This window comes from Xiphophorus maculatus, chromosome 5 (genome assembly GCF_002775205.1).
Source record: "Xiphophorus maculatus strain JP 163 A chromosome 5, X_maculatus-5.0-male, whole genome shotgun sequence".
Taxonomy (NCBI): Eukaryota; Metazoa; Chordata; class Actinopteri; order Cyprinodontiformes; family Poeciliidae; genus Xiphophorus; species Xiphophorus maculatus.
In genome coordinates, this window is record NC_036447.1 from 28329820 (window position 1) to 28391913 (window position 62094).

General features: G+C 39.5%; 2 protein-coding genes across 2 annotated transcripts; both read left to right on the forward strand.

Annotated features, from left to right (window-relative positions):
• Positions 1 to 336: 336 nt before the first annotated feature.
• On the forward strand, positions 337 to 26955 carry gtf3c1 (general transcription factor IIIC subunit 1). The gene is made up of 40 exons (XM_023334293.1): positions 337 to 769; positions 1518 to 1730; positions 2057 to 2233; positions 3065 to 3208; positions 4344 to 4440; positions 4519 to 4642; positions 5524 to 5706; positions 6495 to 6610; positions 7142 to 7194; positions 7284 to 7633; positions 7747 to 7815; positions 9117 to 9250; positions 9340 to 9428; positions 9506 to 9659; positions 10546 to 10649; positions 10864 to 10994; positions 12294 to 12593; positions 12709 to 12854; positions 14056 to 14153; positions 14262 to 14358; positions 14733 to 14916; positions 15034 to 15130; positions 16542 to 16674; positions 16762 to 16849; positions 16964 to 17025; positions 17141 to 17249; positions 18079 to 18221; positions 18339 to 18481; positions 18561 to 18645; positions 18728 to 18840; positions 19204 to 19263; positions 19431 to 19524; positions 20216 to 20388; positions 20746 to 21309; positions 21570 to 21709; positions 21932 to 22036; positions 22111 to 22400; positions 23741 to 24486; positions 24572 to 24758; positions 26463 to 26955. Exons 1-40 carry the CDS (start codon positions 549 to 551, stop codon positions 26670 to 26672), a joined length of 6726 nt encoding a protein of 2241 aa, XP_023190061.1. The 5' UTR covers positions 337 to 548; the 3' UTR covers positions 26673 to 26955.
• A 1829-nt stretch (positions 26956 to 28784) lies between these two features.
• Positions 28785 to 49434, forward strand: LOC106700109 (vascular cell adhesion protein 1-like). The gene is made up of 12 exons (XM_023334434.1): positions 28785 to 29006; positions 32555 to 32833; positions 32980 to 33294; positions 40281 to 40496; positions 41226 to 41504; positions 41651 to 41965; positions 43320 to 43398; positions 44668 to 44789; positions 47361 to 47639; positions 47787 to 48113; positions 48671 to 48925; positions 49097 to 49434. The coding sequence occupies exons 1-12, from the start codon at positions 28910 to 28912 to the stop codon at positions 49264 to 49266; spliced, it is 2733 nt and encodes a 910-aa protein (XP_023190202.1). The 5' UTR covers positions 28785 to 28909; the 3' UTR covers positions 49267 to 49434.
• Positions 49435 to 62094: the final 12660 nt, after the last annotated feature.

Genomic DNA, 62094 nt, shown 5'->3' on the forward strand with positions numbered 1-62094 from the left:
CAATTAATGCTTGAAAGCATCGGTCTGTGTATAATAAATGTATTTTACTTACTGAGTTGAGTTACTGAAACAAATGATTTGTTTCAGTAACTGTTAAATGTAATTCGAAAGAATTGGATGAGGTTGTATAGAATTGGAAAATAGAATAGTTACACAAATTAATAACTAAAATAGTCACAACGTGAAAGAAAAAAAAAGGCGTGTAAGACCAGAAAGATCCTAGAGGTGGCCTCCAGACTACTAGGCTTCGTGAAACAGCTGCTTTTTTAAAAGTGTCCTTTAGCGCCGCCTTGAGGAGAGGTTTTTTCATACATACGCACGACGTAAGGTCAAAGTTGAAGTATGACGTACACAAACATGAACTAGTTGGAGTCAGTACTCTGGTTGCTATAGTTGCGGTAGCGTATTGTCAAGCATACTAAAAACGTGATTGTTTTCTTGATAAACAGCAAGAAATAAGAAGCTGAGTCAAACGGAAGCGAACCGTATGTGTTCAAAGATTCGGTTCGCTAGCGTGGCGGCTAGTAGCATGCAGGGCTAGCTCAGCTATGGATGCGCTCAGCGTCGTTGTGGATGAAGTGGCTTTGGAGGGACTGGACGGAATAACCCTCCCGTCTCTTTGGATACGTCTGGAGGACAGAAAGCCAAAGTTTCCGTTGAAGCTCGACGACTGCACCAAGGGTTTCATCTGGAGGTCTCTCGTTAACAACGCCGACCTGAGCTTCCACGAGCTGCCCGAGGAGAGAGAGGACATCCAGCTGCTGGATAGGTGCTCGCGCGACCCTCCCTGTTTACCAGTTTATTCAAAACGGAACTTTTTACATTTTCTCTGTTTAACTCGTACAAAACCAAACAGAGTTCAAATATCACCACTTTGTCATGGTCCAAGAAAGCGCAATGAAATTTAAAATTGAACCTCTTCCTCGATTTAGGGGTAGTATTTTGTAACAGATATCTTTATCAAATGTCGCATAGCTTTAACTTAAACCAAACATGAAGCCTGTTTTTCCGAGATAGGTTTTGCACAACACCCACCGAAAAAGAAAACATATATGGAGTCTGTACTATGATCCAGTTTTTTCAGTTGAGCTACTTAAATTAGACGTGTGCAGAACTGGAAAAGGTAGAACCTGTATTATCTATTGAGGTTCTACAGCTTGTTAGAGACTGGAATAACACTTAGGTTAGATGCATATTTATATGTATGATTACACTTGTGTGAGTATTTGGTTTATGAATGTATAAATTGCAGGATGATATCAAATTTTTCAAGACAAAACCTTCAACATGACACATTTTCTTGCTAAAAATGTATTAGTTCCACCTACATGCAAATCAGTTTATGCAGTAAAATGCATCCCTAAAAATGATGTCATCGCCATCACCGTCCACTACATGGAAGCACATGGTGTTTTGTGGTTTTCTTTACATATTTTATTATTTAAAGGTTTAAGTCTAACATGAACATTGAAATGGTTTTCCCTTTGATATCTTGTTTTTGTGTGTGTTTGTTTTAGGTTTAAGGACATCGACCCAGAGACGGGCTGTGAAACACAGGAACAGAAATTCTCTCATGACAGAAGAGACGTTTATCCTCTTCATGTCGTTCCCGAGAATCAGGACGGAATACAAGGCTCGTGTGTCTTCTTTAAAGAGAGGAAGAACGTCACAAAGCAAATCTGCTCCAAGTCCTTCGCTCCGCTGGTTAATCTAGAGGAGGCTCAGGAAAGGTCGGTGCGTTTTAATAGTAATTCATGATGATGGTGAAGAACATATCCTGAGGCAGAGAAATTGTCAGGGAATGTGGCTGCTAATATCGAGCATGGTTCAGCTGGAGGTCTCTTTTTGTTAAAGCGGAGAGGTTCCTTTTCACTGTTACCACATGCTTGCTCAGAGGGGGTTCCTGCACAGTCACTGATTCAATAATCTTGCCTGGGCTTCCTTACATCAATAACTGTTTACCAGTGAGCTTTCAACCTGTTTTGCACTAAAACTTTGGTCAAATTGGAATGTATTCGCTTAAAGCTGAATGCATTTCTCTTATTTTGCCCTCTAGATATGGACGAAAGCTCGTGGTCGTGGCTTCCCAGGCTCTGCGCTTCCGAACTCTGATCGGAAGCGACAACGATCCCGAGACAAAAATCAGCAACGACTCGTACTGCGTGCTTGAGAGAGTTGGCCGTGGCCGTTGGCAAGGAGAGCTGCAGAGCGATCTGCATGGGAGTCTGTTCAAGTAGGAGACCCGCGAGATGTCCTTTGCTTCAGTTTGCTGTTACAGTAGCTGCGTTTCCATTACAAATGTGCGCAAATCTTTGTTTTCTGCTAATGTTGAAAGAAGATCATTTCACAATTGCGGTGTTTTCATTAAGAAATAAAATGAATACGTTTGTCCACACGAGGAGTTATTAAACATTATGGCAGCGACGGATGTTAACAGTTACATGATATATATTTATAATTCAGCCATGACAAGCCCTTTACACTTGGGATTCATAATTCAGCCAATCAGAGGAGACGTTGGCGTCTTATTCAGACGTTGGAACGACAAGCCCCTTATACTTGGGAGCGGCTACATATGTGGCGTTTTGGGGAAATTGTAGTCAGTCGTTTTACTAAGGAGCTATGTATTCAACACGTTGGAATGACACACAGCTTTTTATGAACTGTGTGATGCTGTGAGAGCTCTGCTGCAGCCAGCTGCAGATTGTCTGAAAGGAAACAAAAAACAAAGCATCATCCTCCTATCACTTCCTGTCCTCTTCTTCGCTGTTTTCGTCATTAGCAACATCCAGCTATCGATCACGTGACTCATGTTATGCGAATAAAGTGTTTCCATCCCAGTTTTGCGAAATACATCTCTTTCGAAAATGCTGAACCCCCCCCACCCCCCCACCTCATCCTAGCGGGGAAAACCTTTAATCAGAAAAGTTTTTTCGAAATTGCCTCGCTTGCCTTAAGCAAATGTATTTTTCTAATTACAATTTGCGCAATTTTATGGTTGATGGAAACGCAGCTGATTGTTATTTTAATGTCCACACTGACACAAGCTGTTGATTCTGAGCAGGATAGATGCTCGAAAAATGCACTACTTGAGGAAGTGTCTTGTCAAGCATGAGCTGATCACCATGCAGTCTTACGTCAGACGGCTGAAGACAGGACAGCAGCAGCACTCCATTCTGCTCCTGCTGAAGCGCTTCCATGTTAACAGGTCTGTTTGGTTCGGTTTTGTTTCTCAGCACATTGAGTCAACTCTTATAAATTCTCAAACTTTAGTGCCCAAAAGTTTCAGTTTTGATATAACAAAATACCAGCAGAAGACTTTACAAGTATCACTGCTAAGTCAACTAAACTGGGATGTAATAACTATTCTTAGCAGCATCAAACATCAGAATTCTGTTTTATATATTTGTAAATACTGTCTTTGCAGTTTACGTCATAAACAGCACAATGGTCATTTTTGGGTTTTGTAAAAATAGCCATTCCATGTAGGTGATTCCTGCTTCCCAAAAAATGGAAACGGTGTTATTACTAAGTATTCAAAATGTATTGCTTGCTTTGTTTTGTCTGACTTCATGATAACTTATGCAGTCTTTAACGTCTGGCTTGGAAAAAATATTTGCTTTTTTGTTTTTTCTTTAAACAGATTTTGTATTACTAAGACATTCTACTCTTATGTTTTTGTGCAATCATCGATTGTTTTGGTTTTTAAGTAACTGGCCGTTATAAAAGGGAGCCCTTTGAAGATTTGATTCCTTTCTTCAGGATTTTTGGAACTTTGAATTCAGTTTAAATGCCACAAAAACACTCCCCTTATCCATAAAAGGTTCTTATATAAAAATATTTTTATAAAAAACTTTTGTCTATACGGTTAGAATCCACCGTGGGTGGGCTAAAGCGTGTGAGTTTTAAGCTGCCGATTTAAGAACCCCTGTCAATATAATTACATTTATATATTTGATACAGTCAATATTGGTATAGACCAGGAGGGGTCAATACTTTAAGCTTCTGGAAGCTTAAAACACAGGAGCAGCTATGACTATTTATAATTAAAGTATGTAATCTTGATTAATAAACCAACTGAACAAAGAATAGAATAGCAGAAAAAGTTGTCAGTATTTATGTTTTTTTTTTTAAATCAATTTCTACAATTATTTTTCATGCTTCCCAAAAGCAAAAAAATATCAAAATAAATGTAGAAATTCCACTTAAAAAAAAAGAAGAAAAAGTCTCAAAGAAAATATATATATTTTTAAAATAAGTTGTGTTGTGATCCTGTCTCCTTTTATCCTCTTGTTGTGGTTCACCTCCCAAATAAATCCTCTCTCTTCTTTCTGCTCCGTCAGGCGGAACAAATACGACATCCTAATGGAGCACGTGTCTGATTTTCTGCTGCAGCAGTCTGACCACTTCACCACTGTGGACAATCTCAAAGAGCACCTGGTGAGCGTCTGAGTGTGTGACCGCTCACGCTTCTTCTCGTTCGCTGCGCCGTTATGCTCCCCTGTTTTCTTCTTTCAGAATTTGAACGACAGGACTATGAAGCGTCTGTTCAAAAACCTCCGATACAGCAAGCTGGTGGAGTTTTGTCAGTACGCTTTGGAAGACTTGGATCCCAGTGCTGAACATTGCACCAATAAAAACGGTAGACGGGGTTTATTTCATGCGTGAGCACCACCACAATGAGGGATTATTTTAGTAACTGTTTTAATCTGAAGATTAATTGGTTAATCGGTTGAAAACATTTGCATTCAACAGATTTTTCATTTTGCCATGTAAGCTTGTGTTTTTTTTATATTAGAAATACATTACAATATGCAGAAAACAAATAACTCAGTTCCTTTTGTTAAATAGTAAAATAAACATTTTATTGCAGGTGAAGCTAAAACTATCCCACTGGTGTTTTAGTTAAAACATAGTTGACAAATATGCATTTTTATTTTAAATGCAAAATTTATTTTGTACAGTTTTGTCGTGTTTAAGACTGTGAATATATTGGGGGAGGAGGGTCCAGCAAATGTCCTTTTTTGTAGTGTGTGTAGTCCAGTTAGCAATTAATCAGTTACTAAATTAGTTGATGATTTATTCAATAGATAGGCACCAGCGACCCTCCCGACCCCATTAGGGACAAGGGTGAACAGAAAATGGATGGATGGATGGATGGATTTATTCAATATTCGATTCATCACGATTAATTTGATTCATCATTTCAGCTCCAACCACAATATGAACATTAGAGACGTTCCTATTAGTCTGTTAGGCCTCAGCTGGTAACACTCGCATATGAGGCTAAACTCAAAACCAAACATCTGATATAAACAAAAGTATTTCTTGTTGTTGGTTTGGGTGAATATTTTCTGATTCAAAGTGTTTCTTCCTTCCCTTTTTTCTACTTTTAAAAGATAATTCAGTCACAAATGGAGCCAAAAGTGTAAACATGCTTTATCTGAATTTTAACAGCTTTTATAGTGGAAGTTTTTGGTTTAGCGCCTGATGAGTGATCATGCTTTTCTGCCTCTGCTCCAGGCAGTAAAGTCCTTATTCGCTGCATAAAACTCTTGAAGCCGTATGGAAAAAAAACTCCTGCAGATTTTGACGACGACGACGACGATGAGGATGATGACGACTACACTGAAGGAGGAGGAAGAGTCCTCCCGCCTGAGGGCCGAATCATGGAGCGGGATGTCATGTCGCAGGCCTACCACATCAGTAAGTTAGATTAATTTAATAATGCGAAATCGCAAAGTAAACCCATCATTTTTAAGCCATTCATAAACTGCATGAAGTGAAATATTTCAAGAAATACAAAGGCGAAGAGTAAAAGCAGATCTTAAAATAGTGTTTTAAAAAGACGAGCGGCTTATTCCTCACTTTCTGTCATTCAATTTTCCTTATTTTGGCCTACATTTGACAAAATTATAAACTTTTACAGTATACTAGAATAATGAGAGAAGGATTATTATATTTTATTTATTTCAGAAAATTCAAAAACATATATACACTATTTCTTTTTTATTTAAACAGTTTTGGAAAAACCAAGATGGCCTGATGTTCTGTTTGGAGAAATGGGCCAAAATTCCAGATACTCCTGGAACATGACCCACATCATTTGACCCAAAAGACATATAATTTAAAATGTAATTCTACCAAATGCTGAAGTTCAACCTTCTAATTTTGACAAACTTGATTGAAAATATCTTCTCTTATTGTGGCATTTGGCAAGTAAAAATCATTTTCATAATCATAACTGACCTAAAACACACAATGTTTATTCTGATTTCTTTTTAGATGGTGAGAAAACTGCTTTAAAATGAATGTTTGAAGTGTGCATCATCCCTTCTCAACAATTACACATCTGTACTTGGACACCTACTTATGTTCAGTCACAAATTTATCTTAATATTGTACAGTTTCAACTTCTTCTACATGTTTCTCCTTAATCCTAAAATGTGAAGCCAAGTAATTTCTCCTCTGTTTGTTCCCCCCCCCCTACTCAGTATCGTCTTCTGGTCCAAAGGGAATCCCTCAGAGAGAAATTGGATTAAGAATGAACGTTGGTCGGCTGGAATCTCGCATGATCTGTCGAAAGATGGACAGAGACGGTGTTATTAAGGTAAATTTAGCTGTTTATTTCACCCTAAAGTCTGCGTTCACGTTAAGAGCAAAACCTGTTCTCTTTCAGTCAAACCTAGAAACCTAGTTTCTGTTAACCTCCAGTTAACAGAAAGTCTGACATAATCCTGTTGGGTTTTTCTGCAGCTTTTGCTTGGAACCCACTAGGGGCTTTGGGAGCTTGTTTTGGCCCCCAGTGGGTCAAAACAAGCGGTTTATTCGTCCACCGCTGTTTACAGTTGTCGCTTGTGCGTCAGATTTGTACAGGAAACACGTGAATATGAAGATTCCAGTTTGATTTGTCTGTTTAAAAAATTTCCAAAAAAAAGTGTGATTATTTGCACATTTTATGTTAAAGTCTCTGTAATTAATTTAGCAAAAGGAACATGTTAAGGCCCCAGGCCTATTTTTTATAAAAGAAAAGTAGTACCGGTAATTAAGATATTTCATAATTATATGGTTACATTTTGTTTTGTGGTTTCCGTCTGTTCCTGGGTCATTCTTTTATATCGGATTCTTTTCCATCCTACAGAGTTTTATGGAGGACGAAGGTCGGCAGAGGACCACGAAATTTATCAGCCACAAGTCCGTATAAACGATTTACTATTTTCCGTTTTTTTTACATTCCTTCGTCTGCAGCTCCTCACTTCAGTTGTACTCGTTCCTCTCCACAGGTGCGTGAGCGCCAGCGATCAACTCCAGCTGTTTGCTAAAGAGCAGGAAAGGAACAAGCTGCTGTCCTCTTCAGCGTCGCACAAGTCGGACACCACGACATCGTCCACCCCGAGCAAAAGCCGCAAAACTCCCAAAGCCCAGAAGGGTAAGAAAGCAGGCGGAAGTCGAAACAAAGGCCAAGAGGAGCACCAGCAGGTTCGTGTCGATCACACTGAGGATGAAGAGCTGGACGGAAAGAGTGATGAAGCAGATGAAAAATCTGGAGCAAAGAGGACAGAGGAGGAAGAGTGTGTGACAAGAAAGCAGACGGAACCCGACGCTCCCGTCACACAGTCTGCTCAAGCTGAGAGTGAGAATCTAATTGATCATAACTTTTGACATCTCATGAATTATCAGCTTGGTGGTGTGTTTAAAATGTTTATCTCTGTTTTTTTTTTTTTTTACATTCCTGTCATTTCTCAGGTGAGAGCCCGTCCTGCAGCGGATCCAACAGCGCTACAACACCCGACTCCGTATCCATTCCTGCTCCAGGTAGTTTGACAGAAATAGACCTTAGTAACTAAACTTTGTCCAAAGTGCGGATCTGCAGCCATCTGTGGCCCTCTCTGAAGGATTTTGTACAGTTTTTTTTTTTTTATCTTTTAGGGTAACATTTACAGAGAAATTACATCTTTAAATAAATGTTAGGAACAAAAACCTAACTTATGTCATCCTACTTTTTCTGAAATGGAAACCGAACAGCTCAGATAAGAAATCAAGCAACCCCAAAAACATATAGAAACTGTCTGATGATGCAAACCTTACAGATGTCTTCATGTTTTGCTACCATTATAGCGTAACATTCTTGTAGCAAATTTTACTACAAAACTAGCTTAATTCTTCTAGTTTTGTAGTAACTTTTTGCTTCAACACACTAAAGAACCCATTTTTTAAATAGGTATGGTTACATAAAGCACACCAGCAATCAAATAATTTCTAAGGAGCCTCATGTTTAAGTTTTTAGAGTTTGACTATGTTATGTGGGGTTAATCTGAGACGAAGCTAGAAAAACATGAAGCTTTGCAATCAGTGAGAAGTCACAGATTGATTTTATGGCATGCATCACTGTTAGGTCAGACCAAATTAATGCTGGACTCTGACTTTTTGCTGATAAATGTTCACAAAAACAGGTTCAGCGGTTTAAACTCATTCCATATGTTTTATGTTGTATTAAACCTATTCTGGATTATATCAATAACAATATAGGAAAATCTTTTTATATAACCATTAAAGATATGTTAAGAAAAATTATTTAGATATATTTAAAATATACCTATACAACTCTTGTTTTTACATATTTTTGCACAATATTTTTTAGCTCCTTAGATCCATATGACTCAGAAGTGTGAAGTATTTCAGAAGATTTCCGTAGAGACTAAGATGTTAATGAAAATATAGCTGGTTTGTTGGAATGGTAAAAGGTACCATTGCATTTGTGGAAATTGCACCAATTTGTTGTCCTTTTAAAATATCTTTTTAGACATTGTCAAGATAAAAAAATATTCTTAGTTTTAAGAAGTAGAAAAAATATACAGGTGTATTTGGTGTACCCAACTCATTGTTTGCAAGTTTCAAACCATTCTGCAAAAAAAAAAAAGTTTGTGTCTTCAGCTCAAACTGAAAACCGCTTCTCTTCTTTCTCATTTTTCTGAAATGTAAACTTTAAGTCAAATATAGTTTGCCTTAAAAGCGTTTTATCTACAGTTTTTTTTTTGTTTGTTTTGGTTTGTCGGTTTTTTTTTGCTAACATTTTTCTTCGTGTGTGTTTTCTATTTCTTTTCTTGCATCAAAAGAACCTCCAGTGGAAGAAGAGGAACAACCCAACTCAACTCCTGCCAGCTCTTTGTCTCAGAGCGAGGCTGTGCATCCATCTGATAACCCGGCGAGCGCCGAGATCGTTGAGATTGATAGCGTCTTCCAGAAGCAGGTGATGACGCCTTATTGTTATCCGTTTGCACTTTTCCTCATGAAAAGGTGAAAAGTTGACAACTTCTTCCTCCCCTCTTCTTCCTCCAGAGATCTCATGAGACGTACCGCCTGCTGAAGAGGAAGAACATGATTGTCGAAGCAATTCAGAGCTTTAAGATCATAGAGGGCTTCTTCCCGTCAGTTTTGTTTTCGTTGCTTTGTGAAGTGAAGTGAACTCTTGAGAGGAAATCTCAACATGGTTGTTTGTTTGCAGGCTGCAGAAAATCATCAATGATGCAGAAAAGAAGGACGGCGTCAGCTCAAAGTGTTGCAAGAAGACTGTTTTGCGGCTTGTCCACAGTCTGTCCAGGGAAGGCCTGCTGAAGCTTTACACCACCACTGTCATACAGGACGGGGTCACTAAGAAGGTACCCAAACTCCACTCCATGGGTGGGAAATGGCCCATGGAGTGGAGTATTTGAATGGAGCCGTACTTGAATTTATGCTAGGAGAACCAAATGCTGGCACAGCTGGATTTGTCCTTTCCTTTTGCTAGATTTATTCACAAGCTATCATGAAGAAGTCACCAAAGTTATTACAGCTAATATTAATTAATGAATGTATTAATATTAACGAAATAGCAAAAACTGAAATTGAGAAAAACATTTTTGCTAACTGAAATAAATAAAAGTGGTAATTAATGGGTGAAAACTATAGCTATCTGAAACTGTATTGTGTTTATCAAACTAACTAAAACATACTGAAATTATAGACATAATATCCTTTGTTTTTGTGTTTATGAATCTTTTTATCAGCCTTTCAGACTGACACCAAAGCAGTTTATGTCAACTGTCACCAAATTACATCACTCAATATTCCTGGCTGCTCTATTCTCTAGTCCACAAAATGGCGACAGCAAAATTTGGGAGAAAACATCAGCATCAGTTGATCAACAATAATTGATTGCTTTTGCTTTTGAAAATGGTTTCTTTTGTTGAGTATTTATTACCCAATCGACGTTCACATTATCACAATAAAATATTTAGACCTTTTTGAATTCTGCACCGAAAAATGGCCCAAAATATGAAAAAAACTAAAACTACTACTGTAACAATTAAAAACTAAACTAAAACTAAACAATATTTAACTGATATAAACTAGCAAGCACTCTAATAACTAATTAAAACTAACCGAATTAGACAAACAAAAAGTCACATTGAAATAACACTAAACTATAATGAAAAACCCCAAACTATTAACTCTGGTTATAATGTTTTTGTGATTTCTTTCTCCCTTTTTCTTTCGCACATGTAGGTGGACATAATTGCTCATCCATCCATTCAGCCGAGTGATGGGAGAGTCGGTCAGCTCATCGAACAGATCCGGTTCAGAATCTCCAGCTCCCATGCAGCTGGACGGTAAGCACCAACAAATGTGGCATTTCTGCATCGTTGTAGGACAGAAAGGAGTTCTTCTTTTAGTTTTGCAATTTTTCCCATCTTCCCTCCAACCTTCTGTGACCCCCACAGCGACCACAACTTTGAAACATACCAGCTTACGCTATGTTAAGATTCTGATTGTTTTTTTTTTTATATCTTATGTTCATTTCGTCTTTTATTGCCTGTTCCTCAGTCTGCAGGTTGCTGAAGAAAAAGGAGAGCAGCTCAAATCAGAAAAGGCAACCACATCAAAAGCACAGAAGAGTGTCTCAAGAAACAAGATGTTAGGATCTGACGAAGACGCGAACTTTAAGCCCACGCCAGGTTCTCTGTGATTACTTTTAATGAAGTATACAGACATCACTGTGGTTTAAAGATCTTTTATTAATATACATTCTTAATAACCATTCGTAATGACTCATTGGGATTTCAGTTTTTGTCAAGCCAGTTTTGTAAGCAAAGATGTGCATATTTGTACTTCATCCCTTGAGGTTTTATTCATTTTCTAGTTAGTAGTTTGAATATTTGTGTTAAGGTGCTAAACATGTGCTGGTAGGAGATTGTCACACTATGACATTAAGTAGAAACAACACAGTTTTGTGGTATTTTCAAAAATAATTTAAAACAAAAATGCATAAAATCATTCATACTTTTATTTAAATCAAAAAACCAACTATAAACGATAATGTTGTTTTTTTGGGACCATTTTCCAGTAATGTATTGATAATGGAATAATGTAAGTTTGTTCTCTCAGAGGCCAACAGACTTTAATTTTCTAAAGAATACTTAACAGTGGAACTGGAAGATATTTGAAATATCTAAAATGAAATAACCACAAGCAAAAAATAAAACAGAAAAAAAAAAAAACCCGACACAAAACAGAAATCATAAACGACAGGGACTGTGATGTCTGTAAACAAAACTGTCTTTCAAAAAATAAAACCCATCAGAATGGAAAGTATCAGGCTCATTTTAATTTACTGTGCGATTAATTTATTAATTGCTTATTGCTACAGGCATATTAAAAAAATGCGCGCATAAAAAGAATTGTAATAAAAAAAAATTATAAAAATTTGTGGGCCCCCCAAAAAATTGCCGCCCTGAGTTACTGCCCCTGTAAGCCGTTTCCAAGGTCTGGCCCAACTTATGCTAAATCTAGCTTGATTAGAATCTATCTTGATTATTATGATAGTTCTAATTAAGAACTTTAGCTTTGATGCATCGACTCAAGCAAAACTATGGAACAAATATGCTAAATTTGGTTTTGAAATGCTACAGACAGTTTGCTGTTTCAAAACAGCTGCAGAGTGATCGAAAGTATTTCTTTCCTCTTAGAAAAACAAACCTGCCGCTGGTAGTAGAGAACGTTGTTGAGCTCGATAATTACATTCCTCTTCTGTTAATGAGGCTAATTATATTAGAAAATGTTTTTCTGGCACTTTTATAAAACAAAAGAAAATTAATTAATACAATTTCCAGGATTCCAGGGAGCATAGTGCCTAATTTGTTATCGAAAACAAATCATTTTGCCATAAGTCAGCATTATAAATACATCCAATTTTAGGACTTTTTGTGAGGTTAACAAATTTTCCAACCGTATTTCTTCTCTTTTGACTTTTATAGTTCCCGGATTGGGCAGAACGTTGGGCTTCCAGCCCAAGATGATTCGCCTGCGTGTCATTCACAGTTTCCTCTGGTACCTCATGTACGGCCACCCGCTGCGGGATAACCCCACCGAGGCTCTCTCTGCCAGTCAGAGTCCGGCGGAACCGTCCAGCTCCGATCCTGGCACCGGGCTCCCAGAATCCCAAGCAAAGCAGGACGATACCTCTAACCCGCCTCTAATAGATGAGGGATTAGGTGATGAAGACGGGCTGCAGGGTGATCAGTCTAAACTGGATCAGTCTGACGCAGACATGAAAGGTAAGAGTGTGTCATCGTGTAAAGCGCTAAAAAAACTACAGGTATTTCTGTGTAAAGTTACTTATCACTAAAGGCCATTAAAGAAACATTTATATTTCTTGTGTCTTTCTGACAGTATATGCTGATGAAGACTCATGGAGGAGATTTATCCCTCCTGTTGCTCTACACAAAGGCTTTACCAGCGGCTGGGCGATGGTTCGCAGTCTCCTCCTGTGCTTGCCTCTCTCTGTTTTTGTGCAGATCGTTCAAATCAATTACAAGGTAAGAGCAAAGTTTTATGCAGATGTTAAAGGAACATGTGATGCTCCAGTAAATCCCCTGTGGTGAGCTGAATTCTTTTCGGTTGAAATTAAATCAAAATTTGCTGATGGTCATGATAATAATCACTGCAGATTTTGATTAGGAAATGAGACGAGCATTTCTCAAGAGATAAGAAGAAGACTTTTTTTTTATGTTGTTCTCAGTCAGAATTAGAAATTTTCCTTGGCATTACATCAGTCACACCCTTCTTATAATCTGACAATGCCTGATAAATAGGGGCAGATCTACTCAGTCTAATTTGATGCTTTGTCCTCTGAGCGACGACAAGCTGTATTATTTATTTTACATTATATTTAGAATTCCTAATTGCATTTTGTGGACCATTTGAAAGGTTTGTTGAAATTTTTTTTTTTTTTTTACATGTTTGACCAAAGTAGTCAACCTATTGTTTTAGCCAGCTTCAGTTTCTTTCTTTCTTTATTTTACAATGGCTTTTATAGTTCTAATTGCACTGACTGAACAAATTAAAGTTGTTTTTACATGTTTGACCAAGCTTGTGAAGCTATTGGTGTTTTTAAGTGAGCTGTACTAGTGCAGAGTTATCGAATAAATCTGTAATTCAGTATTTCTGTGTATAAAAAGAAAAAAAATCTGCATATATCTTACTAAACCTCAGATGTCAATGTTGGAAGTAAAAAAAAGTGGATCTGTAGTCCATAGTATTTAATCTTGCACTACCTTATGCTGTCGGCACCAACAAAACGTCTTTGTCCTGGTTCCTAAAACTGATGGCTTTTCCTGCTTTGCAATTAATTCAGCTAATAATTTTGGGAGTCTTTCATAGAACATTGAAATTTCATTCCCGGTTGATTTTTAAAATATAATTTTTTTTTTAAAAAGCAACCAAAACAAAACTAACACAACAATGTGAATTCCACACATTTGAGCCGAATATACATGCACTATTCAGCATCAAATGTGAAAGACATACTTCATAGACACGACAGGACTATGAAGTTGGATGTTTCACAAAATCCACTTTATTTCCTCATGGTTAGACATTTAAAACATGCTTCTTTTTTTTTCTTTTACGTTTGAAGTTGATGCGGACAAGACAGAAAGGCATTAATACACAACCACATCAAAAATTACTTCGCACTTCACGAGCAACGATTTTCTGCTTATTCTTGGGCGTCCACAGGTGGATGAGCTAGAGGATTACCTCAGTGACTCGGTGAAGCAGCACTATCTCGTCAGAGCGCTGCCCGCTAGAATGAAAAGACAGCTTCTTTACAAAAGGTGATTTTCATTTCTTTTTCTTTTTCTTTACCTTTGAATTTAATTTCCTGTCAGAAACCGTGGCCTTGCCTGCAGAGCAGCAATTACTGCCTTTTGTTTTTTTCCCAGGAAATACATTTTCATCTTTCATGAGAACCTGCAGAAGTTGGCCTACATGGGTTTGGTGCAGTTCGGTGTAGTTGAGAGATTCAAAGACAAAGACCAGGTACTGAGGGATCTCATAGATGTAATTAAAATAAAAACATTAGCTTCATTTATGCACTGACCCATTCAATACATTAAAATACTATTAAAAATGATATTCTTAATATTCTAACAGTGTTTTCTGTAATTTAAGGAACTTTATCGTTAAGTGAAACACATTATACAGATTAATTACACACAGATTGATGCTACAGAGCCTTTTTTTCCCTGCTAATTGGGATGATTTTCTGCTTACAACTAATGAAAACGTGACATTTAAAATTAGAATGCTACATATCAGTCTAGTTTTCAACATTTCTTAATAAGATAGATGGCGTCAAAGACAGAATTTGATGAATTTTGTTCTTCGCTGTCATTCGTTTTACTCTCATCCAGGTGTTTGTTTATCTGAAGCGCAACGCCTCCATCGTCGACACAACCACTTCGGAGCCTCACTACTGGCTGGTGCAGGAGCCGCCTGATTCACCTTTCGAGAGGCGCCAGTACACGTTCAACACCGCCGAGGACGTGGAGAGCTTCTGGTTTGACCTGATGTGTGTCTGCCTCAATACGCCACTGGGTACATGGATACACCAACGCAAAATGCTAATTTGTTGCCTAAAACAATGTTAAGTAAAACAGTTGTTGTTATTTGAAGATCTGACTCATTTCTAGGGTTTTTTTTTTTCTTTTGAAGGGGTGGTTCGTAGCAAGAGAAACGACCCGGACGATGATTCGGCGCCTCCTTTTGTGCACGACCACAACACGATTGCTGGGATGAGTTACCTGCTAAAGTAAGCAGAATATAAATTCTTCATATATTAGGAAAAATAACTGTTAAGAAAAAAAATTACTTATTTTTGTAGAAGTCTTTTTGTAAACACTTCTAAATCGAAAGTGTTTAATAAGGCAAAAAGAAAGAAAAAACTCATATCATTACAATGAAGTCATTGAGTTGTTTCTTTATCTCTCATGGCTCCACTAGTGAAAGAAGATATGTGTGCTTGCTGTCTGTTCTGTAAACAAGTAGATTATCAAACTATGTGAATGGAATGAAACCCTCCCTTTAAAACTGTAAGCTGTGTTCCTCTCCAGGCTCTTTCTCCTGACTGCGATCAGTGAGCAGAGACTTCGTACGCTGTAGAGCACAGGTGTCAAACTCCAGTCCTCGAGGGCCGCTGTCCTGCAGTTTTTAGATGTACCACTGGTACAAAACACCGGAATGAAATGGCTTAATGACCTCCTCCTTGTGTAGATCAGTTCTCCAGAGCCTTAATGACCTAATTATTCTATTCAGATGTGGTGCAGCAGAGGCACATCTAAAAGTTGCCCCTGAGGACTGGAGTTTGACACCCCTTTGAATAAATACCAACTAAGAATATATTCTCCTCCTGGTTCTTTGGGTCTTGAAGCAGTTTTCCCTCACTCTTTTTTGAAGAAAAATTTCCACAACAGCAGCCCTCCACTCAGCTCCTTCAGACTAGCCAGCAGCAATTAGCAAACAGCTGGTGAAACTGAGCATCTGCTGAGCTCATTATAGGAGCTTCTTCTCAGAGCATTTTTTGTTAAAGTGTTAATAGAGGATCCATGTTTTGATGATTTCCTGAATGCGGAGTTTCAGAAAGAGCAGGAGTTCTTAAAGAGATAGAGGCCCAATTTAGTATTATAAAATCAAATTTGATATCTATGTATAGTATTTTTATAACAACTCAAAGTAATATTGCCCCTATACCTTTTCAGTTAGATTCTAAATTATGACCCTCCACCTCGGTGGTTTATTATAACTGTTTGGACAGTTCGTTGCTTGGTAAAGAACTTTGTATGTGCTTGAATTCAGTGTTTGGAAATGAGCCGTCTCTCAGCCTACTTGTCCTTGTGTTTGTGTTGTTATGGGAGCAGATTAATGAGGTTTAGGGTGGGAGGTGTTGTTTTGAGTGGTGTGTATCTTGTTGCTGCAGCGAGGCTGCACTGGGCCTTCAGGAAGCGCAGGTCGTCACCAATAATCATCTCGGCTGTTTTATGGAATCAAAGGAGGCTCTTCGTTTTGGCCTCAGTGCGGCTGCTGTATCGCACTCTCAATAACAGATAAAATGACGTAACGTTACATAGAAACTTGCATCTGTTTGTAGTTAAGTTTTTTAGATTGTGAATTAAATCAGCTGTAATAATTAACACCCTTCATTTCTCCCATGTTTGGTCCCTCAGAGGTAGCTATGAAGTGTGTGACAACGGCTCCATACCGGGAGACGGCAGAGGAGCAGCAGGTCTGGACTCTGAACTCTTCAGTCATCTGAAACGCAACTGGCTGTGGACATGTCACCTTCTCGCCTCTAAGCCGGTACCATAAACATCGGACTAGCAGTCTAAAATTGCAACAGTATGTAGAAGTAAGACTTTTATTAACTGATGTTATTATATTTTCTAGAGGCCAACTATTTCAGAGGGACCAGATTCCAAGCTGAGGCTGAAGAGCCTGCTGAGTAGAAATTCGCTCAGGATGACTCTTCAAGCCGGTGAGTTTGTTGAAGGGCTTTTCTCCGTCACTTGTATCAAAGCCTGGTGAGTTCTTGTGAAGCTGCCGTAGCGTCATGTTGTTCCTGAATTTAACGTCACGTTTGTAATGACAGGAAAAGGCCTCGCACCTTGTTATTTGACCAACAAGAAGCCTCTGATGGCAGAAAACGTCGAGGTACGACTGCGTGTCAGCTTCCGGTTTTTCTAATATTCACTTGCCGTAACTACAAAATCAATGGTTTTTATATCCACTTACTGATTAAAAATTTGATTGATTTCTCTGTAAACAGATGGGGATAGAGTCGGTTCTAAGAAACAAGCTGGTGGTTGGAGGGAAGGGACGGACGAGGAAGAGGAAGAAAACAGAAGTGGTTAAGGCCCCACGCAGGAAGAAAAAAGGTATTGTGTTGTTTACCATAAAACAAGGTTCAGATGTGCTTAAAATTTTGTGTTTAAGATTTGAAAGGTGTAATTTTGTTATAGTAAAATTACAGGGATTTTTTTCTGGAGGGTTTGTAAAAATTCACAAGATCTGTTGAATTAAATCATTTAATATCCAGACCTTAAAAGTTTAAAATGCTTTTCTTTTTATTTAGTAATGTTATACATTTTTGTATTTGTTCCTTCAGTGGAACTCCACATCGGCTGAGCTCATTATAGGAGCCACTTCTCAGTGAAACGCTGGTAAAAACGTTAAAGGGTTAACAGAGGAGCCATATTTTGGTGACTTCCTGAGGGCGTCGTTTCAGAAAGAGCAGGAGCTTTTAAAGAGACAGGGGCCCAATTTAAAGTTGTTAAATTACAAATTCAAATTCTTCTACATCATATTTGATATGTAGCTTTTTTTTTTATAACAACTGAAGGTAACAGTTACTTAATCGAACTATAAAATGGCGCTATGTGCCTGGAAATGCATAATACCGCCCCTTTAAAAACAAAAATCGTGGGCTTAATTGAAAGTATGTTTAATAGCTGCTTAAAGGTTGTTGTTTGCTAAAGATACTTTTAATTTGACAAGCGAGACTCGGCGTTACATATGTTCTAATTTAATCTATCTTATTTCATATTCAATGGACTGAACATAGGTTACTATGCAAGCAAATTCAATAGATTTTTTTTATACCTTTAGCCGTCTTAAATTTTAAATTGAGGATACTGAAGCCCTAAAAAAAAGGAACAAAAAGTAAATACCTGAAATTCCACTATTGTGTGTGCATTTGTTGCACAGAACCTAAAAAACGCACTCGAGCCCATGACGCGACTGACCACCAGGCTCTGAAGAGAATGACCAGACACCGAGTCTACTGGTCCGTTCAGGAGGACTCGGTCATGATGCTCTGCTCCGTGGCATCACACCTGCTCAACAGCAAGGTACAAATACACATCGGTTAGACATCAGCCTTGTTTTTGTTTTTTTTCTTTTTTACTGCTTTCTTTTTCTATAATCAACCTCCTGAATGACGCTTTTCTTTCTTTTTTGTTTGTCAGATAAAAAGACCGTTTGTGCCTTACTGCGTCGTAAGAGATCTTCTCCATGCAGAGTTTGACATATCAAAAGACAAAACGTCTGTCGCTGTTGGACGTCGCACGAGATACATCCTGAAAAATCCTCAAACACTTCTGAACTACAGGTGGGGCTAGAGAGCACATGTTAGACTGAACTTTTTCAATTAAATCCCTCAAAGCGTTTTAATGAGCTATTCGTCTCAGGATCTGTTTGGCTGAGGTGCATCAGGACAAAGCTTTGATGAGGCTGCTGGAGAAGAACAAACCTGCTGACCCTGATCAGGCAGACGTGCGTTAATCTGTTTCTGTTTTCTTCCCGTTTCATGTTGACGGTCGGGAATGTGGATTCACACTTGCTCGTTGTGTTTTAGGACTGCGCCGAAGTCTTCTCGGAGTACGTGCGGCTGCTGAGGCAGAAGTTCAGCACCGTCATGTGTGATCGCAATCTGGTCATACCCGAATCTCAAGAGCAGATCTTCGCACGGTAAGAATAGACCACAGGGTGTACAAAGTGTGGTGCAGGGGCCATTTGTAGTCCTTCAAAATGAGTTTTGTTTGGGGAAGAATGGAGAAAATTTGCTTTTTCTTTTAATAAGGCAGCAGTTCAAAGCCCATTTTTATGGTTTGGATCTTTAATGATATGCCGATTTCAATTTTTTAAGTTTATTGCTGAGCAGGTAAAACTAAAAGTAAAAAAAAAAACATGCAAGAAACAAATTTGTCCACCTTTGAGTAAATTTTTTGACCCCCAAGGCAAAACGTTTGGCCACCACTAGAACAGATGATTTTTGTGTGTTTATCTTTAAAACAGATCAAGGTTACCATATGCATAATGTTTCGTCTGCAGATTTAAAGTTTCTGCGATAGACTGTAGAAAATATGTCCCATCCAAAGACATCATCAACTGGTAAGGATTTTTATGGATTTCACAACTTTTGACTCTATTAGGTTTCTTTGATGTTTTTTATGTTTTCAAGATGTAAAGCACGGAATTGTGCTACACAATTAAACTTGATTGAATGTGTTTTTGAGTTTTGGTGCCTATCATAGTTTGTTTGTGTTCATTCCTCACAGCAAAGAAGACATCCATGCTATCGTCTTACACAATCTGATCCAGAGCTCTATGTCTATGACCAATGGTCAGATGAAGTCTTTCAGATCATTTCAGGTGACAAAACATGCCATTTAGTTTGAATAAATGTAAAATGCAATAGGACATTATTTAAGCTCTTCTTGTTGCAAGGTGTTCATTTATTGTGAATTTTATCTTCAGACTTGCATCTGCTGGTCTTCTGTCGTCATTTTACAACAAAAAAGGAGCATTATCATGTAATATGGACTATTTGAGCTTTACATTGCATTGCATTATGTTCTAATGTTATTCCTTCATCAAAAACATACCTGGCATGTTGCTTTGATTCTTTCATGCATGTTTGAGAAATCCTTTGATCTCCCGTGGCAACCACTCAGCTGTGCAAGATATTTGTGGAAACTGAGTTACTTCTCAGTACAACCCTGGTAAAAATGTTTTTAAAGGGTTAATAGAGGAGCCATGTTGTGATGACTTCCTGAAGGTGGAGTTTCAGAAAGAGCAGGAGTTTTTAAAGAGACGGAGGCCCAATTTCAAGGTGTTAAATTATGAAGGAAAATGTAGTTTGAAGTCATATTTGATGCAACATCTCATCACTGCCGATGTTAACATTTACTTCATTGTGCTGCAAAATGGCACTGTACGCCTGGAAAATACGTCATACTGCCCCTTTAAAATATTTTTGATTGAGTCTCGTGACCAAATTCATAACACAAAATTATGAATTCTTAAATTTCTGCCAAATGAAGTTTTATTTTTTATGTTTTAGACTTTCCACACATACAGTAAGTATAACCAGGAGCTGCTCTGTCGAGTGTTCGTCCAGTGCAAGAAGAGGCGTATGTTCAATCGCCGTCGCATCAGTAAGACGCTGGAGCCCAAGAAGAACCGAGGCCTGCCCATGCTGCCCATGTCCTTCCAGATGTCCCAGACCTACTACAGGTCAGCGTTCTTATTTCCTGTAGATTGATTTACATGTGTTAAAATTCAGGTTTAAACATGAAAACACAATTAAAAATTCATGTTTTCTGATAAGTAAAAGTGCTCCGATTCCCGATATTAATATTTCTTTCCAAGTAGGTTGTGCATGTGACAAAATATATACTTACATACTGTATATATATTTGTGTTTTTTGGTTATCAGTTGTTTCTAGCGGCCCCAATTTTACCGTCAGTGCATTCCTACCTTAAACATATATTTAAGGGTGACCTGAAATTAATTAGAAAAATTGATATCCAGTGTTTGATGGAAGTTAACAGCTCAAACAAATAATTTGAGTGTGTTTTATTGTCTGGCAGGCATTTCGCGTGGCGCTTTCCGTTTTCCCTTTGCACCGACTCCTTCTGCTTCATGAGGAATTTAATAACCAGAGGGCCAGGGGTCAACAGGCCTGCCACCACTTTCTATCACGAACCTGAAAACAGGTCACAAACCGGCGAGGACGTGTGCGACAGGAAAACGTCAAAAAAGGCCAAACACGGCTCCGAAACGGAACCACTGATACAAACAGCTGGAGCCCAATCCACAGACAAAGTAGACAACAACCAAAGTGTAACGCTGGGAGAGGAGAAATCCCGGGAATCAGAAGAGAAACTTGAGAACACAGAGGAGAAGATCCAATCAGATGAACAGAAAGATCCATCTGGAGATGATGATGCTTCCTTGAGCAGAGAGCAGACGGATGAGTCGCCGGATGCTCCGGACCTATCAGATATGCTGCAGTTCCCTCTGAGCTCTCCAGGGGGCGCCTGCTTGGTCTCCCTCAGCCTGATGACTCTGGGACGGCTGAGCGTCCACGTGTCCATCCCCAAGCAAATCGTAGTGGTGGACAGCAGCCTGGTGGACAATGAGGTGGTCAAGAGGTGAGTTCCTGTTTGAATGAAACCAGTGTCTGATCAAAGAACTTTTTATTCTTCTTTCTTTTCAAAGTTTTGAAAGAAGTTTATTTTGAGAAAGACGAATCAGAAATAGGTTGTCTTAAATAAACCCATTTTGTTTATTTAAGACCCACAAACTGGGTTTTGTGGGTCTTAAGTAGCCCTGTAATTTGGCGCTCTTAAAGTTGCGCGGCCAAAATTAAGAAAACGCAAAAGATTAAAAAATACGTCTTATTGATTTCCAGCATGGCGGCTATGGAAGAAGATGACGACGACGATGACGATGAGGATGAGTGTGATGGAAGAAAAAAGCTTCAAGTGAGCGCTCACCAAGCGTCACACACCAACTACTTGTTGATGAGGGGCTACTGCTCTCCAGGGATTGGTAAAACTTTTTGTTATCATTATTTTTACTTGTCACTTTTATTTCCGCTGTGTTCAATGAAGATTGTCATTCCATTGATGGTGGAGGGTTTTTGTGTTTTTTTTAAAAACATGCTTTTTTTCTTATGCAACAGTTGAACATATAGTCGCTGTTTTGTTCTTTGAAAACACTGAGGGCAAAAACTTCAACTTCAATAAATGCATCTTTTTTTTTTTGTTTTAGTTAAATTGCGCAATCTTAACATGAACGACAACATTGTGGTGGAGTCGTGCATCCTGAAGCTCGGCCTGCGAGACGCTCCAGCTCACCACGTCTTTAGTGAACAGAGTAGGTATCACAGGATTCAAAACATGCACAAGTTTTCCGAGCTGTAAAATAAAACTTTTTGTTGTCGTTTCTAGCTGCTCCGCCCTTGGAGTTGACTAAATCCGGCCCCTCGCTGCTGCCCCCTATCCTCACCCGCATCACCCTGTCGCCGTCCTACTCTCCGCCCACTGCAGAGCAGTGTGACGAGCGCTTGGTTCAGGACAGACGGTACAGCGCTCAGGACATTGAGGCGTGCGCTCGGCTCAGGAGGAGTTTAGACGAAGCCGGTGAAAAGGGGTTGGATGAACGGGACCTCCACGTCTCTCATCTCCACCTGCAGGAGGCGCAGTCTGGACGCACGAGGAGCCTGCAGCAGTACCTGAAGGTAAACGTGCAGAGCTAATGTTGTCTATTAGCTGCTAACCTTTCACTTTTGCTTCACAAGCTAATGAAAGTGGCGCAAATAGAATAGAGATGCACTGAGATATGTGGAAATAAAATCATATACAAATATTTTCTGATCAGACACTACAGCGTTTACATTAAAAAGTGCGACTTTGCTGGGAAACTGAGTAATTAGGTTTAATCTTATTTTAAAGCATGGAAGTAACTTTTTTTTTGTCCTTTTTTCTATTTTTCTAAAGTTACTGCATGAATAACGGTAATCTATTTTTGTTTATGCAGCAAATTATGCTGCCCATATTTGGCTTATGGGCCGGAGTGGCTGGAAGTTTTTGTCACTACCTGCGTTTCCATTAACCATAAAATTGCACAAATCGAAAGTACGAAATAAATAAATAACAACACGGCAATTTTGAAAAAATGTTTTTTGATAAAAGGTTTTTGCACTACAATGAGGCAGGTTTTTTTGTTTGTTTTTTTGGCCATATCCAAATAGATGTATTTCGCAAAACTGCAATGGAAACACTTTTTTTCATCACACGAGTCATATGATCAGCAGCCGGATGTTACTACTGGCGGAGACAACAAAAAAAAAAGGACAGGAAGTAGTAGAAGGATGATGTTTGGTTTTGGTTTTTCAGACAACGTGCAGCTGAATTCTCACATCATCACGCAGTTCATAAAAAGTTGTGTCATTCCAACCTATTGAATACATAGGTCTTTCGTAAAATGGCCAACTACAATTTCCCCAAAACGCCGCATACGTAGCCGCTCCCCAGTACGAAGAGCTTGTCCTCATACTTGGGACAACGCTTTTCTCCAGCCTTGTTTGGGAAAAATGTCAACATGCTGCGTGGACTGGCTTAAAAAAAAAAAGAGGTTAAAAGAAAAATCTAACAGACACACTGATTGTAACTTGTGAATGAGAGAATGGCACGTGTGTGTGTGACTGTTTATTTATTTATTTATTTTTTTGTCCTTACATAGGTGTCTGAAGCTACAGATGCCGGTGTCTCCTCTGATTGGCTGAATTATGAATATATATAACAGTTCACATCCGTTGCTGCTGTGATTTTCAGTGACTTATTGCATGAGCTAGCTTGTTCACATGTGATTTTAATTGAATTTCTTATTTAATGGACAAACCGCAATAGCAAAAAAAAATATTATTATTTTTTTTTACATTAACAGAATATCAACAAAGATTTGCACACATTTGTACTGGAAATGCAGCTGGTGTGATTTTTGTGGATGGGAAGTTGTAAAAACCTGGGATCCTCTAGGGCAAAGTAGATGTTTCTGATAGACGCTTTTCTGCTTCAGGATCTGCAGGAAGAAGGCCAGGTGGTCCGAGTCGGGAGCCTGAGCGTCCGCTGGGTCCTCATGGACCATGCCGACCCGTGGCTCCTGACCGTAAACTGCAAGCAAATGTCTCAGTCTCACGTGAACGCCAAGAGGCGTCCCCACCTGACGAGTCAGTACAACTTCCCCTTCGCACGCAAGAGGTGCATTAAAGCGATGCAGCTGGAGGCCGAGGGACCGCCTGCGAAAAAACACGCATCAGACAAAGAGAAGCAAACGGACAGAGAGACTGGGGCTGATGGACCTGGGAAACCCAGTGAAAACGATGCAACCGGGAAACCCAGTGAAAATGATGGAACTGGGAAACCGAATGAAGATGATGGAACTGGAAAACCGAATGAAGATGATGGAACTGGGAAACCGAATGAAGATGATGGAACTGGGAAATCCAGTGAAGATGATGGAACTGGAAAACCGAATGAAGATGATGGAACTGGAAAACCGAATGAAGATGATGGAATTGGGAAACCAAGTGAAAATGACGGACCTGGGAAACCCAGTGAAGCTGAACAGCAGAGAGACCGGACAGATGATGGAAGCGGAGATAAAACGCTGATTTTAGAAATGGAGAAAGAAGCATCGAGACAAGAAGGAGAGGAGAAGATGGAAACTGAGCAAGAGCAAGACAGACCAAGGAGGATCCGAAAATGCAGGTTAAGTAGTGAAAAAGTGGAAGAGGCTGTAGAATCACCATCAGTCGATACCGAGTGAGTTTCCCCTGCAGCGAGCTTTAGCCACTCTTCCCAGATCCCGTTATTCACTTTGTTCTACCGCCGATCTCGTCTCACGCAGGGAGAATTTGAGCTTCATCAGCCGGCCGTGGCGCTTCATCGACGGAAAGGTGAACCGGCCGGTGTGTAAGGCAATCCTGGAGGCGGTTCTGTACCACATCATGTCTCAGCCGGGCCTCACTCAGCAGACGCTGCTGGAACATTACAAAGACGCCCTGCAGCCTGTGGCGGTGCTGGACATCGTGCAGGTAAACGGAAGTTCACTTGCGACAGGCAGCAGGTTTTACGTTCTCAGCTGGAAATGATGTCGGTTGCAGTTTGGCTGTCCTGGTTCCTGCAGGAGAATGAGCTTTGCACTGCGTTCGCTGAGGAGAAGATGCATGCTGAGAAAATAGCTTTTTTTAGGGGGGGGTTGTCATTTACAATTTTTCTAGTTTTTGTACATCACAAATAAACTTAATAAAGTAAATGAAAGTGAAATTAGATCATTACAAAACGTCAGGTCTGACATTTTGGACAAATTCAACCTTTTTGTCTAATGACGTTCAAAAAAATGCCCATTGTGACTCTGAAATGATAGTTTTAAAAAATCAAGGAGTTCATAAAGCCTTTAATTTTACAGTTTAAATATGAAACTGCCGTTGGTCTAAAAATAAGAGGTTGACACACCAGACCAAACTGCTACTGTAACAATGGATGGTTTCCTAAAAGGTTTCTAGAATAGAATAGTTCTTTATTAATCCCAGTGGGGAAAATCACTTGTTACAGGAGCACAGTGTGGGATTATAGTTGGTCTTTTTTTACAATGTGGGATTGTACTCATTCTTTTATTACAATATGTTGGTGTTAAGGAAATAAATAAGTCTTACCTAAGGTCAACCAAGAACGAATCAAAATGCATTTTTTAATTATAATTTTATTAAGAAATGAAGCAAAGAATATGAGCAGTGACTCCCCTGGCGAGTCAAAGGGAAGTGAGGGAAAAAAATGAAAATGCATTTTTGGTGGATGTCTTTTGATATCCACCAGTTCTCTTGCAAAGAGGGGAGTAAAAGGGAGTATCCCACCAGCTTCAGTTTACTTTACCAGTATTTGTACTGGCAGACTGTGAGGATTCAAACAAAGCTAGGAAATACCCTTTCTTCTGAAGGACTCTTTATAGTTAAAATTGACTGATTGATTGAAATAAAGCAAAGTTTGTCGTAACAGTTGGTCAGCAGGTATTGAAGCTTATATTAATTAACTGACTATGATCTATATAATGATATCATGGCACGACTCTGCTGTTTGTCTGGAATATTATGTGTGGACATTTCTGCGCTGGTCAGGACAACCCAGGCAGAGATAGTGTGGTTCCAGGTCTTTCATCTGGAGCTGCAGAATCTCGGGAAAAACAACTCCTTATCAGGAAGTATGACTCATAAAACTGGAGCTGTTAAAAGTAACACAAGTCATTAGTTATGCAAGTGGACAGAAAACAGTTTGTTTGCAGCTTAAGGTGTGGCTGACATCTATAACATTGAGGGTAATCAGTATATTTGATTTAAACAGATGTTTTCCATCTAATCTGATTTTCAGATAATTAAAGCAAAACTGGTAACTGCCCAGACTGACTAATAGCTGCACCTGAAGCAAATGTTGGCCTCACACACTACTGACTGACTGAGAGGCTGGATGCACCTTTCACCTTTTAAAAAAATAATATTATTATTGTTTTATAAAACATACCATGTTACAGTTTCCTTCCACTTTATAAGTTTGTATTAGTTTATAACATGAAGAAACAAAAGAAAATGCATCAATGTCTGAAGTTGAACATGGCAAAAGAGGAGAAGAATTACCCTGTAATTAAAACTAAAGTTATTTTATTTGGCAAGAATTGTATTAAACTTACACCACTGACAGCCTCTAATTTTTGACAGCTAAGATCTGGTTCTCTGTTTTCCCATCAGGCTCTTATAGAATTGGGGTGCGTAACGAAGAGAACATTAGTTAAAGACCCTAAACCTTCGCTGTTCAGCGGTTCTGCGCCGGCCAGCAGGGGGAGCACTGTGTCGTTGGAGGAACCGGACGCTGTGTTTTATGAGCCCACCATCAGCTGCTGCCTGCAGCTCTGCAGGGTGCTGCCCAACGAGCGACACTGGAACGACAATCTGCTATGAAGCTGCTGGGCCTCCTCGGCTCGCACAGCCCAGGAGGACTGTCAGGATTATTTTTTTAAGTTTGCTCTTTTGTCTTGAGTAAGAAGTTGTAAAACGTAATTTCTGCGAATGTTTCTTTTCCTCTGTAAAGATATGGTTAAAAGCCAGCATTTTGTTTAGTTGTATTCATTTAGTTGTATTAATATTCTCTCAGTGCTTAATCTGTATGTTTAAAAGTCTAAATAAAACAGTTTTTTTCTAAAGATACAGTACAGACCAAAAGTTTGGACACACCTTTCTAATTCAATGGGTTTTCTTTATTTTCATGACTATTTATAAGGCAATAAATCCCACTTACTAACCTGACAGGGCAGGTTGACCTATGAAGTGAAAACCATTTCAGGTGACGACCTCTTGAAGCTCATCAAGAAAATGCAGAGTGTGTGCAAAGCAATAATCACAGCAAAAGGTTGCTACTGTGAAGAAACTAGAATATAAGGGCTATTTTCTGTTGTTTTACACTTTTTGTTTAGTGCATATTTCCACATGTGTTATTCATAGTTTTGATGCCTTCAGTGTGAATCTACAATGTCAATAGTCATGAAAATAAAGGAAACTCATTGAATTAAAAGGTGTGTCCAAACTTTTGGTCTCTACTGTATGTTCCCTGCTTTCTCTTTTGACTCCTCTTTCCTTTTTTGTCCATCCTTCTTTCAATTTGCCCTTTTATTTCTGCGTTTTTCTTCCTTCTTTCCTAGTATCCTACTTCCTTTCTTTTAGCTTTGTGTCACTAGCTGCGTTTCCGTGGCAATGTGCTCAAATATTTATCTATATTCTGCCAAAGTAAAAAAAAAACAACAGCTTAATTTCACAATTGCAGTATTTTCATTAAATAAGAAATAAAAGTAAAATCACACAGGAATAAATTTGTCATTAGTTATTCAAAATCGTGTAAACGGTGGCGTGAAACATATTCATAACTGGGGCATCAGAGGCGTCTTACTCAGGCGTCAGAGCAACGTGTTGCTTACATTTAGGAGTGGATACATGTGCTGCCTTTTGGGGAAACTGTAGCTGGTGATTTTACAGAAGAGCAACAGAAGCACTATTGCTTCTCATATTGAGCTCATTCCAACACGTTGGAATCAGATAACCTTTCATGAACTGGGCGATGCTGGTGGAGCCAGCTGCACATTGCCAATGAAACGCAAAACAAACCATCATCCTTCTACCACTTCCTGTCATATTCTTCGACGTTTTTGCCAGCAGTAACGTCCGGTTGTTGATCGAAGTTGGCATGTTTTCATTAAGTGGATTCATTTTCGTTATTCCAATTTTATGGTAAATAGAAAGGCAGCGTATGTGTCCTGCCTCCTTTTCTATTGTCTTAGGTCCGTCTCCTCCCCCCTCTGTTCTTGCTGCTCGGACAGCAACTGCACTCTATTTTTACCTGCAACTCTCTCTTGTTGCCTCCGTGTAAATCTTGAAGGGATTAAAACGTGCTTAAGGAAATGGTTTATGGCTTTAGGCACAGCACAAAAACATGAGGGTTATCAGTAGCTAAGGGGGGGTTCTCAGGAAACAGATAAAAATCCCCGGGAAGTAAATTGATGAACTGCACCAGATTCTGCTTCAGCTTCAATCTACTTTTGTTCTTGTGGTTAGAGCACAGATTGACTTAACATGGACCAATCTTGCTCTGGAGTCTGGACTTAAGTCCAATAGATTGGCTGTAGCGTGCATTTAAACTCTTTAACAGCTCAAAAATGTTTTACGCCCTTGAAGAGACTCTGCCTGTTACCCCACAGCTTGATGACAGCTGTTATAAAAAATAAATTATCCCTTGAAAAATGCATTTTGTATTCACTCAGGTCATCTTTGTCTACTACCATTTCTTAGGGAACTGAAAATCTGTGGGGGGTGGAGGAAGGAAACACTTTTTTAAAATTATTTTTAGCCACAGCTGTCATAAGATTTTGGGAAATTCCTACAATATATATATATATATATATATATATATATATATATATATATATATATATATATATATATGAAAGTGAAGCGTAATTTGCTTCACTTTCACAGTTGGTTTACGTGTTTAAAACAGAGGCAGGATATGCGCTGAGGAAACTGGCCGAGGTGTCAACATTGTTTCACTCAGTCCAGCAAAAATCAAAAAAATAAATAAAAAAAGCAGAAGGAAATGGGAGGATTTAGTTCGTGTCCTGTGGGAAAATTTTTCTTTTTCTGATGAAGCTATGATGAAGTTCACTGGCTGTTTGGGGATAATGGTTTCCAGTTTGATTCTGTTACTGGTTTGCTCCTTGACTTTCTTCTCCTGTGTGAGCGGCTGTGGTAAGTAAAGTTTTCTAACTGTTCTTATTTCTCCTCAGTCTGTTTATTGTAAGAGAGAGAATATATATATTCACTGATTTGTTGTCGCTTAAAAAGAGATTGTGTACGATCAGCAGTTTAACCTCCTGTTCTCATTTCCATTTTTAATGATCAGCTTTTCAATAGAACAATTATTCTTGCGTTTTTAGAACTTAATTTCTGGATTCCTTACTGTTTTTGCTATCCATCCATCCATCCATCCATCCATCCATCCATCCATCCATCCATCCATCCATCCATCCATCCATCCATCCATCCATCCATCCATCCATCCATCCATCCATCCATCCATCCATCCATCCATCTTCTTCCGCTTATCCGAGGTCGGGTCGCAGGGGTAGCAGCTTCAGAAGGGAGGCCCAGACTTCCCTCTCCCCAGCCACTTCTTCTAGCTCATCCGGGGGAATCCTGAGGCGTTCCCAGGCCAGCCGAGAGACATAGTCCCTCCAGCGTGTCCTGGGTCTTCCCCGGGGCCTCCTCCCGGTGGGACGTGCCCGGAACACCTCACCAGGGAGGCGTCCAGGAGGCATCCTGACCAGATGCCCGAGCCACCTCAACTGGCTCCTCTCGATGTGAAGGAGCAGCGGCTCTACTCTGAGTCCCTCCCGGATGACTGAGCTTCTCACCCTATCTCTAATGGAGAGCCCAGACACCCTACGGAGAAAACCCATTTCGGCCGCTTGTATCCGCGATCTCGTTCTTTCGGTCATGACCATAGATGAGGGTGGGAACGTAGATTGACCGGTAAATCGAGAGCTTCGCTTTTTGGCTCAGCTCTCTCTTCACCACGACGGACCGGTACAGCGCCCGCTTGATGACTGACGCTGCGCCAATCCGCCTGTCGATCTCCCGCTCCCTTCTTCCCTCATTCGTGAACAAGATCCCGAGATACTTAAACTCCTCCACTTGGGGCAGGACTCCCCCCTTGACCCGGAGAAGGCACTCTACCCTTTTCCGGCTCAAGACCATGGCCTTGGATTTGGAGGCACTGATCCCCATGTCGGCCGCTTCACACTCGACTGCGAACCGCTCCAGTGAGAGCTGCAGATCATGACCTGATGAGGCCAGTAGGACCACATCATCTGCAAAAATCAGAGACGAGATCCTAAGGCCACCAAAACGGATCCCCTCAACACCTTGGCTGCGCCTAGAAATTCTGTCCATGAAAGTAATGAACAGAATCGGTGACAAAGGGCAGCCCTGGCGGAGTCCAACTCTCACCGGAAACGAGCCCGACTTACTGCCGGCAATGCGGACCAGACTCTGACACCGGTCATACAGGGACCTGACAGCCCGTATCAAAGGGCCCGGTACCCAATACTCCCGGAGAACCCCCCGCAGGGCTCCCCGAGGGACACGGTCGAACGCCTTCTCCAAGTCCACAAAACACATGTAGACTGGTTGGGCGAACTCCCATGCACCCTCCAGGACCCTGCCGAGGGTGTAGAGCTGGTCCAGTGTTCCACGACCAGGACGAAAACCACACTGCTCTTCCTGGATCCGAGGTTCGACTATCCGACGGACCCTCCTCTCCAGGACCCCTGAATAGACCTTGCCAGGGAGGCTTAAGAGTGTGACCCCTCTATAATTGGAGCACACCCTCCGGTCCCCCTTTTTGAACAGGGGGACCACCACCCCGGTCTGCCAGTCCAGGGGAACTGCCCCCAATGTCAATGCGATATTGCAGAGTCGCGTCAGCCAACACAACCCTACAACATCCAGAGCCTTAAGGGACTCCGGGCGGATCTCATCCACCCCTGGAGCCTTGCCACCGAGAAGCTTCTCAACCACCTCGGCGACCTCGTCCCCAGAGATTGGAGAGCCCAACCCAGAGTCCCCAGGCTCAGCTTCTTCAATAGAAGGCATGTTGGTGGAATTGAGGAGGTCTTCGAAGTACTCTGCCCACCGGCCCACAACGTCCCGAGTAGAGGTCAGCAGCACACCATCCCCACTATAAACAGTGTTGGTGCCGCACTGCTTCTCCCCCCTGAGACACCGGATGGTGGACCAGAATCGCTTCGAAGCCGTACGGAAGTCTTTCTCCATGGCCTCTCCAAACTCCTCCCACGCCCGAGTTTTTGCCTCAGCAACCACCCGAGCCGCATGCCGCTTCGCCTGCCGGTACCCATCAGCTGCTTCCGGAGTCCCACAGGCCAAAAAGGCCCGATAGGACTCCTTCTTCAGCCTGACGGCATCCCTCACCGAAGGTGTCCACCAACGGGTACGAGGGTTGCCGCCGCGACAGGCACCGACAACCTTGCGGCCACAGCTCCGACCGGCCGCCTCGACAATGGGATTACGTTGGGGTTTACTCCGGTGAACGAGAGGGTAGCCTCCCTCCGCCTACGGGTGGGGGACAGGTCCTGACTGTAGTTTGTGCTTATGGGCCGAATGACAGTTCAGATTACCCACCCTTTTTGGAGTCCTTAGAGGGGGTACTGGATAATGCTCCTCCTGGGGACTCCCTTGTTCTACTGGGGGACTTCAACGCTCACGTGGGCAATGACAGTGAGACCTGGAGGGGCGTGGTTGGGAGGAACGGCCCCCCCGATCTGAACTCGAATGGTGTTCTGTTGTTGGAGTTCTGTGCTCGTCATGGATTGTCCATATCGAACACCATGTTCAGGCATAAGGGTGTTCATATGTGCACTTGGCACCAGGACACTCTAGGCCGCAGTTCGATGATCGACTTTGTCGTCGTTTCATCGGATCTGCGGCCGTATGTCTTGGACACTCGGGTGAAGAGAGGTGCGGAGCTGTCCACTGACCACTACCTGGTGGTGAATTGGCTCCGGTGGTGGGGGAGGAAGCCGGTCAGACCTGGCAGGCCCAAACGTGTTGTGAGGGTCTGCTGGGAACGTCTGGCAGAATCCCCTGTGAGACGGAGCTTTAACTCCCACCTCCGGCAAAACTTTGAACACGTCCTGGGGGAGGTGGGGCACATGGAGTCTGAGTGGACTGTGTTCTGTGCCTTCTTTGTCGAGGCGGCCGGTCGTTTCTGCTAATCGGTCGAAAAATTAAAACGAATGTATATGCTGTTTTTTGGTTCTTTTCATAAATTTAGTTAGAACCGATTAATAAATATCTATCTAGCAATTACAGAAATCCACGATTTAAAATAAAAAGAAGACAAGATTATATGAAAAGGTTGGAACTGCTGGTTGACTTTGAGTCAGATATTTGTAATACTAAAAGCAACATTGAGTTATCTATTCAGCACCTTTAAAGATAAAAACCACACGGTCCTTCGAAACAGATTATAAATTACCGACTGAGAACGAACAAAATGCATGTATAAAAGACAAACGTGTGAAACAGTCCAGTGGGAACAATAATAAAATCTAAAGAGATTACTTCAGCTTTTTGTGTGTGTGTGTTTTTAAAGATCTACTGAATCCATATTTCCTTTCAAGTCTTGGGAGATAAAACAGTCCGTGAGAGTCCTAGTGGTGACGTGCAGATGCAAAACATCTGGGATGCATAATCTACATGTACCGTGTTTCTCACAGATTACAGCTGTCTAGATAAACCTATGATGACTCCGTCCAGGCTGGTGGTGAAGTTCGGTGATCCAACCTCTGCTACATGTGTAGCCTGTCAGCAGGCCTGTTTTCCCCTGGATGACAGTATTAGAAATATGGAAGCTTCTCTTGGAACTTCTAACATAAATGGAAGCACAGTGACCTGGACAGTGAACCGAATGACTGAGTGGGATTTAACTCCAAAGTGCTTCTATACTACCGCAACGAATGATCAGTGTTGCACTGACCTGCCTGTTACTGTCTACAGTAAGTTAATTAATGTTGCCAAAGCATTTAGAGTTACTGTTATCCATTGTTTTCACCATGATATATTTTTATGTTTAATGTTTCATTGCTTGATTTTACAAACTGGTATTGCTCTTATTGTTTTTATTTTTTATTATTCTCCCCAGAATCTCCAGAAAGTGTGTCCTTCAGCTTAAACCCCTCTGGACCTCTGACTGAGGGTTCAGAGGTCACGCTGCAGTGTGATGTACAGAACATCGCTCCGGCTGGAAACCTCACTGTGACCTTTTACAGAGGTCACACGCTTCTGGGTCAAGTGAAAAGCAGCAATCCCACAAAGGAACCAGTTAATGAGATATTTTCTATGAGCTACAACAGCACAAAAGAAGATAATGGAGTCCAGTTCTGGTGTGAAGCCAAGCTGGAACTGGGAGCTGAAGGACCACAGCCCCCTCTAGTGGTGAAATCAAATGAGACCACAGGTAAGAAATGAATCACCTCAATTCAGCTTTTGTGACATTTTAAGACAGAAGGTATTATCTAGTCACCCTCAATCACTTCAGTGTATGGTTCTACAATAAAGTCTCTGTTTGGGAGTAGAATGGGAAGAATCGAGTGATTTCATGATAAAAAACAACTAGAAGTTTTTAAAAAGTTTAAATCTTTGTCTAAATTAAAAAAACACATTTTAATAAACTCTGCAGATATATTACAATTGTTTTTAGTTGTAATTATGCAATCAGTATTTACATCAGCCAGAAAATGGCAGAGTAAGGCAAAGGTTTTCTAAATGATTCCAAGTTTTACATAAAGTAAACGACATCAACCAAATAAAATGATTAATGACAATATAACTGAATATTACCTTAAAAATGTCTGGGCTGCATTGTTTGGGAGATTCTGTTCTAACTCAGATATTTTAGATAAATATGAAGATATCGAAAATCAAATACAACAATACAATACAACCAGATTTTACTTCAGGTTATATTGTTACAGTCGACATGAATTCCAGACAAAACCCAAGATTAAGATGAAGATTTGACATTCACCACTCTCACCGTTTCTCTACTATTATTCAATGTTTTGTACGTTTTACTGCGTTTAACTACCGCCGCACACTTGAACCAATTTCAACAATTCCCACGTCAAATTAGTCCGGCTTCTTCTGGAGACTTCTACTGCGTCATTTTGTAATTTCAACTTTCATACCGTTTATGATATTTCAACTCTCGTGCAAAATTCTGCCCCATTGAAAAGCGTTCGAGTTGTTCGGAGCTCCGCAAAATTCAGCAAAAACACTTTGTGCTCTTTGACAGCTTACTTCAACGTAGAAACTCCAGTCAACGTTTAAAACAGGACAGCCGTTGTTAGGCTGTCTTCAAAAGATTCAGCCAGCTTTTTGATGTCTCTTGCACTTTTTCTAAAATCACAATTAAGTTTCTAGGATGATTTCTTTTTTCTTGGTTTGTTTTGGAATGTCACCCCTCTTCCTATTTCTTTTCTGTGTTTCTCTTTTCTGCTCTTTTTAGGTCTCTCTCTCTCTCTATCTCTCTCTCTCTCTCTCTCTTTTCAGCTCCATCTTCTGGTCCATTCATTTAATTGAGAGAATGCTAACGAGCAGATTAGCATTCTCTCTAAACTGTCGCAAGATGTGGGGAAAGTAAAGAAGTGTACCTTCTCAAAGCAGTGTAGCTAATCCAGACTTTTTATTATTACTTAGATACCCATTGTCTAAACTGAGAAATGCAAATAATAGTTTAATATAACTTTTCTGTAGTAATAATAATGATAATAATGAATTGCTAATTAACTCTTTATTTTTGTTTCCCAGTGGATGTGGAGACGAACTCCAAGCCAACCGATGATGCTCCCAGTCGGAAACTTTGCAGGTTCATCCTCTGCTTGACGCTGTTAGTCTCTGCTTCTGTTTGAGTCAGAGTTTGTTAAGATGCGCTGATAAACTGAAATCAGTCAAATCAGCAGTTCTGACTTTCAGGGTGATGTGTGTTTCCTTGTATAGTTACATTTTATTTGGCTCAGCTCTTTTTTTAAAAAAGATTTCTCCTAATTGTGTTAATATGTTCTGCATTCCTATCCTGTGGCATGGTAAACTATCGATGTGTAAAATAGCACTTTTCTACCACTTCTAATATATTTTTGAGTGATATTTATGTTCTGATAGCCCTAGCTAGTTATTATAACATCACTTAAAAGGAGTCTCTCTCTCTCTCTCTCTCTCATGTAGCTGACAACGTGTTCTAATTTTCTGAGTCTGAATTTTGAGTTTTCATTATCTGTGAGACATAATCAGCAAAATGACAAGAAACAAAGGCTTGAAATGTATGAGTAATGCTTCTAAATAAAACATTTTATGTCCGCTTTTTGAGAGGAAGAAATTTTGCACTTTTATACAAGTTTCTTATATTTTTAGGTCAGGAGGCCAGTCTCAGTTCTGTTAAAAAACCAAAAACCAAACACTAAGATCTAAACTAAGACTCTAAATAAATAAAGCTGATGCTTTCTACTTGCCACATTCCTTGACCTTTGCACTAAACTACAAGACACTACTGAGCTTTCTTTCGGTTGATGCATTACAAAGACATGCCTTCTGCTTGTCTTGTTTTTTCCCTTCATGTCTGCTTGTGAAGGCGGGGCAGCTGTGACCAGGCAGAAAAGGTTTGGTTTCATATTGAAAATGTTTCCTGACAAACATCCCCGGGAAGTGGATGTGAACGTCTGTCTCTGGGGTCTGCCGGTATCTATTACTGCAATCACTTCGACTGCGGTAACAGAAGTTTCTTCAGCTTGTGTTTGACTCAAAAAAAAAAAACATCTGCAGAGATGAACTAAACTGACTAGATAGGAGCTTAATATCGACACATTTCAGATGCTTACAGACCGAGAGCCCGTTAAGCAAAAACAGGAAATGTAAAAAAAAAAAAAAAAAAAAAAAAGATGATGGAATTGGGAAACCCAGTGAAGCTGAACAGCAGAGAGACCGGACAGATGATGGAAGCGGAGATAAAACGCTGATTTTAGAAAATTGGGAAAGAAGCATCGAGACAAGAAGGAGAGGAGAAGATGGAAACTGAGCAAGAGCAAGACAGACCAAGGAGGATCCGAAAATGCAGGTTAAGCTGCAAACAAACTGTTTTCTGTCCACTTGCATAACTAATGACTTGTGTTACTTTTAACAGCTCCAGTTTTATGAGTCATACTTCCTGATAAGGAGTTGTTTTTCCCGAGATTCTGCAGCTCCAGATGAAAGACCTGGAACCACACTATCTCTGCCTGGGTTGTCCTGACCAGCGCAGAAATGTCCACACATAATATTCCAGACAAACAGCAGAGTCGTGCCATGATATCATTATATAGATCATAGTCAGTTAATTAATATAAGCTTCAATACCTGCTGACCAACTGTTACGACAAACTTTGCTTTATTTCAATCAATCAGTCAATTTTAACTATAAAGAGTCCTTCAGAAGAAAGGGTATTTCCTAGCTTTGTTTGAATCCTCACAGTCTGCCAGTACAAATACTGGTAAAGTAAACTGAAGCTGGTGGGATACTCCCTTTTACTCCCCTCTTTGCAAGAGAACTGGTGGATATCAAAAGACATCCACCAAAAATGCATTTTCATTTTTTTTCCTCACTTCCCTTTGACTCGCCAGGGGAGTCACTGCTCATATTCTTTGCTTCATTTCTTAATAAAATTATAATTAAAAAATGCATTTTGATTCGTTCTTGGTTGACCTTAGGTAAGACTTATTTATTTCCTTAACACCAACATATTGTAATAAAAGAATGAGTACAATCCCACATTGTAAAAAAAGACCAACTATAATCCCACACTGTGCTCCTGTAACAAGTGATTTTCCCCACTGGGATTAATAAAGAACTATTCTATTCTAGAAACCTTTTAGGAAACCATCCATTGTTACAGTAGCAGTTTGGTCTGGTGTGTCAACCTCTTATTTTTAGACCAACGGCAGTTTCATATTTAAACTGTAAAATTAAAGGCTTTATGAACTCCTTGATTTTTTAAAACTATCAATTCAGAGTCACAATGGGCATTTTTTTGAACGTCATTAGACAAAAAGGTTGAATTTGTCCAAAATGTCAGACCTGACGTTTTGTAATGATCTAATTTCACTTTCATTTACTTTATTAAGTTTATTTGTGATGTACAAAAACTAGAAATCAAAATGTAAATGTCAAACCCCCCCCCTAAAAAAAGCTATTTTCTCAGCATGCATCTTCTCCTCAGCGAACGCAGTGCAAAGCTCATTCTCCTGCAGGAACCAGGACAGCCAAACTGCAACCGACATCATTTCCAGCTGAGAACGTAAAACCTGCTGCCTGTCGCAAGTGAACTTCCGTTTACCTGCACGATGTCCAGCACCGCCACAGGCTGCAGGGCGTCTTTGTAATGTTCCAGCAGCGTCTGCTGAGTGAGGCCCGGCTGAGACATGATGTGGTACAGAACCGCCTCCAGGATTGCCTTACACACCGGCCGGTTCACCTTTCCGTCGATGAAGCGCCACGGCCGGCTGATGAAGCTCAAATTCTCCCTGCGTGAGACGAGATCGGCGGTAGAACAAAGTGAATAACGGGATCTGGGAAGAGTGGCTAAAGCTCGCTGCAGGGGAAACTCACTCGGTATCGACTGATGGTGATTCTACAGCCTCTTCCACTTTTTCACTACTTAAGGTGTGGCTGACATCTATAACATTGAGGGTAATCAGTATATTTGATTTAAACAGATGTTTTCCATCTAATCTGATTTTCAGATAATTAAAGCAAAACTGGTAACTGCCCAGACTGACTAATAGCTGCACCTGAAGCAAATGTTGGCCTCACACACTACTGACTGACTGAGAGGCTGGATGCACCTTTCACCTTTTAAAAAAAAAAAAAAAATTATTATTGTTTTATAAAACATACCATGTTACAGTTTCCTTCCACTTTATAAGTTTGTATTAGTTTATAACATGAAGAAACAAAAGAAAATGCATCAATGTCTGAAGTTGAACATGGCAAAAGAGGAGAAGAATTACCCTGTAATTAAAACTAAAGTTATTTTATTTGGCAAGAATTGTATTAAACTTACACCACTGACAGCCTCTAATTTTTGACAGCTAAGATCTGGTTCTCTGTTTTCCCATCAGGCTCTTATAGAATTGGGGTGCGTAACGAAGAGAACATTAGTTAAAGACCCTAAACCTTCGCTGTTCAGCGGTTCTGCGCCGGCCAGCAGGGGGAGCACTGTGTCGTTGGAGGAACCGGACGCTGTGTTTTATGAGCCCACCATCAGCTGCTGCCTGCAGCTCTGCAGGGTGCTGCCCAACGAGCGACACTGGAACGACAATCTGCTATGAAGCTGCTGGGCCTCCTCGGCTCGCACAGCCCAGGAGGACTGTCAGGATTATTTTTTTAAGTTTGCTCTTTTGTCTTGAGTAAGAAGTTGTAAAACGTAATTTCTGCGAATGTTTTTTTTTCTCTGTAAAGATATGGTTAAAAGCCAGCATTTTGTTTAGTTGTATTCATTTAGTTGTATTAATATTCTCTCAGTGCTTAATCTGTATGTTTAAAAGTCTAAATAAAACAGTTTTTTTCTAAAGATACAGTACAGACCAAAAGTTTGGACACACCTTTCTAATTCAATGGGTTTTCTTTATTTTCATGACTATTTATAAGTCAATAAATCCCACTTACTAACCTGACAGGGCAGGTTGACCTATGAAGTGAAAACCATTTCAGGTGACGACCTCTTGAAGCTCATCAAGAAAATGCAGAGTGTGTGCAAAGCAGTAATCACAGCAAAAGGTTGCTACTGTGAAGAAACTAGAATATAAGGGCTATTTTCTGTTGTTTTACACTTTTTGTTTAGTGCATATTTCCACATGTGTTATTCATAGTTTTGATGCCTTCAGTGTGAATCTACAATGTCAATAGTCATGAAAATAAAGGAAACTCATTGAATTAAAAGGTGTGTCCAAACTTTTGGTCTCTACTGTATGTTCCCTGCTTTCTCTTTTGACTCCTCTTTCCTTTTTTGTCCATCCTTCTTTCAATTTGCCCTTTTATTTCTGCGTTTTTCTTCCTTCTTTCCTAGTATCCTACTTCCTTTCTTTTAGCTTTGTGTCACTAGCTGCGTTTCCGTGGCAATGTGCTCAAATATTTATCTATATTCTGCCAAAGTAAAAAAAAAACAACAGCTTAATTTCGCAATTGCAGTATTTTCATTAAATAAGAAATAAAACTAAAATCACACAGGAATAAATTTGTCATTAGTTATTCAAAATCGTGTAAACGGTGGCGTGAAACATATTCATAACTGGGGCATCAGAGGCGTCTTACTCAGGCGTCAGAGCAACGTGTTGCTTACATTTAGGAGTGGATACATGTGCTGCCTTTTGGGGAAACTGTAGCTGGTGATTTTACAGAAGAGCAACAGAAGCACTATTGCTTCTCATATTGAGCTCATTCCAACACGTTGGAATCAGATAACCTTTCATGAACTGGGCGATGCTGGTGGAGCCAGCTGCACATTGCCAATGAAACGCAAAACAAACCATCATCCTTCTACCACTTCCTGTCATATTCTTCGACGTTTTTGCCAGCAGTAACGTCCGGTTGTTGATCGAAGTTGGCATGTTTTCATTAAGTGGATTCATTTTCGTTATTCCAATTTTATGGTAAATAGAAAGGCAGCGTATGTGTCCTGCCTCCTTTTCTATTGTCTTAGGTCCGTCTCCTCCCCCCTCTGTTCTTGCTGCTCGGACAGCAACTGCACTCTATTTTTACCTGCAACTCTCTCTTGTTGCCTCCGTGTAAATCTTGAAGGGATTAAAACGTGCTTAAGGAAATGGTTTATGGCTTTAGGCACAGCACAAAAACATGAGGGTTATCAGTAGCTAAGGGGGGGTTCTCAGGAAACAGATAAAAATCCCCGGGAAGTAAATTGATGAACTGCACCAGATTCTGCTTCAGCTTCAATCTACTTTTGTTCTTGTGGTTAGAGCACAGATTGACTTAACATGGACCAATCTTGCTCTGGAGTCTGGACTTAAGTCCAATAGATTGGCTGTAGCGTGCATTTAAACTCTTTAACAGCTCAAAAATGTTTTACGCCCTTGAAGAGACTCTGCCTGTTACCCCACAGCTTGATGACAGCTGTTATAAAAAATAAATTATCCCTTGAAAAATGCATTTTGTATTCACTCAGGTCATCTTTGTCTACTACCATTTCTTAGGGAACTGAAAATCTGTGGGGGGTGGAGGAAGGAAACACTTTTTAAAAATTATTTTTAGCCACAGCTGTCATAAGATTTTGGGAAATTCCTACAAAAAAAAAAAAAAAAAATATATATATATATATATATATATGAAAGTGAAGCGTAATTTGCTTCACTTTCACAGTTGGCTGACGTGTTTAAAACAGAGGCAGGATATGCGCTGAGGAAACTGGCCGAGGTGTCAACATTGTTTCACTCAGTCCAGCAAAAATAAAAAAAGCAGAAGGAAATGGGAGGATTTAGTTCGTGTCCTGTGGGGACATTTTTCTTTTTCTGATGAAGCTATGATGAAGTTCACTGGCTGTTTGGGGATAATGGTTTCCAGTTTGATTCTGTTACTGGTTTGCTCCTTGACTTTCTTCTCCTGTGTGAGCGGCTGTGGTAAGTAAAGTTTTCTAACTGTTCTTATTTCTCCTCAGTCTGTTTATTGTAAGAGAGAGAATATATATATTCACTGATTTGTTGTCGCTTAAAAAGAGATTGCATACGATCAGCAGTTTAATTTCCTGTTCTCATTTCCATTTTTAATGATCAGCTTTTCAATAGAACAATTATTCTTGCGTTTTTAGAACTTAATTTCTGGATTCCTTGCTGTTTTTGCTAATCGGTCGAAAAATTAAAACGAATGTATATGCTGTGTTTTGGTACTTTTCATAAATTTAGTTAGAACCGATTAATAAATATCTATCTAGCAATTACAGAAATCCACAATTTAAAATAAAAAGAAGACAAGATTATATGAAAAGGTTGGAGCTGCTGGTTGACTTTGAGTCAGATATTTGTAATACTAAAAGCAACATTGAGTTATCTATTCAGCACCTTTAAAGATAAAAACCACACGGTCCTTCGAAACAGATTATAAATTACCGACTGAGAACGAACAAAATGCATGTATAAAAGACAAACGTGTGAAACAGTCCAGTGGGAACAATAATAAAATCTAAAGAGATTACTTCAGCTTTTTGTGTGTGTGTGTGTTTTTAAAGATCTACTGAATCCATATTTCCTTTCAAGTCTTGGGAGATAAAACAGTCCGTGAGAGTCCTAGTGGTGACGTGCAGATGCAAAACATCTGGGATGCATAATCTACATGTACCGTGTTTCTCACAGATTACAGCTGTCTAGATAAACCTATGATGACTCCGTCCAGGCTGGTGGTGAAGTTCGGTGATCCAACCTCTGCTACATGTGTAGCCTGTCAGCAGGCCTGTTTTCCCCTGGATGACAGTATTAGAAATATGGAAGTTTCTCTTGGAACTTCTAACATAAATGGAAGCACAGTGACCTGGACAGTGAACCAAACGACTGAGTGGAATGTAACTCCAAAATGCTACTATACTACCATAATGAATGATCAGTGTTGCACTGACCTGCCTGTTACTGTCTACAGTAAGTTAATTAATGTTGCCAAAGCATTTAGAGTTACTGTTATCCATTGTTTTCACCATGATATATTTTTATGTTTAATATTTCATTGCTTGATGTTACGAACTGGTATTGCTCTTATTGTTTTTATTTTTTATTATTCTCCCCAGAATCTCCAGAAAGTGTGTCCTTCAGCTTAAACCCCTCTGGACCTCTGACTGAGGGTTCAGAGGTCACGCTGCAGTGTGATGTACAGGACATCGCTCCGGCTGAAAACCTCACTGTGACCTTTTACAGAGGTCACACGCTTCTGGGTCAAGTGAAAAGCAGCAATCCCACAAAGGAACCAGTTAATGAGATATTTTCTATGAGCTACAACAGCACAAAAGAAGATAATGGAGTCCAGTTCTGGTGTGAAGCCAAGCTGGAACTGGGAGCTGAAGGACCACAGCCCCCTCTAGTGGTGAAATCAAATGAGACCACAGGTAAGAAATGAATCACCTCAATTCAGCTTTTGTGACATTTTAAGACAGAAGGTATTATCTAGTCACCCTCAATCACTTCACTGTATGGTTCTACAATAAAGCCTCTGTTTGGGAGTAGAATGGGAAGAATCGAATGATTTCATGATGAAAAACAACTAGAAGTTTTTAAAAAGTTTAAATCTTTGTCTAAATTAAAAAAACACATTTTAATAAACTCTGCAGATATATTACAATTGTTTTTAGTTGTAATTATGCAATCAGTATTTACATCAGCCAGAAAATGGCAGAGTAAGGCAAAGGTTTTCTAAATGATTCCAAGTTTTACATAAAGTAAACGACATCAACCAAATAAAATGATTAATGACAATATAACTGAATATTACCTTAAAAATGTCTGGGCTGCATTGTTTGGGAGATTCTGTTCTAACTCAGATATTTTAGATAAATATGAAGATATCGAAAATCAAATACAACAATACAATACAACCAGATTTTACTTCAGGTTATATTGTTACAGTCGACATGAATTCCAGACAAAACCCAAGATTAAGATGAAGATTTGACATTCACCACTCTCACCGTTTCTCTACTATTATTCAATGTTTTGTACGTTTTACTGCGTTTAACTACCGCCGCACACTTGAACCAATTTCAACAATTCCCACGTCAAATTAGTCCGGCTTCTTCTGGAGACTTCTACTGCGTCATTTTGTAATTTCAACTTTCATACCGTTTATGATATTTCAACTCTCGTGCAAAATTCTGCCCCATTGAAAAGCGTTCGAGTTGTTCGGAGCTCCGCAAAATTCAGCAAAAACACTTTGTGCTCTTTGACAGCTTACTTCAACGTAGAAACTCCAGTCAACGTTTAAAACAGGACAGCCGTTGTTAGGCTGTCTTCAAAAGATTCAGCCAGCTTTTTGATGTCTCTTGCACTTTTTCTAAAATCACAATTAAGTTTCTAGGATGATTTCTTTTTTCTTGGTTTGTTTTGGAATGTCACCCCTCTTCCTATTTCTTTCCTGTGTTTCTCTTTTCTGCTCTTTTTAGGTCTCTCTCTCTCTCTATCTCTCTCTCTCTCTCTCTCTCATTTCAGCTCCATCTTCTGGTCCATTCATTTAATTGAGAGAATGCTAACGAGCAGATTAGCATTCTCTCTAAACTGTCGCAAGATGTGGGGAAAGTAAAGAAGTGTACCTTCTCAAAGCAGTGTAGCTAATCCAGACTTTTTATTATTACTTAGATACCCATTGTCTAAACTGAGAAATGCAAATAATAGTTTAATATAACTTTTCTGTAGTAATAATAATGATAATAATGAATTGTTAATTAACTCTTTATTTTTGTTTCCCAGTGGATGTGGAGACGAACTCCAAGCCAACCGATGATGCTCCCAGTCGGAAACTTTGCAGGTTCATCCTCTGCTTGACGCTGTTAGTCTCTGCTTCTGTTTGAGTCAGAGTTCGTTAAGATGCGCTGATAAACTGAAATCAGTCAAATCAGCAGTTCTGACTTTCAGGGTGATGTGTGTTTCCTTGTATAGTTACATTTTATTTGGCTCAGCTCTTTTTTTAAAAAAGATTTCTCCTAATTGTGTTAATATGTTCTGCATTCCTATCCTGTGGCATGGTAAACTATCGATGTGTAAAATAGCACTTTTCTACCACTTCTAATACATTTTTGAGTGATATTTATGTTCTGATAGCCCTAGCTAGTTATTATAACATCACTTAAAAGGAGTCTCTCTCTCTCTCTCTCTCTCATGTAGCTGACAACGTGTTCTAATTTTCTGAGTCTGAATTTTGAGTTTTCATTATCTGTGAGACATAATCAGCAAAATGACAAGAAACAAAGGCTTGAAATGTATGAGTAATGCTTCTAAATAAAACATTTTATGTCCGCTTTTTGAGAGGAAGAAATTTTGCACTTTTATACAAGTTTCTTATATTTTTAGGTCAGGAGGCCAGTCTCAGTTCTGTTAAAAAACCAAAAACCAAACACTAAGATCTAAACTAAGACTCTAAATAAATAAAGCTGATGCTTTCTACTTGCCACATTCCTTGACCTTTGCACTAAACTACAAGACACTACTGAGCTTTCTTTCGGTTGATGCATTACAAAGACATGCCTTCTGCTTGTCTTGTTTTTTCCCTTCATGTCTGCTTGTGAAGGCGGGGCAGCTGTGACCAGGCAGAAACGGTTTGGTTTCATATTGAAAATGTTTCCTGACAAACATCCCCGGGAAGTGGATGTGAACGTCTGTCTCTGGGGTCTGCCGGTATCTATTACTGCAATCACTTCGACTGCGGTAACAGAAGTTTCTTCAGCTTGTGTTTGACTCAAAAAAAAAAAAACATCTGCAGAGATGAACTAAACTGACTAGATAGGAGCTTAATATCGACACATTTCAGATGCTTACAGACCGAGAGCCCGTTAAGCAAAAACAGGAAATGTAAAAAAAAAAAAGAAAAATGTTCAGGGATAACAGCAATTTTAAAATAATGTTGCCCTTAAGGTTTATAAATGAACCGCTGTTCATTTATGAAAAACGGTTTCACTTTCACATCCTGGCCACATTCACATCGTGGTAAAAAGTTCAGAGGCCGGATGTGTGCTAAGGAAACAAGCCGAGTTGCTGCCATTGTCTCACCCATCCTGATCGCAGTTTAAAAACGGAGTGAAATATCAACGTTTAGTTTCTGACTCTCAAGAGAAGATTTTCTATATTTGTTTTCCACAAACTGCCTGGGAATTAAAATGCTTTCCAGTTTGGTTCTGCTGGCGGCTTCCTTCACCACTTTCTTCTGCTGCGTGAACACCTGCAGTAAGTAAAGAGTTTTCATCTCTTGTGTTTTTCTGACGCAAAGCAACTTGAACTGCCTCGTTGTCTGAAATGAGCCCTCAAGTTTGTCCGTTGCAGCAATCTTCCCTTCTGAAATCAAAAACGGTGAACCGGGAGTAACTTTAATGTCGAAGAGCTAATGGCAGCAATAGCTCCTCTACTGATATCCTCCATGATGCTGCCACTGCTGAGTTGCACAGCTTAGAATGACACTTTTAGTTTTTCTCCTTTTCCAAAAGTAATTCTTGGCCCAAATTTTCAGATTTAGCTTCATCAGACAAAAGGGCATGTCTACAAAGATTTGTAAAAAAGATTAATTGTAGTAATTTATGTTGCTTTCAGAGATAAAACCTTCTTCCTCACTGAACGGCCTTTCAGCCCATGTTAGCATACGATAACAACGCTGTCCTACCAGTTTCAGCTGACATCTTTACAAAGTGTTTTGGGGTTGAGATGTTGTCACACCAAAACATGTGACACATGTGACACAGAACCTGAGGATGAGTTTGGTGTTTTGACTTCCATGCTGTTTTTATAAATGCATGCAGTTGAATCTGGGACCTCCGAGAATCTGGAAACCGTCACAACTTTCTTCATGGTATCTTGACTGATTTCTTTTTCTTTCCTCCTTAATGTCATGCTAGGGGGGAGTGTATCTCAAAGGGCTGTCCTAAAATTCATCCACGTATTCCTTCATGTTACTTGGCTGTCATAACTTAACCTGTCAGAAGCTCACAGAGCCATGACATCACTAACTGGGCCATCACATGACCCCCAACGGACCAACTTAAAATTCACAGTGAACAATAAACCACAATAACTCCACTTTTGTGTCAAAATTATTTGTTTTCTTTGTTTGAAACCTAAGAAAATGTTTTCCTCTTGTTTATTTTTGACGATTTCTTTGCTGAATTCTCTGTGTGGCTTCCATGTGTTGGACTGTGGTGAGTTTTATTTTTGTTATTTATGTATTTATTTATTGTTAGGACAAACCGAATGGTGTCATTTCATTTTACAGGTTGCTAATTGATTAGCACAGACTAAAGTGGTGTCATTTCAGTCTGTAAGGTGGAACAGCTTTAGAAAAGAATAAAAAACTTTACTTACCCCCAAGGGGACATTTCCTGACTCAAAGCAGCTGAACACGAAAACAAAATCAACAACACTTAGTCCTCAATGGTGATATAGCACAGGGAACACAGAGAAGAGTTATAAAGAGTTTAAAGAAATAAAAACTAAATACAAAAGTCCCGTTACTGAATTAGTCAATTAATTAGCCTCCCCATATATGTATCTGTTTGCACGAGCACATTGAGTCAGAATGGCTAAACTAGGAAATAAATTCTACTAAAAATAATTTTGGCTTAAAACTACGACTATCAACGTTACCAGGTTCTAGTTACCTCGTTCAAAGGATGCATTCAACAATGCTGAGTCGTCAACGCCAGTGTAAAGATGAGCGAGGAGATTCACACCGGTAAATTTGGCCTTAAAAAACACCGCGGTCAGAGCGCGCGCCCTCGATACGGCGATACCGTGTGCGAATCCCGTCCTCGGTTTCTATACCGCGTGTATTTCTGTCCTTCTTCCTGTCAGATTGACGTCAAATAGAGTCGACCAGAGGCAAAAACACAAAAAACAACAGCGGAGAGTTTTAGTATTAAGGTAGCATGTAGCTAATTTATTGCAAAGGTGAATTATCCTTCCACCGAAGCACAGTTAGCATTATTTTGTTTGAAAAAAAAAGGAGACTTTTTTTTCCAAAAAATTGCCTTCATATGAAAATCTGGAAAATGGAGATGTGTTTGAGACAATAAAACATTGTCAATTTTTTTTTGAAAGCATACATTTTTTACATTCCAAGCTTACAAAGTTAAGCAATATTGATTCATCATGATTAATCACAGCGTTAGAGTAATTCATCTGATAAACTTTTTACAATCAATTGATAGCAATAGCTATGAGATAGGTGTTGAGATACTTTTTATAAGACGTGTCATGTTTGCCACAGAAGCTGAAATCTGTACAGAATTATTTCACACTAATGACAGGTTACAGTTTGTGAAATATATACTGTTTTTTGGATTTGTAACAACTACAAAAACACATAAATCAAGCCATCAAGGTACTCAAATATATATTATTTATTTAAAAATAGAACATTAACTTTGTAAAATATGTTTTTAACCAGACATTATTATTATTTTTTTTTATGTCTGTCCTTTAATCTAAGCAGTTTTTAAAGCAACTTGCTTAGATGTTTGTAGTGTTTATTAACTTATCGCCATCATCTTTCTCTTTGGTATCAGGTAAACGGCTTTGCGATTTAATTTGATCTGTATTGATTGTGTATTTCTATTTGTCTGAACAAATGTTTGTAGTTGATCAGAATAGATATTTTCAGCCAATATTGAAAAGCATGCTCTAACCTGCAAAGTACCTCACTGAGAACTGAAATGAAAACTGAGATGTACTGCAAATGATCACATCTGTAATTGTTTCATGTTGGCTATTATGGCTGATTTTATATTCAGTATTTACTGTTTCTCACAGATTACAGCTGTCCAGATAAACCTGTGATGACTCCGTCCAGGCTGGTGGTGAAGTTCGGTGATCCAGCCTCTGCTACATGTGTAGCCTGTCAGCAGACCTGTTTTCCCCTGGATGACAGTATTAGAAATATGGAAGCTTCTCTTGGAACTTCTAACATAAATGGAAGCACAGTGACCTGGACAGTGAACCGAATGACTGTGTGGGATTTAACTCCAAAGTGCTACTATACTACCATAACGAATGATCAGTGTTGCACCAACCTGCCTGTTACTGTCTACAGTAAGTTAATTAATGTTGCCAAAGCATTTAGAGTTTTTCACCATAATATATATTTTTATGTTTAAATGTTTTAAACATTAATTTCATTGCTTGATGTTACGAACTGGTATTGCTCTTATTGCTTTTATTTTTTATTATTCTCCCCAGAATCTCCAGAAAGTGTGTCCTTCAGCTTAAAGCCCTCTGGACCTCTGACTGAGGGTTCAGAGGTCACGCTGCAGTGTGATGTACAGAACGTCGCTCCGGCTGAAAACCTCACTGTGACCTTTTACAGAGGTCACACGCTTCTGGGTCAAGTGGAAAGCAGCAATACCACAAAGAAACCAGTTAATGAGATATTTTCTATGAGCTACAACAGCACAAAAGAAGATAATGGAGTCCAGTTCTGGTGTGAAGCCAAGCTGGAACTGGGAGCTGAAGGACCACAGCCCCCTCTAGTGGTGGAATCAGACAATCTCACTGCTACAGTTTATTGTAAGTTGAGAGACACACATGTACAACATATATTAAAACGTTACTGAAAAGCACATTTATTCAGTAAATCGAGCAACTGACACACATTAGATAATATTTTACACAAACTGATGATTCCAGACTTAATTTGTGTTATTTATAATGTTCTACTCACATTTAATGGAAATACATTTAGTATTAGAATATTGTATCAGACTTGTAAAAAATAGTTAATTCAGAAATGTAAACAGCATGTTTACTACCTGCTTAAAGGTAGTTAGTCTTAACAAGTAATTTTAATCTAACATACAAGACTCATCATCATCTTCTCACTACTTTGAAACAACCATGAAGAATCGTCTTTTTCAGTCTTTACATACATGATTGTGAGCAGATGTTCTGTAAGTGGAGATTATAAGTAAGCAGATGATTTGGTGAAAGACGTCCCTTGAAATGTGGAAGCATTTGTCCGACAGTAAATCTTGGTGTTTTTCCACGTATAGGGATTTTTTTTTCTCATGTGTTCTGTTGTGTTTGAATTACTCCATTTTGTTTCCCTCTTTGTTGTAAAAACACAGACGGACTTGAGCTGAAGGTTCCGGCTGATCCCGCTCCGATCAGCATCATTAGAGGAGAACCTCTCCATTTGACCTGCTTGGCTGAAGGAAACCCCAAACCTCGGTACAACTGGACGCTGCCGTCCAACAGAGGCCACAGCAGTGTGACCGATCTGAAAATCGACTCAGTGGATTTTCAGGACGGAGGGCAATATGTCTGCACCGCCAGCAACATCGTGAACTCCGTCAGTGTTAGATTTGACGTAACAGTCCAAGGTGAGCTTCCTCAGGATTAGTTTCTAAGGTTTTTAACATTTCAGAGAAATGAGCCGCAGTACTTCTTCCAGTATTATTATTTAGCTTGAACTCACATCAACCCAAGAAGGAAGTTTGACTGTTTGGCTATTTTGAATCTTCTCTGTTCCCCCTTTCTCTACTTTTCTGCAGAAAACTTCATTCCGTACATAATAGGTGCCGTAGTAGCTACTGCGGCTCTGATATTGATCGGCTCAGGAGTCATCTACGGTTGTTATTACAAACAGAACAAGATGGGAGAATACCGACCAACAGACGCTTTCTGTTTGGGCGAAGTGCGTCACAACACAGTTATTCTTTGATGGTAGATGGTTTCAGTGTTGTAAGAAAGTTACAGGAACTCTTTACATCTGGAATCTGGAGGTTGCATGTTTTACACTCAAGACTACCATGGATTGCAGTTATTTCCTCTTAGCTATTTGTACTTTGTGGTATTTTTTTAATCATCTTTGTTCCCTTTTTCTCTTATTTTCTGCAGAAAACAGCCACCTGTGCATAATAGGTGGCACAATAGCTGCTGTGGTTGTGCTTTCGATCGCCGTTGCCGTTGCAGTCTACATCTTTTACTACAAACCAAAGAAAATGGGAGAGAGCCAACTATAGGACATTCACCTTTATGACACAGTGCGTCACGGAGGGAAAATCTGAGGCTGGAAGAGGCTTAGGCCCAGTGACACTGAGTCAGCTTGGTGTTGTTACAAGTTCTTCCGTTTCCAATGAAGGACATAAATTCTGCTTCCTGCATGGAAATGCTGACTTGCTCCTTCTTGGACGGTTGGGTTTTCTGTTGTGTTTGGCTCAAACTTATGTTTCTATTTAGCTCATTTCCTTGTTGCTAATGTTTGCCATGTTAGCTAAGACCATTGTAATAAATATTACATTGACCATTGTAATAAATATTACAATGATCTTAGGGGGTTAGGGTTAACCCTTACCCTACCCCTAACCCTAACCCTACGTTCTATGTACAATTTAATTTGGACAGTGTATTGGTATTATGTCTTAGTGGTGGGAAACGTCTTACTTTCCGACTTAAACGTAGGATTTAAAATGACTTCCTATTCATTTATGCCACCTCAAAACTTCTGTCTTAAAAATATCTGTCCGTTTCGTGTTGATTGGATGATCTAAAGCAGTGGTTGCTAAACATTTTATGATACGTCAGTAAATACTGTATGTCGAGTCCTGTGTCATCTCTTATGCTCTTTTCTGTCTAGCCCTCCCCTCAGGTTTTTTAAAAGATTAATGGCTGTGTTTCCATCGGAAATGAATGCAAAATTTTGCAATTGCAGTGATTCCATGAAATAAAAATCACAGTTTTGTGAAATATATTAATTTTGATACTGCCCAAAAAACATCCTCGTCTTAGTGCAAAAATCATTTTATCGAGAAACATGAGTTGTATTCTTCTAAACTCATGTTTAGTGAGTAGGATTGTTTTTTTCTAATTGTTTTCACAAATACATTTTTAAAATTATTTTTTTAATTCTAATTATACGGTCAGTGCTCAGCGGTTGCTGATGGCTCATCTGGTTTCAGGAAGTAGTCATTCCAGGACATTAAATAAGTTACTCTGCGTTTCTATTTCCTCATGTTCATGTCCAGATTTTTGGCGTGTTAAACTTGTTTTGTACTCTGACTTACTCAGCCGAATGTAATCTGAATTAAATGCAATTTAATTTACATTGAACTCCACTCAGTCCATGCTCCACTCTGAGTGGCGCATGAAGCAATAATAATCCCTTCTACTTTACGATGTAATAAACAAACGTGACGCCCTGATGGAAGCGTATAAACAAGACATTTTCTTACAAATCACTTTGATATATATATATATATATATTTTTTTTTACCCATCCAGGGGGTCTTGTGTGGGCTCTAGTGTCCCTTATATGACAGTAGACTGACAGGAAACGGGGAAGGAGAGGGGGGAAGACATGCGGCAAATGTCGTCGGGTCCGGGAGTCGAACCCGCGACGGCCGCGTCAAGGACTCAAGGCCTCCAAATACGGGTCGCGCTAACCGCTACGCCACCACGGCACGCCCCCACTTTGATATAGTTTGATATATTTTCTGCTCGTTTCTAAGTTCGGAGTTATCAAGGAAAACAACAGCCGTTGCTCACTGTGGTTTATTTTTGAACTTTTGACCTTTATGTGAAAAGTCCCTCCCTTTCCTCCCTCTGTTTGCTTTGGCTTCCGTTTTCGGAGAAAACAACAAACCAGCCGTCTGTATTTCAACGCAGTTATAATTTAATCTGTTACATCGTCGTCTTGTTCTGTGTTTAATGTGAGACCAATTGTAGAGAAAAATGTGAGAGCGATCTGCATTTTCTGTCGACCCCAGCTCAAAGTGTTTGTAAAAACTCTCCGACTCGTTGATCTGCAGGCGCCTGTTGTTGTTGTGAACAGGACAGATTCAAACCAGCAGCCACGCTGATCATTTGCTTTGATTGCAGACTTTGATTGTGTCACGTGGTTTGATAAAAGGATTTCTGTTACTTAAAGGTTTAATGATCACAAAGTGCAAGTCTTTGTGAAATTAAGAAAAAATATCTGTATTTTTTACTTTTCTGTGCCATTACTAACAACAGAAAGGCGATAAAATTCAGTGTGTATAGTTTGAAGCTTGGGCAGACCCAGATAAAGGCGGGAAAGAATAGATGGTAATATGTAACATTTATATATATAAAAAAATAAACCAAGAAGTTAAACAGAACTTACAGGAACCGAGACAAAGGAACAAGTCAGAAGGAACCGTGGTGAGGAATGGCAGAAAACTGGAGGTGCTCCATTGTTTTCTTAATCTATTTACTTTTTCGACAGCCTGGTCTCAGATTTAACCGGTGAAAAAGACAGATGTTTTGCTTTTCCTTTGAGCTTCTGCCATCTTTGTGCCTTTTCATCAATTTTGCGATGACACCAAATTGATGACAAGAGCTGCACACTAGTGTTCAATAATTGTCCAACGTCCAGTGGTGACATTTAATAAACCTCTTAACCTACAATGACTTGTAGTTTCACTGAAAAACCTCAGTTTTAGATTTTTTCTTATGTGTCACAAGACTGTATTATAAACTTACGTTTTCAATAAATCAGGAGTCCCAACTGTGCAGTCCAAAAACAAAATCATGAGTTGAAAGTTGGTGTAACTTGTTTTTCATCTGTTAAGCAATGGTGGTTGGGAAATGTAGTTTTTTTTATTGCCTTTAATATTAGTGAACTTTTTTTTTTTTTTACATATCTGACATTATTAAAGGGGCAGTGTTATTTATTTTCCAGCAAACTAGTTCCATTTTATAGCACAATCAAATAACTATTTACCTTGATTTGTTATAAAAATGCTTTATATGTCAAATTTGACTGTGTAATTTAATGCCTTGAAATTGGGCTTCTGTCTCTTTAAGAAACTCCTGTTCTTCCTGAAACTCCTCCTTCAGGAAGTCAACACAACATGGCTCCTCTATTAACCCTTTAGCAATTTTTTTTTCTTTTACCAGCGCTGCTCTGAGAAGTAGCTCCTATAATGAGCGCAGCAGACGCAGAGTTCTACCAGGTGTTTGCTAATTGCTGCTGGCTAGTCTGAAGGAGCTGCTCCGTGAGGAGGAGCTGCGCCCCAAAGGCGGAGCTAGGTCCACCCAGACCTTTTGCACAGCTGAATAGTTGCAATGGGAGATTAAAGGATTTCTCAAATATAAGAATCAAGGCAACACCCCAGGTATGTTTCTGATGAGGGAATAACATTATAACATGATGTAAAGCTCAAAAAAATCGATTTAACATAATACTGCCCCTTTAACCGCTATCATCTCCTTGACAGAGATTGATCTGATGATTCTAGATTACTGGTTCAGCAGTATTCAGACAGTTTGCTACAGCTCACCTAGCAGACACCGAAAAATACAATCTGTAGGCATCTGAAAACTCTTTATAAAAAAATGTAACTATGAAAGTCAAGAGATTAAAAAGTGGCTGTCACAAAACGTTTTCTTTTTTTCCTTCAGATCTGTTACGACCACAGACCATTGTCTTGGGGAGGCATGGTAAATAAATCAAGCCGGTTGGGGAGGTGTGGCAAATCCCATGCTTGTTTCTCATCTGAAACACATTTTCACCATTTTAGTTTGACTGTATAAAGGCCCAAAGAAGAATAAAGAGAGTTCTGTCTTAGCAAATTCCATCTAGCACACTTTACCGATGTGGACGGGCAGGGCCACTGCTAAACTTTGGGCATTAAACCTCAACAGGATTTCAGCATTTTGTCCAACAATTGTCCTGGATAAATTCATTTAAGGTTTCACTTCAGATTTTTTTTTTTTTCACAGAAACGGAAACTATTTCTAAACGACCCCATGTCAAAGTGTTTGTCACAAGGTTGATGGAAGCGCAGAGAGAAAGGGGAAGCTTGTGGGGAAACCCTGAGTGGAACTAGATGCTGTCTAACATATTCAGTGCTAAGTTCAGTTTGAGCAAAGAATCTGAAACGTCTCTCTTTATAGTTTACTGAATCGTGTCAATAACACAATTTTATGTTTCGTTCTAGAGTCAAATGTGTGACAATTTGTCAGAGAGATTTAAAATAGATTATGGTTGTAAAAAGGAGGAACACACAGTTAATGTCCAAAAAACGGATATGATTAAGCAGTTTTGATCTTTGACTTATGCAAAAGGAGGAAGTCATCAGTTCCATTTATGTGAGGGATTTTTGGACTTGACGTCTGTATAGCATTTCTTCATTAAAGTTTGTAAACACATTTTCTTCTGTGCAGACCCCTTAAAGCCGCAGTGTGTAACTATTACAAAAAAAATAAATATATATACATTTTTTATTTTATGATAATATAATATAAAACAGATCATCTGAAAAAAATTAGCTCCTCTGTCTTCTCCCAATGCTCCCAGTACAAAGTGCAGAAATACACTCAGTCAGAAATAACCAATCAGAGCCAGGAGGAGGGTCTTAGGGCTGTCAATCACTCTCATGCTCACCACAGCATATCCTGCCACGAATGCTAAGGCTAGTTAGCATGGCCACCAATGATGGCAGATAAACGTTTTTTCTGTAGCGGTAAGTTGCTTTTCCACCATTAGCACATTGTGGCGCATTCAGGATGTTGATTGACAGCGCTCAGAACCTCCCCCTGGCTCTGATTGGTTGTTTTTGAGTGGGAGTGGAACAGTTTTGCTCTTGGAGGAGGTGAAAGAGGTTGTGTCCATTGTAGAATACTTTTCTAATAGCACTGGCATGCATACTTAGCATGCTGACTGAGGTCAATAGAGTGTGAGGCAAAGCTTTGGGGATCCTTTTGTTCTGTGAAGGTGGTACCGTCTGATTATTGGGTGGATTTTCTGGAAAATCGATTCTTTCAACTGACAAAACCAATGTAGAGCCCCTCCCAGACTGACAACCAGCACCAGTTGGTTCCCTAAGGCATTGTGGTTGTTTTCACATCTTAGCATTTTGTTAAGACACTCCTGTCTGCTAAAGGTTAGCAAACTCTTGATTTTGTAAAGGAGCTCACATTAAAGAATTTAGCTTTCTCTATCACTTTCCATATGGAAACCATGAGGGTGTATCTGGTTTAGTGTATCGCTGAATGTTGTTGTTCACTAATGCTTGAGATCACCATTTCACTATTGTTTTCAATTCATTTCTACATATGCTCAGAAATCGAGTCAGACATTTTCTGTATTTATTTTTTCTGAATGATTTTCTCAAGATAGCATAATTTCCCGATGGTTTTCTCGACATAACGAGATGGCGCTGTGAAATGCGTTTGATGGATGGAATGAAGTTTAATACACACACCAATCACCTTGTGATCAAGATGTCAAGGAAAAACCATCAGGAAATTAATCCGTTACCTCAAGAAGACCATCAAGAAAATGGGAAATTAACTTATTTCAAGAAAACTGTGAAATTAACTCATTTCCATTAAACCGTCAGGAAATAGACTCGTTATCTTGAGAAAGTCATTGGGAAATAAACAACAGCAAATAAACTTTTATTAAGAAAACAGGCAATTAACTCGTCTTGATAAAATGTGAAATTAACTTATCTCAAGAAAACAATCGGAAAATTAACCTGTCTCGAGAAAACCATTGGGAAAAACAGGAAATAGGCTCATTATCTTGAGAAAACAAGGAAATGAACTTGTTGTCTTGAGAAAACAATCAAAAAAGCTTAATTTTCTCAAACATATGTTCATTAAAGAGACCCTTTAATGCCTTTGAAGACTTTTCTTTACTCCCATTTTTGGGTATAGACTATGTGAAGCACCTGCAAACTCACTAAGTGAAAGTTCACACAAGAGGGAGTTGCTCTTACACACAAAGCAATCTGAGTTGACTTATTTGCTTCCCAGCATTTCTCCCATTAAATAAACAGACAGCAGCTGAAAAGCAGAGATAAAGCAGCTCAGAGGTAACTGTCATTATTTCTTAGCTGGAAATGTGTGCAGCCTTTAGGCGATTTTGTAAAGTTGAGTAACCCGGCAACAAAAGGACCTTTTAAAGGTATTCTAAAGATGCAGACTAGAAACCTACACATGTTTTAGCTAAAAATATATGTCAGTTTTATCCTATACCTTTGTCTCAGCATTGTTCTTAATGTTTTATAGAACGTTGTCAAAAAAATAGTTGCGGTTGCAATTAAAACTACGTGAATGAATTTGTTCACTCGATGATTCATTAAAAACAAGCTGCGCCGTCATCCTCCAACCACTTCCTGTCGTCTTCTTCGTATTTTCCGGCAGCACCGGTATCTTCTTGTTGACGACGTGATTCGTGTGACGAGAAAACAAAGTGTTTCCATTGTAGTTGAAATAAATACACTAATTTCGTTACAAGCCAAAAAAACCACCTCAGTCTAGCAGAAAAACTTTTAATCGAAAAACGTGTTTTTTTTCCCCCCGAAAATTCTACGTTTCATGGTTCACAGCTGGTGTTGCTATAATGTTTGTGATTTACTGTAAGGTCGGCTGCTTGATCTTCCCGTGTGTTCTTCCCTCCCTGCAAGGTTCTTATTGTAAATAAGAATTTGTTCTTAATAACTCAAATAGTAGTTAATAACTATAAGCTTTTTGGCCTCATGTTGTCCTGAGTAGAAAAAAAAGAGGATAGAGCTACCAGTGGTGGAGAAAGTACTCAAAAAATGTACTTAAGTAAAAGTACAAATACACAGACAACAATGTACTCTAGTAAAAGTACAACAATAACATTAACATTTAAGTAAAAAAAAAGTACTGGCTTTTAAAAATACTTAAGTATTAAAAGTAAAAGTACTTGCTGAATGCATTACCTAATCGCTAATACTACAATACCAGTCGTATTTCATTTTAATACATTAGTAATGTGCCATTTTAATGAACAATGCCACAGATAAAGCATGTTTTTATTGTGTTTACTCTCTGTGACAGTTTAGACTTAAATATGTGATTCTATGCATCATAATTTCAGGGATGGAAACATCTCATCTCCTGTCCTCACATAGCATGAACTTCGCTTTCTTTTGCCGCTAGTGGCATTTATTTTGAAAGAAATCCAACAGAAAGGTGATGGAAAGAAGGAGGATGGGGGAAGGACATGCAACCAAGGAGCCACGTAGCAGTGGAGTAGTCAAGACCACCGAACCCGAGACCAGGTCAAGACCAAGACCAGCGCCACAACAGCTCTAGTATTCTACATTTTATTGTGTAAAATTAAGTGCACCTATCAAAATTGCTTCTCAAATTGATCTGAAAAATCCACGTTCCCATAAAAACACCTAGATATTAAATACTTAGAGCTGAAATAAATGTAACCAGCATCATTATCAATTCAAACTCTTCTTCATTCTGCTTTGCTACAGTGCCACGTTAAGTCCCTGAACTTCACATTTTAACGGGAAAAAAAAGCGCAACGCGACTTGGATGTAACGAGTAACGCGACGGTTTCGTAGAAATGTAGTGAAGTAGAAAGTACAGATACTTACTGTAAAATGTAGTGGAGTAAAAGTTGGAAGTATTAAATCTATTTAAGTAAAGTACAGATACACAAAAACTGTACTTAAGTAACGAAGTACAAGTACTTCGTTACTTCCCACCACTGAGAACTACTAAGATATCATGAGTGGCTGTGAACAGGCTGACGAGGTCGTTCACTCACACAGTTTTTTTTTCCAGGGGCAGATATGACCAAATGTGGACATGAGGGGAAGTGACTCCTGTGAAGTTGTTTACACTCTAAGCTCTGTGCTTCACAGGGAGCATTCCTGCTGCCAGCAGGCATGCCAAACTCAGACCGCTAAGCCACAACAGCTCTAGTATTCCAGAACTTCACCTTGCGAAAGCATGCATACATCTCAAAATGATCAGGAAATGGGATTTTATGAGCTAGAACAACACAAAGTATTACGTAACTGCAAAGCAGGAAAAATATATACATATACATTGTTTTCAAACTTTACAAAAAAGGTTGGTATGTTGAATTAAAACAGTCTACATCCTCTAATGTAAGGTTTTATTTACCTAATGCAACTATTATTATAGATCAGAAATGTGATAATGTGTAACATTCGATAGAAAATATGTAGAAAACTGATGAGCGTTTAATATCCTGGAGAGAGTTCAGAACAAACATGGCTTCGGATCACAACGCAACTTGTTTCATGTGTTGCTTTATTGACTTTCTTTACCGTACAGTATCTGCTTCACGCAATGTCTAAATCTGTCTTAAAAAAACAAACTTGTTTTGGGGTTACCGTGGTGGCGCAGGGGTTAAGCACAACCCACAGTCCTCGACGCGGCTGTCGCAGGTTTGATTCCTGGCCTGGTGGCCTTTGCTGCATGTCTTCTCCCTTCTCTCATTACCCACTTTCCTGGCAATTCACTATCAAATAAAGGCCAGTATAAATGAATAAACTTGCTTTTAATTCAGCTTTTTTCCCCCAACAAAATCTGTAGAAAGCCACAGATTAAGACTTTAATGGCCGTGCAAGCAGCACTGATTAAATAGTGTAGCAACTGTAGCCAAATTTGTCACTTTACATGAGCATTTATGCTACAATTAGTAGTTTGTTGTGAGGTGTGATGCTGCAGGGTTTAGTATTAATGTGTTTTTGAAAGTCCAGGCCAAGTATTCGATGTCCCTTTGCAATAACATCTCCTGCATCACCTCTAGTCATCATTATTCTGTCTGCAGATGCACTCTGTGGTTTGTGTTAATAACCGTTCTTGCTTAGACTGCTTAAAGAATGATAATGAACAGGTACATGTTACTATAATCAACAAACCGATTGAACCTATTGTTCAGTCAGCAAAACCTACAGCCAGCTGTGGCTTTGCTTTTAAACCAGAGACTAGTGTTTGAGTGTCGCATGCACAGCCACAGCTGCACAAAGACGAGTCTCTGCTTGTGGACAGAGTGTGTCTTGGGCGTGAAAAGTGACAAATATCGAGTCTGAAATTATCTGCTGGCTGACATTTCTGTGGTCTACCTCCTCCTGGGATCATTTCGGAAACCTCAGAGCATCGTTTAGAATTCTGTATGAACACGTTGTAGATTAGGCCCACTGGAAGAAAAAAAGAAAATTCAGACTTATTTTTTCTCCAAATTCTGAGTTTAGTCTTCTAGGATAAAAGAATCGTAATTCTTTTGTTTTTATCCCCAGTTTCCCTAATCATCTTCCGTAAGTAAAAGATTCTTTCTACATTGTTATTTTTGAATGCATTCGGCATCAAAGTCACAGTATGTGAGCGCTACATGCTGCGCCTAAAATTTTCCATAACATAATGCAGAAGTGATAAAAGGAAGTTCAGTTTTTATGTACGGTACATAACAAGCCCTCCTCCCCCAACTTAAAGTGTAAGTTTTACTTTTTTTTTGATGATTACCATTCACCAACGTGAATCTGGATACACTATATATATATATACATGTACATATATATATATAATAATGCATGCTTTTCCCTTGCAGCTATATGACTATTTGCTGTAAAGCATCTAAACAAAAGTTGATCAGACTACTGTTGAATTGAGAATATTAAAGATTTATTTTCTCAGCATTTAGCTTCAGTAACATCGAGCTCAAAACACAGTAACGTTAATATTCAATTCTGACCTTCAGATATCTTGTCCTTTCTATCAAGGCTATTCTTTCCACTCCAACAAATAAAGAAGTCGTCATTGTTTCTCTGAGTTGTTGTGAAAATGCTGCACGACACATTTTCAAATGACTCAGAATGCGCTTCAGTTATTTATATTCATGCTGCTCCCTCGCATCGCCACAATGTTTGTGTGCTTTCTGTTCAGGAAGTCAAATCAAAAATAACTCCATTTAGACCCACTTCTAATGCAGCTCTTTATATTTAATCACTTAAGAAGGTTATTTCAGCCACTCAGCTCCGGCCCCTGGCCTTTTTGTAGAAACAAACGTCAGTAAAGCTGACCAAGCGATAAAGTGCATCGTTTCCAGGAAGCGTTATTTAGAGTGGCCTCCAAGACAAACAGGCACACAAGTAAAGCTGGTGTTAAGCAGACAAAAAAAAAAAACTAGGACAGGATTTTGTTTTGACAGACAGAGCAAGGGCTTTTAGGAAACACACATAGGGAAGTTTAGTGAATGGATCAGTTATATTACAATTCAAAAATAACTTAAACTTTCTTGAACAAAAAAACCTCGAGAACTTTTAGACATGTTTGGTTTGAGATGAAACATTTTCTTAAAGAGGCAGTGCTATGTATTTCCCAGGCACACATAGTGCCATTTTTAGCACAATCAAGTGCTGCAAATATCAAATATTTAACTAAAAGAAATTTAACTTCTGTGATGGAAAAATTACATTTAAAGTCACATCTGCTAGTCATGTTATATGAATGCTTGTGAACTCTCACCAAAAGAAATATTTGGGTTACATGTAGAAGGTTGGAAGTTGTTTTCTACAGCTGCATCAGAACCAGACTGTCTCGCCCCTTGTTGTTAATTCTTTATCTTTGGTATAAAACTCATGTGTTGTCTCTGCCTGACAGAGCTTTTCCTAGACTTGTCCTATGAGCTCTCTGTATTGTGCACAATATATGAATAAACCTGATTGAGTGATTTCACCTGAACAGTGCTTGGAAATATTTTTTTTCCACGACAATTTGGTGCCATGACCCGGATTCCTCAATTGGACATCCGAGGACGTCGACGAACAGCGTTTGGCCAACCTGGACTAAATTCCAGCCTCAAACCTCGATTTGGAGAGAAGAGGGCTGTTGGTCGGCTCCCCGGCTCCAGCGCTGGGATCAACGAACTCAAAACCACTGTTATCAGGTGGGATACCCACTCAGACTAACAAATTAATTTAACAAATTCTAAATTATTAAATCTAAAATAGTAAAGGATCCGATAAACCTTTCACCCTGGGGAATAGAGATTGACGGTGTTAAAGTTGGGTTAGAGTCCCACAGGAAAATAATAAAAAAATAAAAAATGAAATAAAAACAATATAAAATAAACAAAAAAACATAAGTGTGGGGTGAGTCTCCCCCCGACAGTCGGTTTTTAGGCCGAGGGAAATAAAGAAATAAAGGGAACCACGAGTTTCTTGGCTGAGGGTCCTAGTGAAAGTCCTTATCGGTGAATAAGGTAGGTATTTTCTTAAGTTTTGGTTTTCTAAATTAAGGGAACTAAACCTTTGGAGAATCCTAAAGACCTTTATCGGAAATAAAGGCCCCCCTTAAAGGAGTAAGAGGCAGAGCGACCACAAAGCTGATTTGTTGGATTCTGCGAAGACGTTTGCAGTCTTAAGAGAATATCCCACCCAATTCAAGAAGAATGGGTCTACGTGGTTCCAGAACGCAATCTCCTCCTCAGGGTGAATTGTTTGACTATATGATAACAAAATATGGAGAAAAAAGTGTGTATGGTGTGAATGAATGGATAAAATGTGGTGTTTTCCCTGCGAGTGGTTCATTGAAACTCTCTGTTTTGAAAAAAGTACAAAGAGAAATAAAAAATAGAGAACGTACTTTAAGAAAAAAAAACAGATAGAGACTAGGAGTCTTGTTGATCTTGAAAAACATAAAGAGAGTTTGGAATGTTGGATGAAAGAAAATGACCACGTGGAAAGATGGAAAAATGCTAAACAAATGGCTGGATGTGAGGATGATTCTGGAGAAATAGCTGGGTGACGTGACAATGCTTCTATTTCTACAGTTAAATCTGAAAATGTTTCTGCTTCTGTGACTGCTTCTAAAACAAAGGGAGTTAAACCCCCACCTTACGATTCTTCTTCTTCTCTTCCCACACGTCTGTGCCCCGATTTGAGTGCTCTCTCTGTGTTTGATCCGGACCTCGACGCCTGCCCGGTTCCACGACCACGACAAGCGGTACCTGCACCAACTGCTGGGGTCCCTCAACCTTCAACACGGCCTAGAACAACAACAACGGCTGCAGCGGCAGCAGCAGCCGTTGTTGTTGATCCCCTTCAGCCCAATTTCATTTGTTGATCCCCTTCATTCTGGAACTGTGTTTAATTAATGCGTTGAAATTAGGCACCTGTCTTTTTAAAAACTCCGCCATCAGGAAGCTATCACAACACGGCTCCTCTATTAGCGCTTTTAGCAACGTTTTTACCAGCGTTGCACTGAGAAGTAGCTCCTGTGACAAGCTCTGCAGATGCTCAGTTCCACCAGCTGCTAATTTCTGCTGGCTAGTCTGAAGGAGCTGAGTGAGGCAGAGGGCTGCTCTGCGAGGCAGAAACATGGAAGCTGCGACTCAGAGGAGGAGCTGCACCTCAAAGGCGGAGCTAGGCCCACCTAGGCATTTTGCACAGCTGAATGGTTGGAGATTAAAGGATTTTTCAAACATGCATGAAAGAGTCAAGGCAACACTCTAATTATGTTGTTGATGAGGGAATCCCATTATTACATTATGTTGATTTCACATAATCCTGCCCATCTTTCGAAACCATGAATACAGTGGTGGTTTTTGATATGTGCTCCATGGGCAGTTGCCCAGAGTGAAGGCAGACAGGAGTGGGGAACCCAAGAACTAGAAAAAAAAATCTTAAAAAGTCACTTGTCCCCTGAACAAGTTTTCTACTGCTTGCATAGTGAAGTACGTTTCCTTTAGTTGCTGTTGAGTACTGGAAATCTACATCACTTT

Bases quoted from the DNA above. Each gene is read 5' to 3' on its own strand.
- gtf3c1 (XM_023334293.1), top strand. From the start codon at position 549: ATGGATGCGCTCAGCGTCGTTGTGGATGAAGTGGCTTTGGAGGGACTG. The intron at 10,995-12,293 runs GTTCTCTGTGAT...TGACTTTTATAG, and splicing joins GAACTTTAAGCCCACGCCAG to TTCCCGGATTGGGCAGAACG. The intron at 18,841-19,203 runs GTAAGAATAGAC...TTTCGTCTGCAG, and splicing joins CAAGAGCAGATCTTCGCACG to ATTTAAAGTTTCTGCGATAG.
- LOC106700109 (XM_023334434.1), top strand. From the start codon at position 28,910: ATGATGAAGTTCACTGGCTGTTTGGGGATAATGGTTTCCAGTTTGATT. The intron at 43,399-44,667 runs GTTAGTCTCTGC...GTTTAGTTTCTG, and splicing joins TTCATCCTCTGCTTGACGCT to ACTCTCAAGAGAAGATTTTC. The intron at 48,114-48,670 runs GTAAGTTGAGAG...GTAAAAACACAG, and splicing joins TCTCACTGCTACAGTTTATT to ACGGACTTGAGCTGAAGGTT.